General features: G+C 39.9%; 6 protein-coding genes and 1 long non-coding RNA gene across 16 annotated transcripts; 3 read left to right on the top strand and 4 right to left on the bottom strand.

The window, feature by feature from the left end:
- Positions 1-4,785: 4,785 nt before the first annotated feature.
- pigh (phosphatidylinositol glycan anchor biosynthesis, class H) lies at positions 4,786-6,700 on the bottom strand. Its single transcript, XM_008398414.3, has 4 exons — positions 6,197-6,700; positions 5,458-5,667; positions 5,280-5,363; positions 4,786-5,191 (listed from the first exon to the last, which is right to left on the bottom strand). Exons 1-4 carry the CDS (start codon positions 6,371-6,373, stop codon positions 5,117-5,119), a joined length of 546 nt encoding a protein of 181 aa, XP_008396636.1. The 5' UTR covers positions 6,374-6,700; the 3' UTR covers positions 4,786-5,116.
- A 790-nt stretch (positions 6,701-7,490) lies between these two features.
- On the top strand, positions 7,491-15,885 carry zfyve1 (zinc finger, FYVE domain containing 1). 2 transcript variants are annotated; one of them, XM_008398416.3, is made up of 13 exons: positions 7,491-7,696; positions 8,847-9,333; positions 9,883-10,126; positions 10,226-10,486; positions 11,065-11,279; positions 11,366-11,472; positions 11,589-11,697; positions 11,785-11,882; positions 12,006-12,123; positions 12,290-12,460; positions 12,567-12,747; positions 13,371-13,484; positions 14,420-15,885. In XM_008398416.3, exons 2-13 carry the CDS (start codon positions 8,854-8,856, stop codon positions 14,650-14,652), a joined length of 2,331 nt encoding a protein of 776 aa, XP_008396638.1. In that variant the 5' UTR covers positions 7,491-7,696; positions 8,847-8,853; the 3' UTR covers positions 14,653-15,885. The 2 variants fall into 2 exon arrangements, with proteins under 2 accessions (XP_008396638.1, XP_008396637.1); XM_008398415.3 differs by having other exon boundaries at positions 7,492-7,700.
- Positions 15,886-15,989: 104 nt separating this feature from the next.
- On the bottom strand, positions 15,990-21,908 carry wdr21 (WD repeat domain 21). 3 transcript variants are annotated; one of them, XM_008398418.3, is made up of 13 exons: positions 21,471-21,908; positions 21,238-21,362; positions 20,477-20,628; positions 20,248-20,330; positions 19,801-19,903; positions 19,024-19,170; positions 18,818-18,867; positions 18,603-18,682; positions 18,355-18,447; positions 17,765-17,862; positions 17,508-17,684; positions 17,269-17,383; positions 15,990-17,185 (listed from the first exon to the last, which is right to left on the bottom strand). In XM_008398418.3, the coding sequence occupies exons 1-13, from the start codon at positions 21,545-21,547 to the stop codon at positions 16,941-16,943; spliced, it is 1,545 nt and encodes a 514-aa protein (XP_008396640.2). In that variant the 5' UTR covers positions 21,548-21,908; the 3' UTR covers positions 15,990-16,940. The 3 variants fall into 3 exon arrangements, with proteins under 3 accessions (XP_008396640.2, XP_008396639.2, XP_017157818.2); XM_008398417.3 differs by having other exon boundaries at positions 21,479-21,906; XM_017302329.2 differs by having other exon boundaries at positions 19,027-19,170; positions 21,479-21,906.
- Positions 21,909-23,013: 1,105 nt separating this feature from the next.
- Positions 23,014-46,880, top strand: dpf3 (double PHD fingers 3). Of its 6 annotated transcripts, XM_008398423.3 has the most exons (12): positions 23,023-23,257; positions 32,565-32,725; positions 34,688-34,795; positions 37,086-37,216; positions 37,522-37,617; positions 38,530-38,602; positions 39,019-39,060; positions 39,927-40,064; positions 40,152-40,280; positions 42,910-43,022; positions 43,124-43,205; positions 43,366-46,880. In XM_008398423.3, the coding sequence occupies exons 1-12, from the start codon at positions 23,226-23,228 to the stop codon at positions 43,431-43,433; spliced, it is 1,173 nt and encodes a 390-aa protein (XP_008396645.1). In that variant the 5' UTR covers positions 23,023-23,225; the 3' UTR covers positions 43,434-46,880. The 6 variants fall into 6 exon arrangements, with proteins under 6 accessions (XP_081458263.1, XP_008396645.1, XP_008396646.1 ...); XM_008398424.3 differs by lacking the exon at positions 39,019-39,060 and having other exon boundaries at positions 23,027-23,257; XM_008398421.3 differs by lacking the exon at positions 23,023-23,257 and having other exon boundaries at positions 25,833-32,725.
- On the bottom strand, positions 32,678-40,097 carry LOC145549668 (uncharacterized). Of its 2 annotated transcripts, XR_014085507.1 has the most exons (4): positions 39,986-40,097; positions 33,360-33,506; positions 32,863-33,259; positions 32,678-32,763 (listed from the first exon to the last, which is right to left on the bottom strand). It is a non-coding gene; the product is annotated as an uncharacterized LOC145549668 (long non-coding RNA). The 2 variants fall into 2 exon arrangements; XR_014085506.1 differs by having other exon boundaries at positions 32,863-33,506.
- Positions 46,881-47,600: 720 nt separating the features above from the next.
- On the bottom strand, positions 47,601-50,053 carry leg1.1 (liver-enriched gene 1, tandem duplicate 1). Its single transcript, XM_008398419.1, has 8 exons — positions 49,645-50,053; positions 49,449-49,535; positions 49,289-49,362; positions 49,094-49,198; positions 48,504-48,622; positions 48,230-48,371; positions 48,048-48,144; positions 47,601-47,957 (listed from the first exon to the last, which is right to left on the bottom strand). Exons 1-8 carry the CDS (start codon positions 49,940-49,942, stop codon positions 47,806-47,808), a joined length of 1,074 nt encoding a protein of 357 aa, XP_008396641.1. The 5' UTR covers positions 49,943-50,053; the 3' UTR covers positions 47,601-47,805.
- A 1,580-nt stretch (positions 50,054-51,633) lies between these two features.
- stx7l (syntaxin 7-like) lies at positions 51,634-59,889 on the top strand. The gene is made up of 10 exons (XM_008398426.3): positions 51,634-51,772; positions 53,743-53,835; positions 53,943-54,012; positions 54,211-54,301; positions 54,501-54,638; positions 55,958-55,998; positions 56,091-56,181; positions 56,281-56,353; positions 57,873-57,955; positions 58,704-59,889. The coding sequence occupies exons 2-10, from the start codon at positions 53,751-53,753 to the stop codon at positions 58,797-58,799; spliced, it is 768 nt and encodes a 255-aa protein (XP_008396648.1). The 5' UTR covers positions 51,634-51,772; positions 53,743-53,750; the 3' UTR covers positions 58,800-59,889.
- The last annotated feature ends 626 nt before the right edge of the window (positions 59,890-60,515 follow it).

The raw sequence follows: 60,515 nt of genomic DNA, 5'->3' as shown, positions 1-60,515 counted from the left end.
GTAAATTTAGACATCATTGTCTCTTTAAACAGGATTATATGTGACCTAATCAACACAGAAATGATTCACTAGACACAAAGTCAACTTCACTGGATGTAAAAATAATCTGTCGGTTAATCTGAGGAGAAAACAAGAGGTGATTCTGCATGAGAGGTTGCACAAGGAGAAATAGTCAAAACCTTTTAAAAGCTCAGGCCAAACAGAGGAACTGCAATGCGATAATATATATATTTTTTATTTTCTACTGTGCATGTTGTCATTGTTGAGGTATTTGTTTTTCTTTCCAGCAGTCAAATGTCTTCCATGATGACCTATCTCTAAATGATCTAGAAAGCTTAGTAGCTATTTATGGAGTCTGAAGACTCCTGTTTTAGCCTTTGCCTTGTGTCATATTAGAAATATTTTTGTCATTTACTGGTTTTATGGATCAGGCCACTAGGAGTCAATATGGGTTGTATGCAATATACTAGAAGTCTTCATTTATGACAGCAAATGTCTTTAATATTTTGCCAGTGATCAAAACTTTTAATATCATGTCATGTTATCTGACTACTGTGCACTTATTTATTTATTTTTAACTTTCCTGGTGGAACAGTTATTTATTTATTTTACATTGATCTAATCAGATTTATTTGGGGCAGCAGAACAGTGAGACAATATACAGGTAAGTGGCCCTTGTGTAGATGCAAGCAAGGGAAACATTAATGTTCATCCTATCTCACTAAAGTGTAACAGTAACATGTTTTCAAAGATGACATTGCCTGAAAGGCAGGGAGGGACTTTAGGGATTCTTTTCAAGAAGATTCAAATCTAAACTGACATCATGCATCTCTTACCTGTGTGAACCAGATTAACTGAAACTTCTTTAAAAACAATAACACGAAGCGCTTCCCCCTTCTGCTCCCGAACTCAACATATTAACAGGGCAAAGAAATGACGGCACACACCAGCTGCCAAAAATCGGCACACCATGTTTTCCACTGTATTTAGCTCAAAACTACAGTATATACAATGAAGTTGGTCAAAAACGAAAACACTAAAACGCTAACATTAGGGGGCCATTTGAGACTAAGCAAAAAGAAAAACTGGCCATGGAAGAGTACATTTCTGGAAAAAAAAAGCTAATGTTAAGAGATTAATTTTAGATATTTAGAAGGGAAAAAAAGACATCAATTTCTGACATTAAAACTAAGAAATTCTCAGAAATGTTAAAGTCGGACAATTGAAAGAAAACACTTCACTGTCTTCAAAAACAGAAGTTTATATTTGCAAATGTTACTATGCATTTAAACAGCTTGAGAAAAGTCAGTCATGACTTTGTAAGCTTCTAATAGGTTCACAACGTTTGAGCTAAATGGGGGCACAGCAGTGGTTGCATTTTAAGCTAACACCGTAAACATCCCGCTTTTTTTTGTGGCAATGTGGTCGGCTCCAGAGAACTCTGGCAAATGAAATCACAAGTCTGGTTCATCCTTGGACACAATGCCTGAAGGTGCCACCTTCATTTGTTTCACCAACTATGTGCAAATACGGTTGGCCACTACAAGGAAGGATTCTGTGTACTAATGACTGCAGTGTTTTGTTGAGACACGTACATATCATCCTCAAAACTGATTCTTGTAAAGACACCAGCTGACGTCAGCATCATTATTGAAAGTGAAATGATGTAGCTACATAAGTTGAAAGATTGCTCAAAGAAGAAGAAGCCATTACTTCAAAATCCACATAAAGGACTAGATTATAGTTATAATCTTTTCAGGGACAAGACATTAATATTTGGTGGTATGTCCAGTAGTCTGAACCTTGCTTACATTTTGAGGAAAAGTATAAAAACTGGAGCACCTTCTAATCTTAAACCAGAATACCAGCAAGTTGCTTAAAGTGGATTAAGGACAACCAAATTACTATTTAGTAGTGGCTATCTCAATGACCTCATTTCAGTCGCTGAAATGTTGTGTGTAAGCAGGGCAGCAAACAAATATGATCCGGCTACATCAGTTCTGGCAGAATGCATTTGTCAAAATTAGAGCAAACTGTTGTGAGAAACTTTTAGAATGCAATAAATAATAAAAATTAAAATAATGTTTGACAGAATTTATAGTGTGCTAAAATTGAAATATATAAAAATACAGAGGAAGTGTGTAATAAAAGTAGACTAAGTTTAGAAAGGATTTTTGAAATGTCCTTATATAATTCTGGTATTTAGGAAAAATAATTAATTTTGGTAATCTGGTAAAATATTCAAGTCTAATTTAATGTTAGAAAGTAAAGAAAAAAACTGGACTTTTTAGACAGTGTTTGTAAATATGGTTTCAATTTACAATTGAACCATATTCAATTGTAATATGGTTACAATATTACAATTGTAATGTTGTCTTCGCTAGTTACGAAGACAACATGCTAGTTGTCTTCGTAACTAGCATGTTATGAAGACAACATGCTAGTTGTCTCATAAAAGCAATAAATAAGAGATTTATTGCTTTTATGAAAGCAATAAATCTAAAATTTATTGCTGCCATCTTACGTTTTCTATTCAAAAGTTTTATGTACAAAATTTTAATCACGGAAATTAAACTGTCTATCCAGTATTTATTAAGTTCAAAACAAGCTATTTTCCTCTGACATTCTAACAGGCAGAGTTTGCCACGCTAACTGCTAGCAGCTAAATAGCTACTACCGCAGATATACACATCGAGGCGCTTTTTAAAAATACTAAAACTGTGATGTTGTCAAGAACATTCAGAAAAAAAACAATGTAATGATGTAAGATACAGCATGACATATTCTAGAAGTCTCCAGCACTGGAAGAACTGCTCAATAGACGACGTGCCGCAGACACTGAGGTCATAAACAAGCCTTCCAGTTCTCTACATAACAAGATCACACACAGATATTCTGAATATTTTTTCCTTACAAGGCATCTTCCATATCATTTGTTTTCAGTGACCCATCCCTGGTGGTGTTATCCCAAGGACAGTCGACTAAAAGCAAAATTCAATCTGTTAGCGGAAGGGGAGAGAAGGGATTCACAAGGGATGAGCCGTGCCCATCGCATTTATGCAAACTCTCTACCTCTGACTGTGTTGTATTGTTTTAATGTCAGTGAAGCAGAGTGTGTGCGCATGGGTGTGCACTGCAGGTGGTAAAAGGATCACTCCTCTTCTCAGTGGGTCACTGGTACCTCCACCTAAAATAAACCATGATGTCTTCACACCCAAAACACTGTAAACTATTTGTACTTTACATGCACTCGTTTAGATAGTGAAGCACAGTGAACATCTTACTGAAATACACAACTTTAAAACAGAAAAAGATGGCAAATTCACGAGTCGGGAGAGGTTATTTTACGATTATAGCCCTACCGTAAGGTGATAGCGGATCACCGTTGAGTCTAAAGCAAGCCTTGCTGTGTTGTTGCCCTGCCTGATCTTTCAGCTCACTATGGGGGTAGCTGCTGCTTTACGAGGCCTATTCAGAGACCCCAAGGTGTCGCTCCTGCTAATTCCCGGGCCTCCCCCTTCTCGTTGATTCCCAACTGTCTCACACCTCCAGGAGGGTCTATTGTTACGTCAGAAGGTCCCACTTCCCATCAGGGGAAAGCCTCACTCCATGAATGTCACATGTTTGTCTGAACATGGAGTTCACATACAGATACAATTAATTGTACAATTCAGATCGTTCTGAAGTTTTAATTGAAAAAAATAGAGCAAAACATATTAACCCTCTCCCTCCGCCCCACCAAATCTCACTACTGCATAAGACGACATGAAACAGAAACTGAGAAATCTTTCTTTGGCCTGGTTTGAAACTTAAGAAAACGTTAAGTAATTTTAATTACTGGACAACAAGTAAACAACTGAACAAAAAACACATATCTTGTAGATGGCTGCTAAAACTGAGTCAGAAGCTGCTAAAGGTACCTTACTGTTAAATGGGAGTCTTTTTTTCCACTGTGGCCCCAGCATGATCAGAATGAGAAATTGCAGCAAAGTTGTTGACTTATCAAGGCCACTGACTCATTCAGGAGGAGGGATTGCTGCCTTAAACTGGGTTTCTTTGGATAGAATACTTTTTACCAATTATCTGAAGTCAAGTTTATATTTTTTACAAGAAGTAAATTGATATATGATAGTTTTAATCTGCCTACATAATTGGATTAAACTGACTATATATTTCTGTGTGTTAATTTCATTGGGGTATCCCACCCCCTACTGTACACCATCACTAGCATAAGGCATTATGAAACTACAGACCAAAAAAAAAATATGCCTGTGCAGCAAGCATGGCTCTGTAACCATCACTGCAGCGGTAATCTGAGGTAAGAATAACTCAACAAACAAGTCTCGTTAACGAACAGAAAGGCAGATGTGTGAAACGTGTCCGACTAAGAGAAGGGCTAGATTAGACGTGCAGTTCAACAAGGAAGTAAAATATTAAATATCTGACCCGGTAAGCCCAAAATGATTCAGACTCCTTTGAGCTCCAGGTTTAATCCTTTCATTTCACAAACACTTTTCTTCTGAATGTAAGTAATGCTAACATCTTAGAGAAGCCGAGCCAGCAGAAGGATATGCTTCATTTTACACATGACATTTTAAAATAAAAATTGAAATAGCTTGTAAACCTCTCTTGAGCTCTTTAGATCCAAACTAAAATAAGTTGCATTTACATTCAAAGCATGTACTGGAAGATAGTTCGAATCCTATTTTGCAATTTTATGAAGCATTGGTGCCCCCTACTGTCGAATGAAACTATTGCTCTAGATAAAGAAGCATGCAAGTGAACTTAAGTTTGTTTTTAAAATTTATTAACTTACAAAAAATGTGTGCAATATATATTAAACCATATAAGTTAACATCTAGAAAGAGAAAGAATGTTTTCCCATGAAAGCAAGTACTAAACTACCTTTATAACAAAGTAACACAGTTAAACTACTGCTTATGAATAAAGTAAATCTGTCTCATTTCATGTATGTATTTATAAAGGAAATAAATCCTGCGAATATTTAAGATATCCTGGGTAAAGAATGCATTCTCTGCTCTCATCGGTCAAAAATACATTTTAAATAAACATACAAGGCCCATGAACAATGTTATGACGTTATACGACTTATGGGTCATTGGCACTTGGACAGAATCTCTTGACAGCTCTTGTAAACCTTCGCTAAGCAGTTGAGCCTCGGCTTGGAGCTCTGAAAGATAAAGACGGGACAGTCATCGTGACATGTTCCTGTTTGTCCTGCTAAATGTGACATCTGCCTTAACAGACTTCTAGTTCACCTGAAACAATGGGACAACACTTGAGACTACATTGGGTTCTGAAGGCTCCTTTAACAGCACACACAGGTAGTAGATGATCTGATTCTGAAAAAAAAAAAAAAGCACAAATAACCATTTAAAAGAGTTCCTGTAGACGTACAAGACTTTTTTTCCTGTTTCACAGCATGCACCCACTCACCAGGTAAACAGCTTCATTGATGACAATGTCTTTGATCCTGCTCATCTCAATGAAAGTGGTGACCTCGCGACCTGACGCATAGTTTGAAGACACCTGGATACCCAGGGAGCCGATGACAAGGAGAGACTCGTGGTCCACCTTCACAAAGTGGATGTGAAGCATCATGCCAGTGAGGGTGATGAGAATAGCACTGGAGAGAACTGCAGTGTTCTGCAGGAGAGAGAGAGAGAGACAGTGAGATTTATAAAGGCAGTAAAGTAGCAACAATTACAAGGACTTAGTTATATGTAAATGCAGGTATTATAAGCCTGGCACGGCCACCAGGCTTTACTTGTGTCCCCGCCAGGCTTAGCATTGCTTATTTATTTAAGATTTTTTTTTTTAATGTTTGCATTTTTTTTCAACTTTATAGTTGGTGTTCAGATATTAATCTTCCTTTATTCCAATAACACATAATCATGAAGTCATATTTTCAAATTTTCTATCAACTTTAAATATTTTTTTAATTCAAAAACACGGCCGCTGGATGAATGACTGCGGCTTAGCAAGTTTTCTAGGGCAAACCTTGTATATAATGCTGTAATATTTATGAAATTCTCTAAACTGTCTACCGAGTAACCAAATATTTAGCACATCCTTGTGAAATAAAGATATCTCATTAGGTTTAGAATAAAAATAAAAAAGCCTTGTGATTGTGATCTGGTCAATATTAAGCGATAATTGAAACACACCGTCTTACCTCTGTGAAAAAAAACACAGCATAAGCTAAGAGCCACACAGAACAAGTGTACACCATCACTTTACCGATGGACATCTTGGGGGAGCTAACAGTGAACTCCCTGCAAAAGCTGGAGTGAGTCTGACAATCCAAAGATATCGCTTTGCCGCTTATATTAGAGAAGGCTTCGTCCTCCATTGCGGATGAAACTATTACAGAGTTACAGACGAAGAAAGGCGAGCATTGAGTGATTTATCAGAGCTAAAGTTAGCAGCAAGCTAACGTCTGGTATACACTTGGAGCCAAGGTTAACAGCAGGCTATGCTAACAAAAGGTAGTAAAAACTTAACGACGAGGGAAACGCCCATTGAAGAAAAATTGAAGGATAATGATGGCTCCCGTCAAAATATAAAAGAGGGGGAAAAAACCCCGCAATTTAATATATCAAATAACTATGCCAGAGATTTGGTGCGGAGATGTTAGTGGTCAAATCAATCTTAATTTGGGGCGTAATGTTTTGTACACCAGCGCGTCCAGATTTGCAGCTTTAACTAAAGCGGTCCTTTAATGTGCTTTATCAAGGAACAACAGTTTCATTATTAACAACATTAATCAGCACAATATAAATGTACCTTAATCACATGATATTGACCATGGGTTTAGTCATAGACACAGCTTTGAGATAAAAAGTAAACAGCATTGGCTTCGTTGCAAATAAAAAGGATACGCTAGGCGTCCGCCATAATGTGAGTGGCAAGTTCCCCAAAGTTTTCTGAAACAAACACATTTGTACTTGGAATTTATTGTGATCTATTGTTTTTATGTAAAGTATTAAGCGCTACTTTTAACACCAGTAATCAGTGATTACTATAACCAGAGATTATCAATTTATCGGTGTAACAGTTATATTTTAATTTCCTTTACTTTTAACAATTAGGATACATTACTGAAATTGTTGGACCACTGTATATACTTAAAATTGTGTGTGATTTCGTGTATTTATCACTCTGCTGCTGTTCTACTGTGAATTCTATTTTATTTTCACGCCCCGCCGCTGCGTTATTAGGTGTACGCCGGTGTTTAATACAAACAAACCGTACAGCAGCTGTGAGGCGCAAAGCATTTTGGGTAGTATAAAAACGTTCAAACTGCATCTTCAGAAAGTTTTTAATTCGCTTTTTGCAACTGTTAGTAGAGTTTAAGCAGGGGCTAAATTGTTTTGATTTCACGACAAATTAAAATTATGCTGATTGTTCCTTCGAAGTGAATTGGGTCATAACACACAAAATAAACAAACTATAATTCCCGTGATGCACTGCGTTACGCTGACTCTTGACCCTTGTGTAAAAACAAGCCGATCAGCTGCAACAACATCTAACCAGTGGCTGCTGATACAACATAGCTTAGCTTTGCCGACGGGGCAGCTATATGTGGCAGTAGGCAGGATGGTCCTGGACGGCAGACGGGTCCAGTTTTAGACCGAGTCCAGCCAGCGTTTTCAACCTGAGAACCGTCCAACGAGTGGGTGAGAACTGCTAGATACATTGACTTAAATTGTCTCCTCAGAAGTGAGTTGTCTCTTTGTGTAGTAGCTGCTGTTAGCTTACGGCTGTTTATTATTGAGTTGGAGGACCCTGACTTGAAACTTAGCACCATCTGGTGAGCTGCCGCGTTTCTTAATGTTACCTAACAGATTTTTATGTCATCATGAAAAAATATATTTTATAGGCTTGGAAAGTGTCTCCTACCACTGTTGTACTTGAGACTGAGTTATTATTATTATTATTATTATTATTATTATTATTATTATTATTATTATTATTAATAATAATAAGAGTAAAAAAACCCAACCTTGTATGACTTTGAGAGATAAATATTAAATGACACCTGCTCAATGATTCCTCTAAATGTCCCCTAAAAACAACTATTAGCTTTGCATTCAGATCAACAAAGAACATCGGTAAACATCAGCTTAGCTCCACCCATCTTCCCATCAACTCTAACCAAATTCCTGATCCCAGTAGAAAATAGTCTTATGCTACTATCACCATATTTCAGTGTTGTGTGCTCAGTTGGGTTTGCAGCAGTTTTTTTTTCTGCCACATATGGAGTTCTGCATGTTTGCCCCAAAAGCTTAATATTGATGTCATCTGACCAGAACCCCCTCCTCCACATGTTTGCTGAGTCGCCTACATGATCTGTGATAAACTTGTAACAAAGACATCTCATGATTTTCCTTCAAATATAGTTTTTCGCACAAAGAGCAAATGTGTGGAATTCATAGCCAATATTGTCCTGTCAGCAGATTCTCCCACCTGAACTGCGGATCTCTGCAGATCATCATTATCCTGCTTGTTAGCTACTGTTTGCACCTCCAAAACATTTGTTTTTATATTGCATTAAATTCCTAGGTTAACACCTTCTACTAAATTTGAAATAAGTTGGCTACATTGCATTTTATTTGGTGTAATCAGGATGAAAGGGGTGAAAACAAATGGAATCCACACTTTTCAGATAGTCTAGTGGTAAAAAAACAAAACAAAAGGAAAACCTTTCACTTCAATAATGTATGAATAATTTTGCTGCTTCTCTTCAAAGGCCTGAGTTTTTCAAATGTTAATAAGTACATTAATTTTCCTGCTTATTAAGGAGAATCAATCTGACCTTCCAGGTTTACCATGAGCGGCCAAAGTCCGGCGGTGGATAAAGGAATGAACACAGTGCTGGTCTGCCAGGAGAGCTACGCCTGCGGAGGGTCGGACGAGGCTGCGTTCGAATGCGACGAATGCGGCAGCTTGCAGTGCACCCGCTGTGAACTGGAGCTCCACCGCCAGGAGCGCATGAGGAATCACGACCGGGTTCGGATCACGCCGGATCACGTTCCCTTCTGCGACGCCTGTAAAGGCGACAACAGCTGCGCCGGCAGACTCAGAGCGGTGGTGCGCTGCCAGGGCTGCAAGATCAACCTGTGTTTGGACTGCCAGAAACGCACTCACGGCGGAGTCAACAAGCGGAAGCACCCTCTGACGCCGTACCCCCCCGCCAAGGCCCCTCAGGAGAGCAGCGTGACGGATGGGGAGTCGGAGATGGAGATCCTCAAGTCGAAGCTGGAGAAGGTGTGCAGCTTCCTGCTGGTTGATGAGAGGGAGGAAATGCAGGTAACAGTCATAAAAATTATTTATTTATTTTTTCAACAGCAGTTCTTTATTTTTTACATGATATTAGGGCTTCAACTAAAGATTGTTTCAGTAATCAATTATTCTGATCGGATAAAAAAATTGGCACATTCTTGAGATTTTTTTATTTAACCACATAAGCCCTTTTTATACAATTATATGATCTCATGCTAAAAGATGCAAATAAATAAACAATTAAATTCCCATTTTAAATGAGAACATAAAAAACATTTTATTGCCTAAAATCCAATATCGAATTAGAGCGGGGTAAAGCTAAAACTATGCCACTCAAGGAATGCAAACTGCATTATGAGGACTTAGGGCTTAAATGCAAAAATATATATAGTTTGTACAGTTTTGGCTTAATGACCACTTTCAGAATATTGCCTTTTTTGAGTCTACATACTCCTGTTGTCGATTTATCGGTTACTAAATTTGTTGACAATTATTTCAATAATCGCATCATCGTGATTAATAGCTCCAGTCCTACATGATATAATAATCATGATATGATCTAATGTGGATTCTCAGGTGAAGAATGAGGAGGACTTTGTCAGCAGAATTGGCTGCACCCCTGATGAACTCCTCAAGGTGGTCTCCATCTTTGGCAACACCGGGGAAGGCAAATCTTACACCCTGAACCACACCTTCTTTCTTGGAAGAGAAGTGTTTAAGACCTCCCCCACACAAGAGTCTTGCACCGTGGGCGTTTGGGCAGCTTTGGACCCCATCCATAGTGTTGTAGTCATTGACACAGAGGGTTTGCTTGGTGCCGGTATGGGATAAATTACTTAACTTTAACTATTTGCTTACCACCACTGTCACCTGGCCTTTGTTGACCAATTTTTATTTTTTTACTTTTTTCACTCATCAGGAGCTAACCAAGGTCAGCGAACCCGTCTTCTTCTGAAGGTCCTGGCTGTTTCTGACGTAGTTATCTACCGAACGCATGCGGACCGTCTCCACGACGATCTCTTTAAGTTCCTCGGAGACGCGTCAGACGCCTACCTGAAACACTTTACAAAAGAGCTGAAGGCAACGACGGCCCGCTGCGGTCTGGACGTTCCGCTGTCAACGCTGGGTCCAGGGGTGATTATTTTCCATGAGACCGTCCACACCAAGCTTCTAGGATCAGGTATGTAGCCTGCCGGATTAGATTAGAATCAAATAATGTATTACATTGCGTCATGTCAACTATAAAAAGTTTAAAATTTATATATCTAAAATTAAGGTCTTGAAACGTCTTAAATTCCTTTTTAAAAAGTAAGTTGGCCTTAAATATGTTGTTCAGAGGTCTTAAATTTAATCACGTATACTGTATCTATTTATTTTTTTAAATGGGACTTTTCTGTCAGGAAAAATTTGAGTCACACACAAACATCTTCATTGTACTTGAAACTGAAAAAATGTACTGACCTCCCAGTCAGTAAAATCAATTGCAATGCCTCCCCATGTCGGGGCAACTGGGAGCAATTCTGACTACCTCAAGTTACGACTTGCGTTTCAATATGGCTGCTCCTCGCATCAACAGCAGTGAGATGTGGTGGAAACATGTTTATTTGAATGGAATTTAAGACATACATCTTAAATTGTCTGAAATTCCACTCATAATGGTCTTAAAAAGTCTTGCATTTGAGTTGGTGAAACAGGATGGGAACTCCTCAGTGTGACCCGTTCCCCTGCCTCCTCTCTGTACGTGTTCTCTGCATTTAGACAAACCGACCGAGTCGGCCGAGCGTCTGCTCCAGGAACGATTCAGGAAACTGGGGCTTTTCCCTGAGGCTTTCAGCTCCATCCAGTACCGCGGGACTCGCACCTACAACCCTCCCACAGACTTCAGCGGGTTGCTGCGCAGCCTGGAGCAGCAGTTGGATAACAACAACACCCGATCGCCGCGATCCGCAAGCGTCATCTTCAAGGCTCTGCAGGTGCTGTTGATGCTGACCTTAGTCACGGCGCCTGCACATTCACGCTGCTGTGCTTCCGTTAAAACTAACCCGCTTCTGTTGGTCAGGCCTTGAGTGAGCGTTTCTGTGGGGAGATCCCAGATGAACGAATGACCAGTAACTCCTTTTTCCCAGATGAGTATTTCACCTGCTCCAGCATCTGCCTCAGCTGTGGGTATGTATGTTTTTACAAGATCATTAATGACCAAAAAAAAGAACATACATGACATTTACTGTTAATACCCAAGCGAGTGGTATAAAAGATTCACATTGTCTTTTTCTCGTCTGAAGGTCAGGCTGCAAGAGAAGCATGAATCACTTAAAAGAGGGACTCGACCATGAAGCCAAACATCGTTGCCGCTACTCTGCGCAGTACGACAACCGCATCTACACCTGCAAGGCAAGTGCAAGCAGAGCAGAACGCCTCTGAAATTATGATAAGATGCCCGTTTGCTAAGGTTCTCGGTTTCTTTGTGGACTCGCTCAGGCCTGCTATGAGGGCGGGAAGGAAGTGATCGTGGTTCCCAAGACGACGGCCTCATCCGACTCGCCGTGGTTTGGCCTGGCCATCTATGCCTGGTCAGGGTGAGTCTATGCAAGCCTTCAAAGGACGCTTGGAAATGGCTCAAAGTCTTTTGTATATTATTTAGATACAAATGGAGCTTCCTTGTCTATCCTCTCTGTGATGACACCAACACCTCTATCCAGATATGTAATCGAGTGCCCGAACTGCGGAGTAATCTACAGAAGCAGACAGTACTGGTATGGAAACCAGGATCCGGTGGAAACAGTGGTGAGGACAGAGATCCAGCACATCTGGCCTGGGGTAAGCTCTGAGCTCAGCTGACTGAGGAGAAGCACGCAGGAAACGTGAATAAAATCAAACTTTGTCTGAAGATGTTGTTGATATCAAAAGCTTAGTGCCTCTTTGGAAGCGTTCATTTCCGCAATCATAAATTTTTTTACACCTCTGTTTGTTTTCCTCTGTTCAGTCTGATGGCTTTTTGAAGGACAACAACAACGCGGCCCAAAGGTTGTTGGATGGAGTCAAATTCATCTCTCAGTCCGTCTCCGAACTCAGCGTCAAACCTGCCAAAGCGGTCACTTCCTGGTTGACCGACCAGATTGCTCCCGTCTACTGGAAACCTAATTCCCTTATCTTGGTGCGCAGCTATAAAATAATGCATGCTGACCACATGGTATGGACTTGCTTAAATATATCAGACTTGTCTTTTTGATATTTTTTTTTTTTTTTTTTTACGGTTCAAGAATTGTCACAAATGTGGGGAGGAGTTTCAGCCCAATGACACCAAGCACCACTGCCGCGCCTGCGGAGAGGGTTTCTGCGACGCCTGCTCTTCCAAAACCCGGCCGGTCCCAGAGCGAGGCTGGGGGCTCGCGCCGGTCCGGGTCTGTGATGCTTGTTTTCACAACCGAGGAATTCCAACTGGTAAAAATAAATAAATCTTTCAATTTGGGCTTTTAATTAAGTGCAACAAACGACTTTAATAATAATAAAAAATAAGAAATGAGTGTAGAAGATGGAATTCATTGCATATTCTTCCTCATCCATACAAATTTAGAAGTATGGGTACAGCCACATATAGCTAATGGCTCTTGGTAGAATTGGTAGAGTTTATTGAAGCTGCTTTCCTGGCATGACCCATCCAGGGTCAACGTCTCAGAGATGAATGTACCGTTTGTCTTAAAAACAGACGTCACGGTCTGACTCATTGTTGTCTTTATCGGCTGGTTGTTTGGCACTACACATTGACTGGATATCAGTCCCAAAAATCTAGGCTCCTGATAAGAATTGATCTGTATGTGCACACATTTGAGCCTGTTATAAAATTGGCCTTGTGTGGATAGTTGAAAATCCAGCATAACTTCCAGCTTGTGCACTAAATAGTTTTTAACGGTCAACATGGGAATCATGCTAACAATAATCGCATGTAAACTTGTGATCATCTTATCTGTGTCCAAAGGCAAAGGAAACCAAACAAGACTCCCCAGTCCTTTTGTGCTCACTGTTATATTGGGATCTTGTGTCTGATTGGATGGTTTCTGTTTCAGAGTTACTGGACGCTGCCTTGGAGGAAGAGGGAAGCACCCTGATAGCAAGAAAGGTTGGCGAGGCAGTTCAAAACACTTTTGGTGCCGTCGTCGGTGCCATTGACATACCTTTAGGTGAGCATTACGTTGTACAAAGACTTCAGACCAAAACGTGTATTTGATTAAAATACAGTAAATGTTTTAACTATGTTTTTATTAGCATCTTATCAGGTGTCAGGGCAGCCTTAAAAAGTCTTAAATTCACGTATCTATAAATAAGGCCTTAAAATGTCTTAAATTATGGCAAGTTAGCCTTAAATGTGATATTCATAGGTCTTAAATTTTGTCTAGGTGGGGCTATTTAGTTGCGTATATTCTATTTTTTATTTTTTCTCGTGGGACTTTTTTTGTCGGGCAAAAGTTTGAGTCGCACACAGACATCTTCATTGCATTTGATTGCTGTGTTCCAGTTTGCTGTGTTCTCAGAGCTGGAAAATGTACTGACCTCTCAGTCAGTAAAATCAACCAAACGCCATCCTAAAATCAGACTGGCCACTGGGACAGTCACGACTTTTTAAAGTGGAGTTCAATATGGCCACTCCTCGCATCAACAGTAAAGGGAAGGAGACATGTTTATTTCACAAGACTCGTGTAAGAGTGTCTCTAAATTCAATGTTACATGTAGCCCCCTGTAACTATAAACTGAACAAATTAAAAGTAGTGTTTGTTTATGGAAAGTTAAACTTAAAATGATGTTTGTAAGAGCTGCTGCAATCAATAAGTTGAAATTCCGACTCCTTAACTAGTATGTTGCTACCTTGGGTCTGGCATCACATGTAGCTCCAGGTTCCATCTTCCAGGGTAAATGGAGTGCAGAATATAACTCACTGCCATCATACCTTTATTAGCTTGCTAGCTTTTTCAGCTACTTTATGTGTAAGTCCAAATTTACCGCCATCTGGCTGGGTGAAGTTTATAGATTTCGTTTGAGCTGTAGGTCTTAAATTCCATTCATAAGTCTTAAAAAAAAAAAAAAATCCCGTTACCCACTAAGGATTTCTTTCTTCCAGGTCTGGTAAAGGACGCTGCTCGCCCTGCCTACTGGGTCCCAGACCAGGACATCCAGTCCTGCTGCGAGTGCCAAAGGGAGTTCACGCCACGTCTGTCCATCCACCACTGCCGCGCCTGCGGCCAGGGAGTTTGTGACGACTGCTCTCAGGAGCGCCGCCCGGTGCCGTCCCGAGGCTGGGACCACCCAGTGCGCGTCTGCAACGGCTGTAGTCAGAAATCCGGGGAACTCTAGCAGGACGGCGAAGCTGGAACGCTTAAAAGACGCAAGCCTCCCGGCAATGCTGGAGGACAAAACCTCAGTAATGGGATGTTGCACCATTCTCGAGGCTGCAGGAAAACGGGACTGTTAATTATGTTTTACTGCCGGTCTCGCATCACTTCTGTTTGATCGGACTGACGTCAATATGCCTAAAATTTACACTGTGAACACCAGTTAAAAACAGACGTGACTTGAATTTTGAAAAGAGACTAAGTGATGCTCGCTTGCGGCTGAATTCAGGTTACTTTCGTTGTCTAACCATAGATCTCCCTTTACTGTAGATTTAGGCTCCATAGCCCTTCGACAATCCTTTTCAGTATGACATTCTCATACGTTTAGCACCTTTTGTGTAGTTCGGAGCCAGTTGTATGGATGATTTGGAGAGCAAAATATGAACTGTAGTTATTAATTGCCTGCAAGTCTGTTCCTCCAGGAGTATTGTTTGCCTCATGAAGAGAAATGATGAGACATTTTCGGTTTTAACCCCGATTGACTGGCAGGTTGTTCTGTTGCATCAAGATGCATTCCAAACAGTACAATAACCTAATAGTTAATATGCAAGTAATTGTTACCTTTACCTAATAGATAACTATATGTATAAATAACAGTAATTACTACTTAATAACGGTAATTAAAGTCATTGCTGGTGTACACTCAAGTTACCCAAAACAATGCAGCAGCCTTAATAGTGCTGTCCATTTCAATTGTTTAGATTTTATAAGGACTATATAGAGCATATACAATGAAAAAGTTTACGGTAACAAGTATGTTTTTTTTTTTTAGATAGATTCTGTTTTATGTTAAAGCAAAAATAAACCCACAGGTTAAAACTCAGTAATGTTTTTATTGGGTGACCGGTTCACAGAAACAACAGTAGGAGTTAAAGACCCGTTTGAGGCTGGCTCCTCAAACCGGGAGATATAGTAGCTTTTAGTGAGCAGCGTTTGCAGCTGGAACGATCCGGTGAATTTAAGAACTTTGTGTTGGTCAGTTTGTTTTTGTTTTTCTTCTGCAGAATATCTGGGAATTATAAGACTTGACTGTACTGGCTTGATCACAAAGTCTTCGGGTAAAAGGACAGACTTTTTGACCCCCCCCCCACCCCTGAGTCGGTTCTTATCACTGAATATAGACATCACATGGAACCAATCATTGACTTGTGTTCATGTATTTCTCATTCAATATGTATTAAACTGAAGAAACACTTTTATGCGTCATTTCTGTTAACTGTTGGGTATGTGTGTTGATGTTACACGTGAAAAATGCTTTCCGTCCTTCCGAATAACACAAGACACATCAGCAGGAACATCTTGAGTAAATGCACTTGCTGAATGATGCAGCCCTTTATTTTGGCACAAACGCATTTTCAAAAACAATGTTTCCCCCTGAGATTTTAAACGCCACTGAGATCATGTCGCTTTGTCCAGGGTTGTGGTTTGAAGGACTTTTTAAAGAAAGACGATTCAGACAAGGCTGGAGCGTAGTCCACTTATAAGAACCAGCTCTGGTCAGATGAAACCAAATTCTGTCCTGTGTGGAAAATAAAAGCAAAAGCACACAGTGGCACCAGCATCATGCTCTGATGAATCCGGTTAGAGAGGAGGTCGGCTTTCCAGCGGGAAAAACGACCCTAAAAACACAATGAGAGCTACAACAGAACAGTAGATCAAAGCATGTCAGAATGACGACCTAGTCAAAGTCAAAAACTAAATCCAATTAAGAATTTGTGGCAAAGCTTTAAAATTGATGCTCCCCGTAAAGTCTGAATGAATTTGAGCCATTTTGCAAAACACCTGCAACAAAAGGTGGTTCTAAAAGGAATCCGTGCCACACTTCAGATTTGCGCTTGTAGAATTTTTTTAAACTAAGCATCCCTTCTCAATTTTTCAAAGATATGCTACTTTGCATTGGGCAGTCATCCCAATAAAACTCAGGAACGTCTGGTTGTAATGTAACAAAATTATGGAAAAGTTTTCAAGAGAAGCTGTAAGAAAAGTAAACAATGTTTAAGCTCTCGTGGCTCCGTTTCCTCCCAACACCAAGAGACGATCCAGCCAAACGTCCACACACAGCACCAATTCTCTTTAGTGTACATTGGATATTTAACAGCAAACTTGTAAAGTGCGTCCCCCAAACCCAGCTCCGGTAGACAGTCGAGGCGTTCTCTGGTTGCGTTCGACTTTCCACTAAACCCAGAGCTACATTCGGTCTCCTGGGCAATGTTACTACAGCTTCAGGACATTTATTTAAAGGGACCATTTTTATGGCATCGTCTGAATTAAAGCGATGGGCTCTCCTCCGTCCTGGTAGTCGGTGTTGTATGGGAAGTAGTACAGGTCATGCTTGACGGCCATGAGCAGTCCAGGGAGCCCCCTGCTGCCACCCAAATTCGAGGAGAAGACGACACTTGGGATCATGTCGTTGGCCGCTGGATGGGGCGACGGGATGGCCCGCAACAGGTGACCATCCTTCAGGCTCCACAGCCTTGTGTAGCAGTCTTGGCCCACTGTGTGAATGTGAGTTGGTGAGTTAAAGTTTTAGTTTGCTTTATTGCTATTCAACAACCAGGAATATATCATCTTCTCCTACCTGCTAACAAAAGACCTTCTTGTTCATTGACATGAACGGGGAGGTAGGCGTGCTCGTTGTGATGCCCTTTGTACTCCAGCACAGGTTTCCTAACTCGCACATCCCACATCTTGATCTATAAGGAAATTCAAAAAGCTCCTTGGTTATTACCCAACATATTCCACTTCTTCAAAAGAACTAAAAAAGCAATTAGCTGAGCTAAAATACCAATGACAACTTAAGAAACGAACTGATCAGACCTGACCCATCATGTCCGCCGCCAGCAGGTAGTTCTCATCCTGCAGGACTCGTACGGAGGTGATGGCTGACTCGTGGTGGAAGCGACTGGCCTTCCAGCTGTGATCCCTGCGGCCACGTTGCCGGAGGTCTATGCTGAAAATCTCCCCCGATCGGCAGCCGTTAAACAGGACCGGAACCTGGAGACGTGGAGGGAATCTAACTCCAGTGCCTGAGTTTGTTCTTCTTCTTACGTGAGAGCAGGGGACGAACATCTCACCCTGAGAGCAAAATGCTGCGCCAAGACGTCGGTGCCGACGCCGTACGTCTGCGTCCGTCCCGTCTCCGCATCCTTGACGATGACCCGACGAGTCAGGCCTGCAAACACGCACAGCGGCATTAATACAGCCACAGCGTCTTGAGTGGGTTCTCACAGTGTGAAGACACTCACGTCTTCACATTGTGTTGAGTTACAAAAAACAAACTTTTGTGTATTTTATAAGGATTTCAACACAAACTAGGGTAAAAATGTAACGTGAAAGGGAAATGACAAATTATTTGGCATTCATATAAATCCACTTTAGTTTGCTAAGCCTTAATAAATTCCAGTGCAATTCGATCAGTGTTATGACAAATGTGACGCACTAGTCTGTCTCCTGCTTATTGCAAGCTCTAACATTTTTCTGTACCCCAATCAATGGACTGCTTTGCATGTAGCTAAACCCTAACCATAACAAACAATTGTCCTAGAGATCTACAGCTAAAGCTAATCTGTAACCAAGCGACATTGGTTCACCTTCCACATGCATACAAACGGCTGATCACGATATCGGATGTATTACAAGGAAAAATAATGACTGCAGAACCGACCAGTGCTGAAGGTCTTATCAAACTGAGGGTTGAAGCACCAAGCGCAGGACCAAGCTGTAGATATCTTGAAGCTACACAGCATCCCTGGTTGATCTGGGGAAAAGAAAAGTCAGAAGAAAAGAGCAATTACAGTCTGTGTTTACAACTAACGTGTTGAGGTTAAGCACGAGAAACCGCAACACATGTCATCGTCTGGTTAAAGATGTCGATACAAACTACTGTCAGCGCTACAAACGGAGCCGACGAACCTGGGTTAGAGTTGCTGAAGAGCGACGCGGGGAGTAAACTAACACAGCCGGGGGTGTCAGCCGCTCCCACCAGACACAACCTAACGGTCACCCATCAAGTGAAGGTACAATACAATATGTGGTAAAAAAAAATATATATATTTCAAGCAGTTTACTGTCAATTTAAATGTACAATATTGACGACATAAAACCAGAAGGCTGAGGCGGAAGGATACAGAACATGAGAGTCGGGGTAGTTAACCGAGGCCCAGCAGATGGAGTTCACCTGAAAAACACACAGCAGACCCCTTAATATAAGTCCAACTGGTACATTTAAGAGCAATATCCAGATCTAAACCACTGATAAATGTTTAAAGGCAGCAAACCAGACAGAACAGCGAGGCAGATCTCTTTATACGAGTGTCTTCTAGGAATGCCCTACCACCTTGCGGTTGGTGAAGTACAGATTATCGCACATTTCCACGGACAAAGAGCCCCGGCTGCCGCTGCTGAAGTTCATAATGCCGTACTTGCAGCCACCGTGAGAGACATCGTTGACGGTGAACACTCGCTCACACACAGAATCCCCCTGAGAGAGAGAGACGAGGAAAAGAAAAGAGATAACAAATGAGTTATTTATTTATTTGTTTTAATACTAATTTTGATCTGAACTACACTATATCAGGAAAACAAATCGTCGTCTTTGTTTAAAACTCCAACACTGATAACGATTGTCATCAACCCTCAACTTTCTCATTCTTTTTCTTGTTTTCCATAATCACAATCCTCCCCCTGCCCCAGCCACTTCCTGTCAGGATAAGCATTTTGTCAACTTGAATCTGTATCTAATTTGTGCGTCAAGGGCAGCGAAGTCCATCCATCTGGATAAGTCAAGTTTTAACTGTGCACAGCGTTAAAACCCCTGAGATTATAAAAACCCAATAAATATGGCAGCCGAACAACATGGGGTTATACTCTTTTGTTTTCTTTTTCTTCTTTTGCTCTGTCCTTTTGGTTTCTTGTATTTCCTTTTTATTTATGTAAAGCACTTTGAATTGCCCTGTTGCTGAAAATGTGCCATATAAATAAAATCACCTTATCTTTACCAAGCAGTCTCACATGATTGTGACAAATGCACACATTGATATTGTGATAACAATTATGATTTGATATATATATTGCAGTTCCAGTTATGAAGGGCTGTGTGAAGTGCTCTCACCACGATGATCCTGAAGTTGTCTGTGTTTGGGTTGCTGTTGTCTGTGCTCTGAATCTGCAGCTTGTGGCGCCTCATTCCGCTGACTTTTACCTCGTGGACAAGCCTGGTTAGAAAAGTGAAGCCACATTAACAATCTGTCCCACCACGGAAACAATCATTTCTTCTCCATGATTTGAATTTTGATTCATTTAAAAATCCTGTTGAAGTCGATTTGTTGGGTTTTATGGGCATTTGGAATCCGACATCAAAAATTGGCCGGCAACAGTAATAGTGGCCGATATATCTTCAATAAAACTCACTCTTTTGCATGTGGAACCAACTATTTCTGAAGTTGCGTTTAGTTTTACTGGTGCTGCTTAGTGTAATGCAAGTAAAGCTGTGGGAATTGAAATGTGTGGACCCCATGTTCACCCCCGAATAGTGCGCACACAGTAGTGATCTGCTTACCTGCAATAGGAGTTCTCGGGTAACAGCCCAAGATGCCTTTTGTGCAGCAACAACGACGTGTTCAGTCCAGTTCTTGGGGCTTTCTGTAAGACACAGATGCGGGTTTAATGGCAGAGGCTCAGTCCTTAACAAGAAAAAATCTGCAAATGTTGCTCAGCTGAAATTACGAATGCAACGTCTTCGTGTGTTATTAGACTGGAAGAAGGTTGTCCATTCACAGCACACTTACAGCACACTCATCTTCTGCCAGTCTCTTATGCCTCTGCTTCTCCCGTTCCTTTTCTTGCAGCTGCTCTCTGGTCAGCGGGTTGCAGTTATTGTGCCCAGGAAGCAGACGGAAGTAGCGATTCTTCTCAGGGTCAAAGTAGAAACCGGGCAGCTCTGACAGACCAGAGAAACAACTGAAGCATCCATAATTTGTATTTTCATCCCCCTCTTAGCTTAAACTGGAACATCAAAACCAATTTATCATCAATACATTATGTAATCAACCAGGGTTATGTTTTTCCTTGTGCCTTTTTTGGTGGTTCTATTGGCAGGTTGACTTCATGGAGAGCCACAAGACTCCTTCACAACATAACTTTAAACAGTTTTTCCTTCCACTAAACTTTACATCAATATGGTATGGTGAATGGTGAACAGCAAACTTCTTTAGCAATTAACTTTTTTTTTTTTGACAACCTGCTTACTTGGAAATTTTGAGTAAGTAAGTCTGTAAAACTGAATGGTCTAGTCATTTGAATTCAGGGTTTTTATTTGCAGGAAATCCATCATCATAAAAATAAACAGAAATAAACAATGAAGAGTGTTTTGTGTGTAATGAATCCATTTAATATGCGGTTTTTGCCCTTTTGAATCTAATTACTAAAAATACTGGACATCAAGATGACATTCTAATATATCTCTCTTATTATTTTGCTCATAATGTTTGAGTTTCTACTGTCCAGTTGCACCAAAAGTCCCCCAAAAAGGGTGTATTCATTAGGATACCTGGTACTCCGCTGTTGGATTTAGAGGAGGAAGAAGAGGCTGAGGTTGAAGAAGTTGAGGCAGTTTGGTTATCATGTTCCCTCTGAGATGCTCTGTGAGACGGCCCAGCATCATTATACTCCTGCCTATAAACAGGAGATATTAATCAAAGCCAATTCTAAGATGAGAGACAATATGTTGAGTTATAATAACGTGTGTTTTTGAGTCTTAAATGTGTGCTGTGCTTCGCTAACATGGCTACCACTGTTCGTCGCTGGATGGTCTCTGTCGATTTCCTCTGTACCACCCCTTTCGACGATCCTGTCGCCATTTCCACTTCTTCATCTCCGTTCCTTGACTCCTACAGCCAGATTTATCATTCACGTAGCCCGTGGTTCACTTCTGGGTGATGAACTGCACTGTGTTTACTCGTTAGCTTAGCAATGTTAGCTTCGGTTCTCACGAGAGCCGTTTGATTTGATTCGCAGGAGCTCAAAGCCTGCAAATAAAACGCACATTCGAAGGTTTTGAAACCTTTAATAATACAGTTAATTGAAAATAAGCCTAAGCATGTCAATATGATAATGTTAACGTTAATTATCGAATCTGAATCTCTTGAGCTCGGTAGCTAAACGTAGTGAGGACTTTGATGTACCTCGGACATAGGGATACGTTTACTAAAGAATGGAGAAATCTAATGTTCAAAGTTTGCTTTATCATAAAGATCGTGAACACTAATGTAATCTTCTTCAAGAAAATGCTAGATTAAAACATTAAACATTGTCTTTTGTTAGCATACTCTATAAAAATAAACATTCTACATTTTTCTGATTATTTGTTCTTATTTGTGTGTTTTCCGTTGATCAGTAAGTCATTTAATGCAACACCAGGTTCTCCACTGTTGCCCCGCCCTTCAGTTAATTTATTGGACAACTTTAACAAAGAGTTTCTGACGTGTCATGTATTCATTGGCTATTTTCTCTGTAAGCGTTTTGCTGCCTTTGGAAGTAACTCGAAATTCTTGACTTCTTAACCTAACCTGTCAGGAGACTAAAGAGTTAACAAGATAGGGTAAATAAAAGCCGTAGTAAAATTGGAGGGTGGCGAACTTAATGAGATAGAGAAATGTTGCTATTCTTTTATTCAAAAGTGAATTTGGAAATCCTTAGTTTTTTCCCCAGTTGAACAAAATAAGCCTCTTTAATTTAAGAATCTTTTACCTCTACAGTTAAATAAAAAAGCTTGATTATTTTCCCCAAAAATCCCAGAATATACAAATAGTAATTTATACTAATATGACTTTTCTTGTGAATAATCATGACGTTTGTCTGACTTTTCTCTATCTATTTTTGTGTAGGAGAAAAAAACTTTTCAAATGTGATGAATAGGCTTCTGATGACCACTAAGTTTTGAACCACGTTCTTCCGAATCACTAAATAAAGAAACAGACTTTTAGTTATAATTTGACAAAAATCCAGGTTTCCGTTAGGATGTGTGATATCCGAGAGTCTTTGAATGCAGCATGTTTTTCCTACGTAATTGCTTTAAAAAATGTCAAAATATGTTGAGGAATAAAACCGGACTCTAACAAACATAGGCCACTGCCTCCGTGCTTAATTCGTATACATTCTGATATAAGACACAATAAATAGGAATAAGTTAATGTCTTTTCATCTGGCAGAACCATTAAGGGATTAGACGATCCAACAAAGCCATAAAGGAAAGCCCACAATGTTAATTACTCATATTGGTTCGAAGGTTTTGGGTTAATTTAAATACATATTAATCAACTTTGTTTCACAGGATGAGTCCCGTGTGGGGTCTGTTGACATACTTCTGTGAAGCCACGCCCAATGTCTTCATGCTGGGGTTGTATTGGCACGGAGCACAGTAGACAGGACAGCATTGGCTGTTGTATTTTTTTTTTCTACTTTTTTTTTTTTTTTTCATGACGGTCCGAAACTGCACAGAGATTTGGAATATTACATTACAGCCTTGCAGAGCGAAAGATGGCGACTGTCATTCATAATCCATTAAAATCGTAAGTAGTATTTATTTATATGTTTCAGGACCTCATTATCATTGTCACAGACTAAACGGAGGATAGCGATGATTTCTTCATATTGTGCAGCTCATAAATACAGATCAGGCTTCTCGAGCACTTGAACGGCTTCAGATGTTTTCAGGTCTCCTGCCCTCTTGCATGGCTGTGCAGCCCCGGTAAAATAAAAAGCATGCACAATATGCAATCGGAATCGTGCACTTGGTAGGAAGTTCCCCATTTTATGAAGGCGGCACGGGCACAACTTTGCATTGGAGAAACGACACGAGTTACATTTGCATAGGAACTGTCATGCAAGTAATGCAAAACTTGCACTGGTGCAAACTTCAGCTCATCCTTAAAGGGAAAATAAGTCTGCGCCCACCTGCTTGTGATGTGGGGGGAAAAAAATCAGATATAAATAAGATAAACTAAAACTGTAGCATTTTGAGAGTATTTCCTGTGCACAGTCCCCACTTTACTCCTCTTCTAAAGAAGCCATTCTTTTTCTGATTTGGATGTGTTGAGTTACTTTCTGGCTGAAGGATCAGGTTCCTTCATTTTCTAGGCAGAAGCTTAAATGTTTAGTGCCAACTCTGGCTGGCCTTTGGAACTGCTTATCATTTCCGTCGTGACAAATGTTCAAGCATGATGCCGCCACCACCTCCACGCTTCTTCAGTATTGGTATGGTGTTCTTTTAGTGGTGTGCAGGGTTGTTTTTACGTTCAACATACTACATGGAATTATAATTAGACATTTATAAATTGGAATTGCCTTTTCTGGAGTAATTTCCAGTTCTTGACCATGACGTGTCTTCACTGCGCTTCCTGGTACATCTATTGCCTTGGAAATTTATTGGGACCCTTCTCCTGATGGACACATTTGGTCGAGAAGATTCCCAAATAGTGTTGTTTGAGAATCAGCGGAGGGAGCTAAAGATTAGGGCGATGGCATGGAGGTCTTCCAGACTCAAAGATGTCGGGGCGCATCACCACAGATGCAGAAAACCGTGCCATCAATTAATTGCATTAATTGTTGTAATGCCAATAAAGATGCCTATTTTTGTTGTTGTTGTTGTTGTTGTTGTTGTTGTTTTCCAAATCTACACTCCTATATATTAGCTTCTTATCGTTTGTGTGATTTCCTGACAGAAGCAAACTTCTAGGTTGAATTAAAAACTACTTCAAAATAATTCTGTCGTAGGTGTGATAACTTTAGCCTTATCTGTATACTTAATGACAAAAATAAAATTACATTTCTTGTTATTCCAGGTCTACACTAATTTTACTGCTGCTGCACAGCTAGCTGTCCAGGAAGTTAGAAAAGTAGCAGATTAAAACTCTTATATACCAAAAGTTGTTGGGGTGTTTGTGGTCAGCTTCTGGCAACTTTGCCAAATAGTTTCCACAGAAAGTCCTTTTGTAAGAGTGTTTTCAGTAGTTTATAGTATAATCATCAATAGCCAGAAGGGTGCAAGTTCCTACAGTAATGACTATCTGCAGTGTCCATAAAAAGTTCTAGTTAGGCTTATCAATTTATCCTGCAGCTGAAATTAAGTCACTACATTTTGAATTCCGTTCTGTGTTGCTACACCATTCAATAACGGATCCCTTCTCTTGATGCACACGTTCTGTGTTTTTGTTCATTTATTTTTTTCTATAACACAAAATACTGTAATCCCCGCACTTGCCAGGGTAAAAGACAATGCTTGTATTCCATCAAAGCAGATTAGGATGTTGACAGTTTATAGCTTTTGTGTATGTAGAGCAGCAGATTAAGAGTGTCCCAGTATTTTTTCCTGAGTCCATCTGTCAGGAGAAAGGTATTGGGTAAGAAAAGGAGAGTCATAAGGGGGTCTGAGAGAGGGAGATCCATCTGCTTTTCACGTGAATTGGACCCACATGTGATTTCTGGAAGAAAAAAAAAGGAGGGGGGGGGGCACTGTGCATTGCAAACCATGCGTGATGTATTTTTGCAAAATATATGAGGAGTGATCTGCTCAACTTTGGTTTTAAGCAGACAACCAGGCTGCCTGCTTTAAAATAATAATCTGCCCTGCTATTCTCTGATAGATTCATTAAAACTATCAGAGCCTGACAGTCACTATGTCTGCCTGGCCTTCTCAGTCGTGGTTAGCCATACACATTGTCTTGTGGGGTATTTAAAAAAAAAAAGAAAAAAAAAGCAGGTACAAAGACGCCTTTGTAATGGAAACCTGGAGAGGCAGTGCAGGGTTGGGGTTTAATGAGGAGCTGACATGAGAAGTATTTAAATAAGCACCGTAATTTATATGCAGAGATGTGCATATTGCATGCCCTGCCGACATCCCGCGGTCAGGTTTGGATTTATAACGTAACAAAGAGCTCAGGTAGGAAGGGGGGCTTGCTGGCTTTTCCGTGAGGATTGGGAAGACGTGGGCTGAGATTTGAAACAGCTTGATGCGAGTGGAGCGAAGGGTTCACGTATTGGGGTTGTATTTGTTGTTTACATGTGTCGCCCCTCCCCCTCACGGTTTGTAGAAGGGGGAGTGAGTGATGAAAGTGGTTTAGGGGAGGGTGGGTGGGGGGTGAGTGTGTCTGGCTGCATTTAGGCCGTAATGCATACATTCATAACGCACCCAGAGTACAGGATTGAACCCTGGCTTTTGTCTATCCTAAACGCTCACAGGAAGAGTTTTTGGTGGTACGGATAGATTTTTTTTTTCCTGTTCTGCACGTTGAAACAGCTCGATTTTCATCACCTTATCATCTTATACAATTTTATTCATTTCTGTGGGAGCATTTTTTAAATTTATTTATTTATTTTTATATGTTGCAGCAACATAAATGTTTGGTTCATCATATGCTTCATCATATGTTCCGGATGAAGCGGAAGAAAATGGATGGATGGATGTTGCAGCAAAATCATCTCAATCTAGGTCCCAACCCCCCTCATCTTCAGCTCCTCCGTATCTTCTTTCCTTCCTCCGTCTTCACTTTTTCTTCCCTTTCATTCCCAGTGTGTGGCGTAAAAAGAATGAATGCATTCATGCATAGACATATCTATGCATTTGAGAAGGAATGAGTGTGACATGGTTTGAAAGGGAACACGTGTGCCCCAGGTCATGTCAGACCCCGTCCACCCCCACACCCCTCTGCCATTCTACCTTATCAGCTCTTCCTCCTCCCTCACTTCCCCATAGTCCCCCCCCTCCGGCTCTGCTTCGCCCAGTCTTCAGACTCCAAAAATTTCCACAGCTTTAATTGCCCATATGTAGCGTCTGCCCTCTGATTCCCCTGAGGTTTCGCACTTATTCAGGGTCACATGCTGCTCATGTTTCTGTATGTCTACAACGTTCCCAAACATATTTTACTTGTCCTATACCTAATTCATGGGGTTTTAATGTATCAACCTGCAATTTGAGACTTAAACTGCTTGATGTTTTTGTTTTTTTCAGGAGTACATTCGTAAGGTCGGACACTGATGTTGGACCAAAATTAAACTGGATTTATTGGAAACATGTGAATACAAAGGTTCCGGCTTGGGAATTCTGAAAAGCCAAAAAAAAAAAAAGAAAAATCAGATTAATTGCGTTAACATTTTTTAACATGCTAAAATCTGTATAATAAATTAGCTAAAATGAATGTGCTACAATGCTGGCCTTAATATTTATTACAGTTTTGTCATATTTTATGTTTGGCCCTTGATTCCGAAAATTATGTTTTTGTCTATAAACTAACACAGGAACTCATTGTTACTGTCTAATCTGGTGACAAATAACATTCCTTGTTATCAACTCTCTGTCTTTCCTTTGCATAGCCATGTGCATCTGGCTTACACTCAGGTCACGCTTTGCAATTTGATTGTCTAAAAATGACCTTTATCTATCAGACTCCAGATCTCTGTGCAGTATTAAAACTTACAGTTCAATGTAGCACCCTTACATTTTTCATGCACGTTTATTTTCCCCAAAAGTCCTTTTTTGAAAATTGGGGAGCAACAAATTAACAGTAATTTAATACTCTCAAGGGTTCTTTTGTATCCACCCGAGGCATACATGATACCCGTGTGGTCTCATTCAAATTCCCCGTGTTTTGACTGTACGTACGCTTGCGAGGAAGTGAATTCCTAATACATCTCTAACTAAAATTGACCTCATAAATGTATATCAATTACACACATTGACATACAATGTATGTATGTAATGGACATATGGTTTTCCCTTGGTCTGGAAGATTTAACTTCACTTTTTACTCATTGGATGAGAACTGTTCACACCTACTGGCCGTCGTAGTTAGAGGATGAAATGACTAATTCATCGCCAGGCGCTGGTTAAACCAGGTGTTTAATTGAGTCCAAATGGCATTTTTGAAAACATCTGTTGCCACGTATTAACTATCTACTAAGCGAACCATATATGGCTATTTTAATGCGGTTTGTCAGACGCCAGGTGGCGTGGGACAACGTGCGATTAGTGACCAAAATGGTTTTCCATATGTTTTACGCTCAAGTTTTGAAAACACCTCACAGACAAATGCACAGCCGCTCACTTATGTAAGAATCTACATTGATTCTCCCCCGGGAAGACTGCACAGACAGTCGGGCTGTTGAAATCAGGACAGAAACATCCAGCCAGAGAGTGATGAAGAAGAAGATGGGAAGAGAGAGATGAGGAGAAATGCCTGCAGGTTCCACACACACACATTTCAGTTCAGGCAACAAATAGTGACGGCTGATATAACGTCTTAACCTCTGGGAATGTGAGTTATGTGACAGGAAGTCTCTTCTGAAGATCTGCACTGTGACTGCTGCTCTCGTACTGTATAAACACGTGTTGGCAAAACACCAGCTGCATTCCTCGTTTCTGTAGGTCTGTATGACCCAAAACGTCTGCCAGCAACTTCCACATGCATCTATTGCCAAAAACCACATGAGGTTGAGCAACTAGCAGCTTTGGGTTTCTCTTATTTACAGTCGCCTCTCTCAAAAATTCATAAACTGGGAACAGACATATTGTAGCTTGAGTTAAACTCATCTAGTTCTCTGGCATTTTGAGTGGCTTTTCTTCAAAGAGCAGCAGTTTAAGTGTATTGAATAATATGAAGGGGATCAAACTTGTCCAATCTTTGAACTGCTAGAATCACAGAAGACTGAAGGACACCCAAGATATGCAAATTGACTTCCCAGCGAGATGGAGAAGGATGCTCCAGACCATGCTGTGAATGTGCATTTGTATTGTAATTCCAGCTTCATAAAATATTTTCCCTCAGTGAAAATATGCGGCTGTACAATTTGTTTGCAGAAAAATGAGAACTGTTACCATTTGGATTCTATTATGGCTCTACTTGTCATGTTGCTTAAACGGTCTTCAGGAATGCTTAATATAAATGCTTGCATTTTCTAATTTAAAAAAATAAAAACACAAACCAATCATTAAAGAAAAAATGATTGGTCTGTGAATGCTTTTGGCATTCAAATCTTTTTTTTTTTAATGTCAGTGCGATGCTATGCGACTGCAATACAATTAATTAATCAAGGATGTCAACAGAGAAAATGTCCCCCAAAAGGGTCTTTTCTTTTCAAATAACAGTCGAAGTAATTGTCGTGTTATGTAATTAATACCATTACTAATAATATATCAGGACCAAAATATCTTTGGGCCAAGCAAATGATTCACAGCCGTGGCCTACAGCACAGTATTCCAGTAGAAAGTAAGGTTGGAAAATAAGTGATTTCTGTGGTTTCTGTTTTTAGTCACATTTTAATAATACTTCCTATGTATTTTCCCCAAATACTCATTCCATTGTAATCCTCATTCATCCAGTTTCCGAAAGATAGATTAAAAAAATATTTCTGATTGAGTTCAACCCATTTTGTTGTCATTTGTAGCAAATGCTGAGCTGTAATTTGCATTGGAAAAAAAAGGAAAACTGATAAGAGGGACATTAGTCTGCCCTCCAGATGTCTCATGCATAATTTTACGAGTGTTCCCTTCTTTCCTCCTTATGGCTACGCCCTTATGTAATCCTTTTTTTGTTTAGCTTCTTCTGTACATAAATATTTACATCAGTAATATGTTTTTATCCCCCCACCCCTCAAAACCTCTTTCTCCGTCATCTTAATTCAATCATTTAAATTCAGTTTGTTTTTAAAAGAGCCAATTTACAACAGATCCCATCTCTAGGGTCTTTGCGAGAAAATATGTCCGAAATATTTCCACCAACTGCGCAATAAATCAGCTTCATACCAATACAACGCAATCACAGGGAGATATTCGATTCAACAGCCAACTTTCTTTCCTCTGTCATCTCCACATACTGCGAATTTCTCTTCATTAGGGCTAATGTTCTTGTTTTTGCCCATTGTGCCATTTTGTGCATATCTGTTCGGGAGTATTCCCAGACTCCTCGTCTGCGCCGGTGACGGTCAAGCAGACTGACGTGTGTGCACTCTGTAAACCGAAAACCAAACACAGCCCTGACAGACTGGATACACTAAACTCTCGCAGGGCTGCATCTGCTGGCTTAAACAATGTCAAGCAGAGAAAATCTTCAGCGTGACATCAACAGCAAAGTCTCCTTTGTGTATTTCTCACGTCACACAGTTTGCAGAAGGTGCTGATCTTGGTGTCGTTTCTCTATCTTTAATTGTTCTATCCCTGAAACCTCGGCGAATGAGGCTGAGTCGGCACGAAGACCGTTTCTCAGCAGGATTTTCAAACTGACGGGCCCACCGGTGTTTCATTTTGACAGCTTTGCTTGGTTCATCTTTCTTATGTGCTTTTCTCTTCTCTGCTCGTGTCTAATTGTCAGTTCTAATGCCTTCACTCTAAATCTTTTAAGTCCAGACTCTACAGTACATAGACTTAAAGACCTGAAGCGAAACTTATTTATCTTCGTCTTTTCTTGCCTTACACATTGCCTTGCTTGCAAAACACTTTGATCCTTTTTTGTATTTTACTGTGCTACAATATAAACTGCAGGGTTTCCCCCAGTGTATTATAAGCCTGGCGGGCCACCAGGCTTTACTTGCGCCCCCACCAGGCTAAGCATTGCTTGTTTATTTATTTAGGTTTTTTTAATGTTTGCTTTTCTCTAAAACAACATAGTTGGTGTTTAGGTATTGGTAATGTCTTCCAATAACACATAATTACCTAGTGATATTTTCACATTTCCTGTCAACTTTAAATATTTTTTATCTCGAAAATATGGTGGCCCGTTGCTAACCCCTACCACTGGGATTCTGCAAAGGTTTTCTTTGTAAAAACTTTCTACAATAAAGCATCCATCCATTTTTTTACACCCTTGTCCCTTAGTGAGGTCGGGAGGGTTGCTGGTGCCTATCTCCACCTAACTTTCCGGGCGAGAAGTGGGGTACACCCTGGACAGGTCACCAGTCTGTCACAGGGCAACACAGAGACACACAGGACAAACAAACACACACACACACACACGCACGCACGCACGCACGCACGCACGCACGCACACACACACACACATACACACACACACACACACCTAGGGGCTATTTGGAGAGGCCAATTAACCTGACAGTCATGTTTTTGTGGGAGGAAACCGGAGTACCTGGAGAAAACTCACACATGCACAGGGAGAACATGCAAACTCCATGCAGACCCAGAACCTTCTTGCTGCAAGGCAACAGCTCTACCAACTGCACCACTGTGAAGCCCCACAATAGAGCAACAAAGCTGTATTTTATCACTTTTCTGGATATTTTTTTCTTTGAAAGAGAGAAAACGTAACGGCTTTATCAATAATTGGAAACGCATTCATGTCCGGAAGAATCTAAGCCAGTCCGCAAAATATTTTCCAAAACAGCTTGGGAATTATCACGATGTGTTTTATGATTTGCACTTAGTAAGTATGTGCTGGATGCCATTTTTTTGTCCAGTGTTTCTTATTGTCAAACATCAACCTTAACTGAGGCAGTACTTTGGTGGTTTCCGGGATTATTTTGTGACCTCCTGAGTCGATGTTGATTTATTTTTGCACTATTTTGAAGTTATTTTTGTAGAGTGCTAACACCTGGAAACGTTCCCTCTTGCTCCATCCTGTTCCATGTGTAGATAACGACCAACGCTGCTTTTTTCTGGAGTCCCAAAACCTTAAAAATGACAATTTAATCTTTTGCAGACTGTTTTTGTTTGACTCAACCCTTGAATTTCTTTAGTTTGTGCTATTATGTTCTTTGAGATCTTTCACTCTACTTCATGTCGTCAGACAGGATTTACACCTATTTTTATGCTACAGGTCTGGCAGCAATCACGCCCGTGTGTGGCTTGTGAAACTGAACAAAAGAAATGTTGCCGATCACAGTTAATTCCTGATTTAACAAGGAGGCAATTGTGTTTTCACAAAGGACCAAGTTAGATTTGAAACCTTGGTTTTGTGGGTTTCTTGTATTTTGTCTCTGCCTGATATCAAAGCTACAGTTGGATGACAAAGAAGAAAAAAACCCGCAAGAAATCTGTGGGAGAAATCCACCCATTTTCCCAAATAAAGCAATAAAAATACAGGTCTTGCTACTAAAATTTTTTTTACTACGCTAATATTTTGCTCCTGCAGCACTGTTTTTTTGACTGTAGGCCTATATGATGAATTTATTCTCTGATCAGAGCATCGTGTTCAACGTGTTTGCCGTGTTCCTTCTGGAAGGCTTTTCCTTTTGACAAATATTTCTCTTGTCCGCAGATCCACCCACCTCATTTGTGGATCTCTGCAGCTCCTCCAGAGTCTTTGGTTGGTTCTAGATTAGGAAAGGGGTGACAATTACTTTTTGCAAGGCTCTGTAACTTTGAACAATGCAGTCAGACGGGCTACAAGCGTGATTTTTTTTGCCATCTTTTTTTTTTGAAGTCTAAACAAAGTGACTCACTGATTTGATTTAACCCTGTAAGAGAAATAATTTGGGCATAAATCTTAAAATTGTTTTGAGTCTAAGGTGATTTGGGAAAATCAGCCCAGCAGCACGTGGCGTTGCCTTTCTGAAAGAAGCTTTTGCATGTTATGAATGTAATAACAACAGCATGTCATCACAAAGGAGAAGTGGAAATCACAGAAGCATGCTTTATACTGCTGTGATTGATAGCACAAATAAGACTATAAAGTTGCGGGTAAGTGTTTTTTTCATCAAATAAACATCTTCTTAATGCAGCGCAGATGTTGAGTGAATGGGGTAATTGTTGTAGAACGAAATGTAAATGAGCCTGATGCATTTTGCTGTGTTCTCGGCTGGCTCCGCAACTGTATACTCGCATTGTTGTTTGACTATATCTGCGTTCTTGTTTTCACGATTTCCTGGATTCAGGCTGGGTGACCAGTTCTATAAAGAGGCCATTGAACACTGTCGCAGCTACAATGCCCGCCTCTGTGCTGAGCGCAGCGTGCGAATGCCCTTCTTGGACTCGCAAACTGGTGTGGCACAGAACAACTGCTACATCTGGATGGAAAAGCGCCACCGCCGACCAGGTAAGAAACTCTGCAAGGGCCAAGAAACCTGCCTGGTCCTGGAAGAAAAAAAAAGAATCTCAGTTTCTCCCCCCTGCAGAATCGCATCTGGCTACATTTTGCAACCCGCTTGAAAATATCTGTATTTCATTTTTTACCTGATTTGACCTGAAATATGCTACTGGAACAGGAAGAAGACGGCTGTCTTTTGAGATAGTTCAGCAGATAGACCTCCAAAAGAAACTACAAAAAAGTCAGCAAAAAAAACAACAAAAAAACATATCATTTTGGGGAGATGGTAACATAGATGTCACTACCAAAGTAAAAAGAGTTGTTTGTGCTAACTCGCAAGCCCTGTGGCACAGCTTTGCCACTGCAGAAAATTAGGAAAGCAGTTTCAGGTTTTGTTCTAAATCTTTAATTCATTTTAGCAACGCCAGGTGCATGAAAGCAGGTGACTGCTGCAGCGAGTGCTTTGTGTGGTTGTCTTAGTTTTGGGGGGTATTACAAGTATCCTCCAACTGAAGCACTTGTCTCAGACGTCTGAACGCTGATCTAGAAATAAAAGCACACCTAGGCTAAGATTATTTGAATTTCAGTTTCCCATATGTTATTCTTAAATTCTGTTGAGCCTGTGAACTGCAGCCTCACTTACCTGTTCTCACTGACTGGAGCGGCTCTTAGCGGGGTCTTCTGCTGCTGTAGCCCATCCGTGCTTCCCGGTAGAACCAGTCTGCTCATTCTTCTCTGACTTCTGTCCACGCCAGCTACTTGCTCACTCTATTTGTGTTTTTCTTTTTCCCTGTAAAAGCAAAGATTTACGTAGTTTGAAATCCTAGAAGGTCAGGAATAGCTGAAGTAATTAGACCAAAGAATCTTGAATTCCATTTCTTTGCCACCCTGATGGTCGTTCTGACATTCAGCAAGTTGTCTTCTGCGCATACGCACGTCTACATGTAGTGACTGCGTGACTTACGGTAAGCGGAGTAGCAGAGCGAAAATGAGGAGTCAACTCAGAAAAATTTGCAAGATACAAACTAGTGGGTGTATTTTGTCAATACTCTGATTCTGCTTCCAGGCTTAGATCAACCCAGGGAAGCATGTTAGCGCATTACCTACAATGCTTAGCTAATAGATATTTGTGATAAAAGAAAAAAAAAAACTTTAATATGTGTATCTCATGATGAGGTGTCCATCAATGATTTATCCTGAATCAAGTGTTCAGAATTGGCCATGCACATGTGGGTCCTCTGTGCAGCCAAAGGGAACAATCTGCTCCTTGCTGAGATCTGGACATAAATAGCCCGCGCTCCATCTTGTATGCAAAGCCCTTCAGGCCCCACCCTATACTTTGTGGCAGACCTAACTCGCAATATATGCATTTATTCTGGGTTGATGCCTCCACCTCCTTTCTCTTGATTTTTAAATATTTTTTTTCTATCTTTGCTCATGTGGACATAACTGAACCCCCTCTACACCTCCCACTCCCTCTCCCTTCTTCTCTGTTTTCTCCGAAGATAATGGGAGGAGGGGGAGGGGGAGAATGAGGATTAAAGGCAGAGAAATGATAAAATTTACTAGAGTAAAGTCAGATTTCAAATTGTCATTCCTTTGCTTTAGAATACGGGTTTCTGCCCCACTAGGATGCAAACTGGAAATTCTGAAACCAACCGGAAAAATCTAAAATAAGACAAAAAAAAATTTAATGGCATCTGACTGGGGTCAGGATTTTTCTCAAGATGTTGACCACTGCACTAAACATTACTGAAATCTGGACACAATAAGTGCTGGGGGGGATAAACGGAGGAGATGAAGGGGTGAAAGGGGGGACGAGGACTCTAAGTGTTTTTCCGTGTGTCTGTTTTGCTTGGACTCGGTGCATAAATTGTTAAAATGTTGGCAGAGGTTGTTCAAAATTCCTCCACAGTGCCTGCATTAACGAGTGTATGGCTGTGTGTGTTTTGTCCTTTTTTCCTGGTCCAGGCCAGGCGGCGGGGCAGATGTATACGTACCCGGCTCGTTGCTGGAGGAAAAAGAGGCGACTCCACCCACCCCTGGATCCCCAGCTCCGCCTGTGTGAGCTCCGGCTAGGTAATTCAAACAACAACGCAGCCTGGCAGATTTACACACAGACGCTCAATTGAAACCCAGAACACTGCGAAGTAGCGACTCTGTTGTCCCATTTTGATTTGAGTTATTTTTACATGCAGCTTCCACTTTGACGTTTTTCCTGGTGCTGCTGTGTTTCCTGCACTCTGCTTGTTTTATTAATTCTTGCTATCAGGCCATCTGGCTCTGGTTAGCCTCTCTCTCACCAGGTCTCCAGGTTCTTTTTTTTTTCTCCTTCGAATCAATGCCCCCTCTCACTGTTCTGTAGCTGTAGACACACACACACGCACACGCATACACACACACACACACACACACACACACCCACACACACACACACACACACACACACACACACGCATACACACTCATATACACCCCCACACATGACTCCTGCTCCCCCCCAACTCCAGCACAGGAGCACCCTCACTGGGCCTCTATAATCATTTGTCCATGAGGCATTAAAATGCAGCTTAGCCTTATGAGACGGCAGTACATGCTTTATTTTGTCAGTTCTCATCCCTTCGTGCACACAGCGCTTTGTCTTTTGGGGGGTGGGGGGGATATTAGAAGTGGAATACCAGGGAACCCGATAAGAGGAGGAATGAAGGCGATTCTTTGTTTCCGCTCTCTGCCACTATTGTTCCCTCTTCTGTGTCCTCCAGATGCAATGTAATACTCCAGAGCGTTCTGCAAAGAATGATTTTTTTTTCTTCACGAGGCAGAAAAGGGAGTCCTTCTTTGTTGAAAAAAAAAACAAAAAAGTATAAGAAACTCCCCAGAGCTACAACCAACCAACCTTTAATGCCAAAAGATGAAAAAGCAATACTGGTTGTTTAACTATTAAAGCTGGAAAGCATTTGCAGGATATCATTGTGCAGGTCGGGTGAAATATATATGATACCATGACAGAGGAATGTGAATTTGTTCCTCCAGAGTTTTATCAAATGCTTCGTTTCTGTAATGCCTTCTGGATAAAGGGTTGTCAGGAATGAATGTATAATGGTGATTTCTCAGTTCTTCTTTATGTACATTTGCTGCTCTGTGTTATCGGAGCTCATCTAAAAGAGTCTGGAACCAATTTTCTGTTTTCAGGCTCAAGAAAATGCACGAGACTATAGCAGCACACTGAGAATAATTAGTTGTATGGGAGAAATCCTAAATATTAAGCTTAACGATTCTGTTCGCTGCCAGAGCCAGTTTTTGATATGTAACATGAGCGGATGCCCAGGGCGGCATGAGGAAGGGAGTGCATGATCACAACTTTTTGCATGTGCAGACAGTGAAGAGTTGGTGTCTCCAACACATGAGCAGGGAAATACAACTGGCCCGACTGACAGAGCAAGTTTGTTCAGGGGAATTTCAAAACAGTGGAAATTGTTGCAACAGAAGATAATAATAATAAAAGAAAAGAAAAAACAGCACTCCCTGTAGAACTTGCAACAAAAGTTTTGCTTTGCAACAAAGCAATGTGGTGGATCTTTCATATCTTTGCTGATAGAAAAGTCTCTACCTTTGGAGATATTCTGAATGAGTCTCTTCTGAGCCCAGCCCTGATTAAGGAAAAAAATATATATAGTTTTTGCAAAAGTTAGCTCGATCTAGTGTATTAAATAAAACTTGAACTACCAAAGCAATTCTAAATAAATTGATGGATTCTGAGTGAAGCTTGAATCTCCACAAGCCTTCACATGACCTTCCCTGACCCCAGCTCTAACCAGAGCTCAACGTTAAGGGGTTGACGATAGAGGAAAACATAAGACATAAGACTCGAGGTATTTGTTCCCACAGGTGAAAAGCAATAAAGGTTAGATATGTTTGTGCTGCTGCTGGAGGTGAGGTGGGGGTTAGCAGATAAAGAAAATGCCCTGCAAGTCTTTCTCTGAAGTCTTCGGATACCGAAAAGACTAAAGGTTTGGGCGTATCGCATGCTAAACACGAGGAAACTTTAAACACACATCTCCGCTTTCATCCTATTTTCATTCCGCTTTTAAAGTTCAAAGAGGAGTGATGTAGTGAGTTTGGGCTTTCACAAATCCACCTTCACAGAAACGAATAAGTATGGAGTGACAGGGCTGATGATGTTCCTCTTACCTTGTCTTTGAAGTGCAACTGGAACTGAGTTTACATTTTGATATCGGAGGAACAGTTGCGCTGGCTTACCGTGTAACACAAACGGGGTACCAACAGAGTTTTGTGACATACGGAAGCACATACTGAAACCAAATCCTTTCTTTCTGTTGCTCTTCGTCCCTTTACCCTTCCGCCACAGAAGCTGATCAGGCGCCCAAACGCGAGGGGCCTCCCGGGGAGGCCACCGCCTTGGAGGCGCTGTTGAGGGGGGACAACGCCTTGGAGAAAAAAAACATCAGTAAAGATGACGAGACGCTTCTGGAAATACAGGTAACTTTAAACCAACCCAGCGTTGAAAGTGAATGACTTTCTTTCTCACCTTTGTAGCATCTGACTGGTTTATGTGCCTGACGAATGACTGTCAGTTGTAAAAGTAACGTTTCTGGCTCTTCCTGCATGACAAACTCTGTAAAACCCATTAAAAACATGGAAAAAAAAATAGTGCCTTGCAACCATGATGTGTGTTAAAGTCTACACAAACCTCTGTGCTGTATTTTTAGTTTTAGCTTGTTTTTCCTTGTCTTGTTTTATTTGAACCTACTAGGGGTGTGTTTGCTCTTTTTTTTTTTTTGTAGAGAGTTCTGGAAGCAGAGGAAAACGGGGACAGTTTCCACGAAGATGAAGAGTTTGAAGGAGACACGCCAAAGAAAAAGAACAGGAATAGAGGCAAAGTGGGTAACAAAAGCCAAAAATATGTCATTCAGTTACCTTGCTTACATATTCACGTGCTTTTTTTTTTCATTACGACTAAAACACTTGGCTTTTTTTTTCGTCTTGGCTGGGCATTTGATCACTCTTCTTATCAGAATTGGTAGAGCTGATTGAAATTGGCTCTATGTTCGAAAAAAAACCCCCAACCAATTTAAATGAGCTCTGGCATTTCTGTTAAGACGAGTGGTAAGAAAAGGCGCCGACTGGTTTGTTCTTTGCCATTTGTCTGCCACCTTTACAACCTGAAGAGCCATTTTGCTCTCAGGACAGCCAAATGAAACTCGTTTGGAGTTGCAAAATGTCTCATGAAAAAAAAACAAAAGAAAAAACTTGTCAGACAAATATCTGCTTTAGGAAATTTCTTATTTTTATATAACCAGCATTTTATTTTATATTTTTATTATTTAAAATGATAAACATTAGAGAGGATATACATGTTTATACTAAAAAGCACCACATAAATTCCGATTTAATGATTAAAAACATATTGCTGGTACTCTTAGTGAGATTCGTTGTGAAAATTCTGCACAAATTCAGTGCAGGGACATTTTGAAAAATGGTTAAAAGCCTATATTTGTTATTACATTTGTATTTTAAAAACATTAACTGGTTCCTTTTCATTTTTAACCAAAGCTATTAAGAAAGTCCAATATGCAGCTGCAGAGACACAGGTTGCTGCTATTCTGTATTGTTTTGACAATGCGTGGGAGAAAGGTGGAAATAAATCAATAAAAGCCTGAAATAATATAAATGTATTACATTTAGTTCTATGAATGAGAGCAGTAACATGAACTAAACTGCTGTAATCTTTGCTTTAACCTGTAAGCGTAACAAGGTCGCACGTGTGATTAACGTTTGTTGTTTCCTTGCAGAGCAGAGGATCGACTCGCAGAAGGACAGAATCTGTTAATGCAGAAGACCTGGATAAACCTTACATCTGTGACAGTAAGGAGACGCAAAACATGTCTCCTCAGTTTATCATTTGCCCTGTCATCCTGCTGTTATTACACCTCCCAACCCCCTTCCTGCAGAAGTTCCCATGACAAAAAAAAAATATCTAAAATGTCTGTTCAAAGAGAAAATACATGTTGATGAAGAGCAGATGTAGCCTCTCAAGTCTCTTAATGTCATCCCTCCTTTTTTCTCCTGTTCCTAAAATAAGCATGTAAAGGGACTCTGATGTTTATGCAGAATTGACCAGCATGCCCCCCTTTTTGTACCTGGACGAAATCTCACCCTTCTCCCCCACCGTAGGAGTCGGGTTGTTTGTGGACTGAAACTCATGCCAATCGGTTTCATTTCCATTTTTTTGTTTCATTCTCTTTCCGTCATGGTTTGCTTCTGTGTCTCCTCTGTTCCAGATAGGTACAAACAAAAGCATAACTCAAAAAAGGCTGAAGAAGGTATCTGAATTTGAACTTTTCTCTCTCCCAGCTCCATGCTATATCGCGGTGGTCAGCCTTTTCGCTAACAGCGCAGGAATGTCTGAGAGAAAGCTTCTGATGCTGTGTGCTTGGGCTTCTCCTTGTGGATTCGCTGCATGACACTAACGCTTTGCCATGAGCTCCTGTCGCTACCGGTCGCAAGTTCTGGTGTGACTTCACCGACAGATGCATGCTGCGTCGGTTTCTCTAAAGCCGCCGAGGAAGTGTTTCCACTGGGTGCAAATTATTTACTGCTTTGTGAACTTTATGAAAGTTGAATTGTGCTTTCAAATCAAGAAATATGTTGTTTTTTTGTTTTTTTGGGGGGGGATGGAGGAAAACTACAGCTTATACAGAATTACCTGCTTCACACACACCACGTTGCAATTGTTAAGCACGGTGGTGGAGGTGTGATGGTTTGATTTGATGAGATGAAACTCCTTTATGCTTTTCTACGCCACACCAAATACCCGTTTGAAAATTGAAATTAATTCAGGATCATTGTGCTAGTTTAGGAATTCAAGGCAATCCGGCAAGCTTTCAATATTTTTGGCATGGAAATGATTCCATTATTGTTTATGTTTTACTTTTGATTAATGGGTTCAGCACAATTGGATGCCAGTAAAAAAAAAAAAAACATAACGACTTCATGCTTTCGTGCTCATATTCATAAAACAATAAACAGAACTAATCTACCAGTACATCCAAAGGTAGTTTTTAACTTTTCGGTTTGCTCTTTGCTTTTTTTATTTATTTATTTTTTGCTGTTGCTTTGTTTTTACATCCTCTTTCTCGGCCCTCAGCTGGTGATTTGTGCTAACGGACGCGTCACGTTTCATCCGCAGTCTGTGGGAAGCGCTACAAGAACCGTCCGGGCCTGAGCTACCACTACACCCACACTCACCTGGCCGAGGAGGAAGGCGAAGAGGAGAAGGACGCGGAGACGGCTCCGTCGTCGCCTCACAGTTCGGACAACCACAAACGTGAGACGCAGCTCTCGCAGCTGACTTCGTTATGGCGGTCTCTATCAAAAATATTCCTTTATGATGTTTTCTTGTTCCTCTGGGCAGCTCAGAAGGGCTCTGATGGAACCATCATTCCCAACGATTACTGTGACTTCTGCTTGGGGGACCAGGACGCCAACAGGAAAACGGGGCAGGCGGAGGAGCTGGTGTCCTGCTCCGACTGCGGTCGCTCTGGTGAGTTTGTCGCAAAGACAACAAAAACAAGCGAACCCCAGACGGTGCCAGAACCGTTAGAATTTGAGATGAGTTGATGAGCGCAACCGATGTGACGCTTTAAAGTATTTGCCTCCTCACAGATTTTGTGAAAATTGTGAATGTTTCAGTGTCGAATACATTTTAATACTAGAAAAAACATCACCAGAGTAAACGCAAAATGCGATCTTCTAATGATGATTCTTTTTATATGCGGATTTACGCCGGTTCAGAGGAATTTTCGCTCGAAACAAGTCATTGTGCTGTAGCTTCCTGCTAGAGACAATGACTGTGCTGTAGCAGTCATTGCTGCTACAGCAATGACTGCTTTACGACTAAAACACTTGGCTTTTTTTTCGTCTTGGCTGGGCATTTGATCAATCTTCTCATCAAAATTGGTAGAGCTGATTGAAATTGGCTCTATGTTCGAAAAAAAATCCCCAACCAATTTAAATGAGCTCTGGCATTTCTGTTAAGACGAGTGGTAAGAAATGGCGCTGACCGGTTTGTTTACCGGTTTGTAAAGAACATTGTGCTGTAGCTTCCTGCTACAGCACAATGTTCTTTTTGCCTACTTACTGTAGGCAAAAAGAGCAGTAGGCAAAAAGAGCCTACTGCTCTTTTTGCCTACTTACTGTTGTCAGACAGCTTCTATTTAAGTAATTTCTCGACTCTAGAGATCTGGCAATAATTAGGTCTGGATGTGGCAAATAAAAAAAATGTGGTTAATCGCATTTTAACAATGAGGGCAATTTTTTTTCTGCATCTTGAGCCAGGTTGGTTTGGATCCAGCTTTTGGAATAATTGTGACAGTAAAAGGAAAACGGGAGAACTATGTAAGAGAACCAAAGTTTTACACAGAAGTTAACAACATTAACAATGAATTATCTTAATACCTGGATTAACGATAAAACCTGGATTAACGTCTCCACCATGCATGTGTGGAGTGTCTCCAGTACTCCAGCTTCCTCCCACTGTCCAGAGAAAGTTAGGTTAATTGATTACTCTAAATTGCCTTTAGGTATGAGTGTGTGTGTGTGTGTGTGCATGGTTGCTTGTCCTTTGTGTCTCTGTGTTTCCCTGTGACAGAATGGAAACCTGTCCAGAGTGCACCCCGCCTCTTGACCCAATGGCTGCTGGAAACGGGTACCAGCCCCCTGGGACCATGCAAGGACAAATGGGTGTAGATGACAGATTGGATTAATTATTTTTGCTACTAAAATAGCAAATCCAAATTTTTTTGTGTGTGTGGAACAATTTAAAGTTACACTACAAAAGATTCAAAAGATTTATGAAAAATGTAAAGATTTATCATAGATTTTTACAAAGTCTGAACTTTAAAGAGGTTTTCAGACCTTTAGAAAAGCCCACACTGTTTACCCACCTTAAATGTTTTAGCACTCATTAAGCTCGGCTTGGATGTCGACGTACGACGTACCGTTGTGGAGGTTTCTTGTTATAGACAAATACAGGTAGAGGAAGTGATGTAATGTATTATTAGTTGTTTGTGCATTTGTATTTAGCCACATTGAGTCCACAACCTGTAGAATAATCTTTAGCCGTAGCTGTAGCCGCAAGTCTTTTGGGAATATGACAGATTAAATATGAAGAAAAGTGCCGATCAAGGTCAATTTCAAAGTTGCCACAAAACAAGCGTTTCTATTTTTGTGGGTTATCAACGACCTCAATAAGTGAGACTGAACAGCTGAAAAACCGATATTCCCCGTCTTTTAATATCGGCTGCTTGGTTCAGTTCTGCTTGCCTCGTCTGGCTCCATCCCTCCGTGAGGATTTCTGCTTTTAGATGACATGCCGTCACTGTTTGTTTTCTTCAGCTTCGTGCATCATGATGCCGCAGTTGTCTGCGTCTCTTCCTTCCGCATCACATCCCGCCTCCCTCAGCTTTGTTCATCCCTGCAAATCATATCTCAGATCACCTGCAGGGAGAAGGCGGAGAAAAGTGCATTTGAGCGAACAAGCTTTGTCAGGACAGGAGAACAGCGAGCCAAGCGTGACGTTGCCTGTGTTCCTCTGACGTGGATGTTTTCATTTTGGCTGGAAGACCACAATTATATCTTCGTGTTTAGTCAAGTTAGAACCACAAACATCAATTTATTTTGTTAAGATTTTATGTGATGAACCAATACAAACAGTTAAATAATAAGCAAAGTAGATGGACGGGGGTACGTTATTGTAAAATAATGGGAAACGTTTTTGTTTTTTTGACATAAAAAATTATTTGTATTAAGCCTTCTCAAGCCTGCAGAAAGAGATGTGGTCAGCTAAAAAAATTAAAAAAGCCTTTTTGATCATGCAATACACTAAATTTGATGATCACCTGAATACAATACCGATACAGTCAATTGTGATTGTAGGGATGCTTTACACAAATTACTTACACAAGGGTGCATAGACATGTTCGCACAGGTGAAATGAGAGTTGTATTAATTTGTAAATGACTTCAAAAACCCGAACGACAGAAAGTATTTTTATAAACTAGAGGATAAACATCACTTGCGGTGGAAACTTCTCGTAAAATATGTCCAATAATGTCTTTCCTTGTGTGTGTTTTTGTTTTTTGTTTTTTTTTTACCTCGCTGCCCCTTCAAAGGTCACCCCACATGTCTGCAGTTCACAGAGAACATGATGCAGGCGGTCAGGACGTATCAGTGGCAGTGCATCGAGTGCAAGTCCTGCAGTCTGTGCGGAACCTCCGAGAACGACGTGAGCATCGTCACGCTAAGGCTCGTCGTGTCGGGAACCGTCGCCGAAAATCTCTTTCTTCTCACAATGTCGAGTGTGTGTGTGTGTGTGTTTCCGTTCAGGACCAGTTGCTGTTCTGCGATGACTGCGATCGGGGATATCACATGTACTGTCTGAAGCCTCCGATGACCCAGCCTCCTGAAGGTGAGAGCCTGTTTTTGAAGGTTTTCTTTTTTTTTTACACCAAAGACATCAGTGGACTCAAAACTTTTTAGGTTATGTACTTTATGTTTGAGAGAGGCTTCAGGATAAGGCTATATATGGAAAGAGAGAGGCGAGGTGATTTTTCACTGTGTCTTTCCAGGGAGCTGGAGCTGTCACCTGTGTCTGGACCTGTTAAAAGACAAGGCCTCGGCTCACATAGAAGCATAATAGGAACCATGGGATTATTCACATACACACAGCACCATGGAAAAGCATTGCTACCCCTTCAGAAAACCTTGAAAAGTGTGGCATGCCCCAAATCCAAACTTTAGTTTGACTCTTTTCACTCTTTGGTTAGCACAAAGTCCAAACTCAAGTCTTTAGATGACACCAGTCATCTGTGGCATCTTCTGGTGGCTTTTCTATCAACAAACGTAACATTCTCGCCCTCAGCACCGCCGTTGCCGACTGGTTATGTTTTTGTGATCTTTTTTCTATCTTGACCTTATTGATATTTAAAAGGTAGCTGACTTTTGAAGGAGAATCTGCTGCACTGTGTTTTATTTAGTAATGTCAAAGTAAAGGGGTTCGCTAATACAAATGCATTCCGCACAATACAAACTTTTATTTGGAAAAAAAAACAAAACACATTTGCTTTTCCTTTGCACTACTTTGTGTCGGCCAATCAAAAAAAAAAAAAAAAAGACTTTAAATGAGGCCATTACTTTAGCCTGATGTGGAAACTTTTATCCCATTTTTTTTGCCGGGCATGGTACACAATAAGTATTTGTACATACCTTTTGCAGTTTGGTAGAACCACACATGTGGAGCAAATTTCCTGGACAGAATTTAAAAACCCACACAGAGATCGCAAACGGCTCTCAAAATACCCCCACATGCACACATTCCAGTACATTAGCAGCTTCCTGTTTAAGAAGACAAAACCTTTTACCTCTCATGTAGCCGAGCAACACTCAACAGATGCACATGTCATCAGCGTGCAACCTCGACCGCAGGTCAGCGAACAGCAGGTCTACCGCTCAAGCACATCTCTACCTCAACACCCAGTGGACGTCAAGGAGCCAAGGCAGAACCAATAACCCGCTGTTGTTGTTCGGTTTACTTAGGACATGCGTGATAAGTGTTTAGAAGGTGGCGTATCACTTCTTTTCCTCTGCTGCTCTGCGGTCTCCAGCCGGGAGCAAGCTGAGTTAGTTTGACTGATTTCTGTTTAAAGTGCTCCCTCCAGCTCCGCTCCGATGTTTAGACTCTGCAGTGACATTCCTGGCTTATATCTGGGAAGACTCTGCACTGGTCTTCCCAGTTTTTCACCGGGTGGTGTCAAACCTCGCAAATTTACATCCAGAGCCGAGAGGAAATGAACGGATTGGAAGCGCTTCGACTATCGTTTTTTTTTTTTTTGTTGTTGTTTTTTTTAATCCACGTCTGTCTTCTGTATCCTTTGAGTTAGTGTTATTTCTGGTGCTTGGCAAACAGATGATTTCACCTTTCTTTATAATTATTTATATGTTGCTGATAATCGCTAAGTCATGCTGTCAGTGACCTCATTTACTCTAAATCACGGATTCCCAAACTGTTACTGTTCCCATCTCAACAAAGTACTATTTATGGCACAACTGCGTCATCTTTTACAGATAAATTATACCATTTTCTTAATTTACAAAAAATAACCTTTGCTTAGATTACGTCCAAAGCATGAATGAATAAAGACAAACAAATTGTAAATATAACTCATCAGCTGTGTCATCACTAAGCTAAAGCTTCACTCTGTCAAATCGTTTAATTTTACACTTAATGCTGGATTCTGTTAAGCCCAAAGATGACGCCTCTTTAATTAACGCTACGGCAAACTAAACTCTAGTTCTGAAAAAATGTGTTCTTCATTATAAACTCTCACAGCAACTGAGATTTAGGCAAGACTTCTTGGTTAAAAGGAGCAAAAGCTGCTGAAATATGCAGCTTGCAAAACAAAACCCTCAGGCAAAGATGAATAGAAATTATTCATATCTACAGATTTATCTTCTTTTTTTTTAGCAGAAGTAGAAACTCATGCTGGAAGTTTGGAAAAGAAAAATCTTGACTTTGAATATATTCAGTCAGGAAAAAAAGACATTAAAAAATCATCCTTGTTGACACAACCATTGGTGCCACAATAATTGGTATATCTGTTGTTAGTTTTATTTGTATTATTTTGCACTTAGAAAACCTAAGGCAGCTACAGACAATGGTTGCTTCAGTTCAGACAGTGTACCAGATTTTAAAAAAATATAATAATCAGGGAGTCAGGCCCACAACATCACAGATCTTCCTCTTTAATATTTTTTTTAAGCGCAAGTAAAAATGAAAAGTAGTTCTCCAAGAAAATTACTCATGTAAGTATTTGGTAACACGGCTACTTACGTATGAGTAACTGATCATGACAAATTACGACAAAAGAAACACATTTCCAAATAATTTTTAAAAAAATATAAAACTTATTAAGCTAATGTTTACAGTACAAAATGTATATATATGTAAGTACTTCTAGTGACAATAGTGTTTACTGTATCTTTTTTGACCTACAAATGGCACAAAGGCTCTGCAGACGGAAAATAACGTTAAAACAACAAAGCTATTGTACAAACAAGAGGTATCACTCCGACATAAACCCTAGGTTTGTCTCTGTGTCTCAAATATTTTTGGTTGACATATGTTTGTTCTTCATTCTGTGAAGTTACTCACGCTGGGTAGAGTATCCAGAAATTTTACTCAAGTAAGAGTAGTGACACTTCCTATTAGCATTATTTAAGCAGAAGTAAAATGTGGCATAGTAAAACTGCTCCTAGAAGTAATTGTTGTCCAAAAAGTTACTCAAGTAAACAACTACAGTAGTTCTTACCCACTTCTGTGGATTACTTGATTTACTTTGATGTGGGATTTCCTCTCCTGCTAAATAAATGGACTCAGATTTCCATCATTGTTAATATTATATTATCTGAGACGATGCCAAGATAAAATAAAAGATGGATTTATTTGAAAAACCTTCAAACATCCTAACCACAGGCTGAGTTTGAAGGGATGTGTGGACAGAGAAACTATCAAGAATATTTTGCTTATTAAACACAGTCTTCTTGTTTAGCTACATGTCTGTGTGTGAACAGTCACGTAAGATGTTACACCTTTAAAAAGTTTATTATAGTTTTATATCCTTTTCCTGGATTGTTTTTTACTTTACTGATGCCACTGCTTTAAATTAACCAATGTGGAAATATAAACCTTAACCTCAGGCTCTCAAAAAAATAAAAAGTACTTCAGTGCCCAGGTAGAAATATATCAAAGTCTTCGTAATGCATTTCTGTCAGTTTAAAATAACAACATTTGCTCTAGTTGTACTTGAGATGCTTCAGTAAACGTTTAAAACTCTTCAGCCGTGCTTTTGTTTGTATACTGAGCTAAACTGGTGACAAAGCTAATGCTTGTCTAAAAGTAAGTCTGTCCAGTAAGCACCACAAAAGGAAGAAAAAATAGTAAAAAATTAAATATTGTATTTGTGTCTCGTTGTCGCGTGTTTGTTTTTGATACTGCTTTCCACGGACAATCAAACTGTAGCATAGAAGTAGTATGTTTATAACAACGAAAGATTTCCTAATCGTTAATAAAATCTGTTTTTTTTTTTTTAAATAAGTCAATGTGTTTTATTGTATAATAATTTCACTAAATGAAATTTTGTGCAGCATTTTGTTAATCTAAATTGTTCAAATTGTGTCTGAATAAAGATTTATCCATAACTCCTGTTAGAAGTGTTTTTACAGACATAAATGAAGGATTTCTTTCTGTATGAATATATTTATATGTGTATATAAATATTAAAAAAATTTTAAAATCAAAATCACTATCACTCAACAACTACAACAGCACCAAACCAGTGAAACAATAGAGAACTAATACTTAAAACTTTCCCTAAAATTCACATAATCTTACTTGAAGAGATACATGTTATTTTTTACATGACCACTAGAGGTCAGTAATGAGCTACTGAAAATCTCTGTATTATCAGTGGTTTTCAAAACATTTAAAATAAGCAGCACATTAGAAAGTACAACGTTTAGAAATTACGACTGTTGCCCTAAAATCCAATATGGCTGCATTGCATGTAAAATCTCATGACAATTGCAACACAAAAAAAGGTTAATCTACACTTCAAAACTGTCCTTTTTTGTGAACATGTAGGTTAGAAAAATAATTTTCTTAAAGTGCCTTGAGACAATGTGTTGTGAATCAGCCCTACATATAAATAAATTAAATTACATTTATTTTTCGGCATTAACCAGGACATCACTTTCTAATATTGACTCTCTAGACAACACTCCAATATAATCAAATGAAGACAGAGTATTCATTTGTTTATGTTTTATGGGTTTACATAAATTGACAAGAGTTACATGAAGAACATCTGCTCTGATCCAGAGCAGATCAACAACCTGTAGTGAAGGTTTTCCTCCTAATTTCATGAAAAAAAACCAACAATATTTTAGGCGCTAAAGGGACTATGATCATATTGATGTCACAGTGTTTCTGATTTTGTATTTTTGTGTTCATCTCAGCAGGCGGTAGTCATCTCTGTGATGAAGGACAGGAAAGAGCCTGTGGGGAAGCTGGGATTTGTTAGCAGTTGCTCCAACAGCTCTTTGCCTTTTTCTCTAGTAGTCACTGAACACATCGCCCCTTTCCACATGCGAACCATTGAGCCGCCTGACAGAAGAGAAGATCATTATCAACCTTTGAGACTTAGTGATCCAAACTGAAGACATTTTCCATTTTGTTTGTGACTGTGTGTCCTACCAAGAATGGTATTGATGCTTTTCATCCAGGAGAAAATTTTCAATGAGTTGTTCTCCTCTTGAGTCAGATCGTCAATGTTTGGGGCTACATCCCCCGCCTACATGCAGGAGTAAAAAAATAATAGACGAATATTCAGTGAAATAGAGATATTAAAATAAACACGTCAGTGACGATATAAGTACCCGTAAAATTCGGCCCGGCAGAGGATTCAGGAACAGCACAGACTTTTCCAGGTTGGAGTGGAAATGAGCTGCGGCAACATACTCTGCAGAGTCCAACCAGCTGTCTGCAAATGACTGCTCCTCAGCGGAGTAGTGGCTCTTCCTGAAGGAACAAAAGCCAGGAGATGACACAAAAAAATATTTGGAAATATAAGATTTTGACCATCCACTACATCATGTAACATGCAAATTCTATGGTAAGGCCAACATTCAAATTCACGGACGGATGGATTACTTGACGTTGCATGTAGAAGAGGCATAAGTTGTAGCCATTTGAGCCACCCAGTAGACACCAAGGATGGAGTCTTTCTTCTCGTTGTCAGGTAGAGTAGACTCAGATGTTGGCTTAAGAGCCTTAAAAGACGCATGTTGATCATTAAAGTCATAGACGTACAGCTCAATAACTTGGAACATCATCAAATATGGAAAGTGTTTAGGTCACTCAAATAAAAAAAGCGAGAAATGCTCACAATACACATTCATGTCGCACAGAGTGATTTATTTCAAGCATTTGTTTCTGTTATTTTTGATTAATCTTACTTACTGATAATTTAAACTTATAGCTAAAAACATTTGAATGTAACATTGTGCCAATTTAAAAAAAGAGATTTTTGAAATGGAAATGTTATTGCCATACTGTGTCATTCAAACTAATGGGAAGACTGCCTTACCCTCCACAAGCAAGGTAAGATAACAAAGGTTACATAAAAAAAAATGTGTCTTCGCATAATACTGCATATTATTGGAGAGCTTAGTAAAAGGAAAGTGTTGGTAGAAAAAGGTACATAAACGACACTGGCTGCATTTCCAGCGTCATTTTAATACCTGGAAAAAAGCATCCCACTTGGTCATGGCATCAGAGTAGCTAGCTGAACATTCGGTGTAGGTCGTACAAAAGCCCTCTACACCTGCAGGCACCTGCAGCTTGATCTGGAAACATAACAAGAATCATTGTATCCACCACTATCAATATTCAGGTTGCGTCTTTTATGGTGACAAAAAAAACAAACAAACTACAACCTGAATGTTTTCTCCCAGGAAACCCTGCTGTGCAGCAGACAGGAAGGGCAACGCTGAGGTGAAGTAGTTCATACCTGGAAAAAAAACAAAAAAAAACATACAGAGATGTGTAGTGATTTCTGTGAGTGCTTTGTGTTCAGATTTGGTTTGTTACACTTACAGCCCCAAAAACTCTCGGGTGAAATACACATGGCGTCTCCTGTTTGTAGACCGCAGGTTGTTGAACCAGACGGGTCGGCAAGGCGACCTGCAGAAGCAGCAGATTTACACTATGTCATTTCCCAGTGTTTGGGGATGTTTGGTAAATAATAAAAACACAATCTCAAAAAAACAAAAACAACAAAAGGCTGTGTTACCTGAAGATTGCATCCATCCAAGCTGCAGTGCCAGCCCCCAAAAGGGATTCTCAGTCTGGGTTGTCCCCATGTAGGTCAGGTAAGGGTCTGTACCTGCAATCACCAGACGATATAAACTCTGGCGGTTTAGGTAATTCCAAGGATTGGGAGTCAGAATCCCATCTTGCATAGGTAGTTCAATCACTTGGCCGGCGGTTTGCGACCAAAGGTTCGGCAGGCCATTTTCCAGGACAACAGCAGAGCTGCTTAAAGTCACCGCCAAAGCGAGGAGGAGCCCAAGGGCCGCCAAGCGCAACATGATTGTCCTGGGTGATGGAGAACAAGTGAGCCAAGTGTGTGCACTCAGGACTGACAGCTGTTTGAGATAACAGGGCTTATGTACTCTCGCTGTTCACATTTCTACACTCTAACTACAATGAAAAAAGCGAACACACACAATTTAATGCTACAGCCTGGTGACCCGCAGGTCAACGGACTCTTGCAGACAAAAAGATAAGCGGGTTCGAGTGCACACAGCTCAATACTGTCCAAATACCCAGACACAGCATGGTCCAAAGTACAACTGGCCATGTTATGTCTCCTTGAGCGTTTAAAATGCACATTTTAGCAAAAGAAAAACAATGAAGAACATTGGCTTTTGAAACCATTTGGTTCCATAAAGAAAGACAGAAAACAAAAACGCCTACATGATCTGGAGCTTTTAAAACCCACACCGGATCTGCAAGCATCGTCACGTAAAAGGATGATCTATCGAGCCGATGCAACCTGTCAGGACCACATTTTGTTTACATTTACCGGTGATCAGAGTCTGTCAGAGGTTATGTAATGATTAATGACAGACTGGTCCATTGATTGATTAAACTCACTAAACTTTGATGTGCTAACACTGCACCTGTCTGTTGGTAACGGCATGTAAGAACAGATGCTGTTATCTAAGGTATTATAAAGAGCATGTCAACACTCAATCCAAAGTACCAATGGGCAGAATGTTCCTGCAGAGTCTGAGACTATGAAAAAAAAACTCACAAAACAGCAAGCGGATATGCAGGGTGGTAAAGCACACGTTGTAAGGGAGGTCAAAGTAATACTTTGTAATATTTCTTGTTTCGATAATTATGTCTAAAAGATAAAAATCCAAGATTCAGTGTTTCAGAATCTTTTGGCATGAATTACTGCATGACTGCGGCACTGCTCAGGCGCTAGCAGCTTTCATGCTATGTGCTTTGTTAGGTCTGCTGTCTGTCATCTTCCTATTGACAGTACTCCATAAATTCTGTGTGGACTTGAAGTCAAGCCAGTTTGCTGGCCAGTCAGGCACTGTAACACGATGATCATTGAACCAGTTTTTGGTGCCTTTGGCAGTATGGGCAAGAGCCAAGTCCTATTGGAAAGTTAAATCACCATCTAAATGTGTTGCTTCAACTAAGCTTTCCAAGAACATGCCCTTTGAACAAGCAGCATATTTAGCAACGATCATTTGTGGCTCACCCTCCATGTGAAGGTTGTAAAAAAAAAACACTCTCCAGTATGTTTCCCATTGTGTAATTATTTCATTTAATGTAATATTTAAAACAAATATTGTAAACGAGTTCTAATATAAAAAGTAAAGACTTCAACTACAACTCTTATCCCCTACACTGCATGCTATAAAAAAAATTTTTGTTTAAACGTCACGAATTCATCTTGAATGGAATGTGCTCTGATCTTTCCCATTTTGTAGAGTATAAAGTCCTCTGTGTCACATTATATTTGTTGCCCTGTGAAACAGGAAGGCATGGATTCCCAAGTCTCGTATAATTTTTTAAACGTAATTTCATTCCCTCCATTTTTTTTTTTTTTTTTTTACAGAAATGAATGTAACACATGGGATTTTGTTAAATGTTCTACTTTGCTTATTTTACATTGATAAGCTTTTTTTTTTTTTTTTTAATGGGGCTTTATTTTATTACAATTTTTTTTTCTATTTGCTGCTCCTGAGATATTTTTTGTTGTTGTTGTTGTTGTTGTTGTTCCATTATTAAAGTCCAACCAAAACGATGATGTGATGGCTGAGCGCAGACGACATCATGTGACAGGGGAGTGGCTCCAAATCAGGAAACACACACCACAGCTGCGAGTCTCCACAAAGGTAAAGTGCTAAACTTCTCCAGAACCGAGCCGAATCTGGCAGTGACACAGCCCACATATTAGGATTAAAAACTCGCTTTTACATCGCCGCTTTATGTTTAGCAGCAAAACGAAAGTTAATATGTAGGCTTCGGCAAACTGAATGCAGGGTGGACTTTGTTACTCACTTTTGTACTCTCCGTGTTCGTGTCAGCTGTTAACGTTTGCTAATAATTGTTTCTACGTCTAAAATAACTGGTCTTTTCTATGTGAGGTAAAGTCGTTTTGAATTTGTCCCGTTTTCCTGAGATTTAAATCGCTCGAGTGATTTCCGCATTGCTTCTGCTCCCAGTGGGACACACTGACATGGCAAAAATGACACAAAATGAGACGTAAATAACGTCAGAGGAGAAATATTACGCAACTAAGAAGCAGAAAGGTTGTCTTAAGGTTTTATGCGACAGGTTAACAGCTGGTTCTCAGCAGGCCGGGTTCAGTTCCCTTAAGTTACAGGAAGTGTGCATGGCTGACCCACATTATGATTCCTCTGGCCCAACCCTGCTACACTGCAGCAGATAAATCCTTGAAACCAAACTAATCCTTACTTGTTTTAATTCAAGGAGCCTCTTTCTGTGGGTGGGCGCCGCCGAGTCTGTGTGCTTTAATCAGTTGTTTGCATTTTGTGTTGGCAATTTGCTTTGGGTAAACTCATGTTGTGTTATTGCAAAACGTAGTTTGTCTGGCTGCTGATTTCGAATAACTTTTATAGTACGTATTGACCGACTTTTATTGCACTTTGGTCAGCATTGCTGTTGTTTTTGAAGTGCGTTTTGTAATAAAGTGATATGCACCAGTAAGCCTTTTACTGACACAATGAAATCCAGTTTTTTTTGAGGTCCCGACATTCTCATTCTGATTTTATCTGGTTTAAAAGAAAAGTGAAATGTTGTGTTGTAGACGGGTTATGTTTTTTTTAAATACCCGAGACAGTTTGGAACAAAATGACCAAAACTGCTGAAGCAGGAAATGGGGAGAAGATGAAATAACCAGGTTTCACCCAACATATATTAATTTTTTTTTTTTATTATGAGTTCTCGTAGCATGATGGCCTTTAGAGAAGTTGTGTCAGTTTTAGCTTATTGTGGTATTCATGCAAAAATGTACAGCAGAACTGCATGATATGATTGTATTGATTATAATGGAAACAAAAACTGCATAAATAACTTACTGAATTTAACCTAATTTGTTATTTTGATTGGGGTGCACCTATTAATCGGCCAGCTGATTCATGATCAGACGATACTTGCATGTGAAACCGATCATATTTGAATTGAAATGAATTAAATTACCACAAAGCTGCTACATTTGGACGTTATTTTTTTTCACTACAAGGAAACCTAAAACTTTGGACACCTTATTGGTGTTGGCTTGTCCTCAAGTAACCTCAAACTTTGTGATAATGTAAAAGCAAACTACTGCTGTGCACTTTAATTTTGGTAAGGGCCTCAAAACAGACCTGCAGTCTAAACCCGTTGTACAGGTTTTGTTTGTTTTTTTAAAATGTCACAAACACTAAAGGAACCGACCATTTTAATTTAATTAATTCAGTAGTTCTCGCTCATGTGCAGTGGTAGTATTTCACAGTTATTGTTCAAAATAAGATTGGAACATTGACGATGTTTTGGGACGGTGTACATTAAAATGGATACGTTCAAAACAAAGACAAATCACAGAACATAATCAATTGGTGTCACCACAAAAAATGATGAAACTATTTCTTAAGATGATCCGCATACATCTGAAGTTATGGCTGGTATTAAACCACGGTGGACCCTGAAAACTCCCATGCATATTCCCACAGATGGAGGCTAAATGCTAAAAGCTACGGTCATGTGTTAGTCACGAGAGCAGCAGAGCGCAGTAGCTATGGCAATGAAATCTCAGCGTGACTTCATGAATGAGCTCTGATTGTGTTGCCGCGTGTCACCGCAGCTGTCGCCATGGCGTACCACGCTGGGATTCCGGAGGATCCCAATGTTTTGGTCCAGAACATCAGCTCCAACATCCAGAGGATCACGCTGCTGAGTAATGCAGACACGATTATCATCAGCGGCACCCTTGCTGAGGTCACAGCCGCTTTTCTGAATCACAGAATTTGAGATCGTGACGTTTATCTCTCCCTTCTTGCTCAGCCTCGGAGTTGCAGAGAGCGGTGTTCCTGCTGGGGACCGACCAGGACAGCAACCAGCTCAGACAGACGCTGTGAGTAATTTAGGCTTAGTTGGAGATGCTGCTTGTCTGTTTTTAAAATTATTTGACTAAAACTGCAGCTTAAAAGTACATTGAGGCACCACGGAAAAACCTACCCACACATGTTTATGTAGATAAAATAAATCCTTCTAACTTTGAACCACAATAGTTTTTTTTTTTCAAATAATAAATACTTTTTTTCTGCACTAGTCAACAAAAACAGCAGCAAGGCAACCAGCTGGCAAAAGACACCGACAAACTGATGAAAGTCTTCACTTCCCTTCCTATTGGCCCAGACCAGGTACACATTTTTAAATGGCTGTTTTCACCTGTGAGAAATCATAATAGTAATTTTTTATTTAGTTGGAGATGCTGCTTGTCTGTTTTTACAAGCAGCATCTGTGAGAAAACACCTGTGATTACTCACAGGTGTTTTCACCTGTGAGAAATCATAATAGTAATTTTTAATTTTCTCCTCTTTGTGTTTTTGGTGGCCTTAGCGGCAAAGGAAGCTACAGAAAGATCGGCTGCTGAACGACTTCTCCGCTGCTCTGAACAGCTTGCAGAAGACGCAGCGGCAGGCGGCTGACAAAGAGCGGGAGTTTGTCGCTCGGGTCCGAGCCAGCTCAAGACTGTCGGTGAGCAAGTAGTGGCCTCCTCACTGGATGGATGACCGTCGGAGTTTAAGAGCTAACGAGCAGCGTTCCATGTTCCTGTAGAGATTGCATTGTTTTAAATGTTCAAAGGGAATTCTTTTTAATCGAATTTTTAATGGAATTTAATGGCGCAAATTATAGTTTTTTTCTTATTTCACTGTCGTGAACATTGTTTCAGCAGCAAAGTTGTTCTCTTCATGACTTGTGCCCTTCTGTACATATAGTTGCCAAAAGAAAAAAAGAAATCAGAGCAACTCGGGAGACTTTTATACTGCAGTTTACATGCATGTATTTCACACTGTTGAAGAGAAACAGTGTCTTTGGATATGATGATTTCTTCAGAGGTGAGAACAAAGCTGGAGCAGAAACTCTTGAGGTTTATGATTTAATCTTACAAAAGTTGAAACACAATTGATTAAAAAAACTACTTTTAGCTCCGCAGCATGAGTGTTTTCAGTTTCAGACCCTCTGATGGTTGATATAATGCTGAACACGGGCAAACTCATGCAAAACGTATACTTGACGATACAGTGAATGTGTGTGTCCTCGTCCACAGTTAAGCTCTGGAACTGCTGGTTGAGGCTCAGAAACAAATCACCGATGTCTGGGAACTATCCTCATATTCTATGGAAACGGCTTGACGCAGATGTAGTTGTCGCCATGCCAATGTGATCGGATGGCCAAGAAAGCTACAAGTAGATGTCTGTTTGCTTTTTGCTGCTGGCACACTGAAGAAGAAGTACGAACCTGAAGTACAAAGTCCTCTAGAAAAAAATCACCTAATTTATCCCCCATCTTCCTGAAGATTTTACTGAAATGTGGAAATTGGACTTGACATCTAACCGGGCTCCCGTCACGGTCGAAACAAAAATAACTTGGCTCATCTTGCATCCCCTAAAAAAACATTTGTAACAATCTTGCATAACACCAGATGTATGAGAAGTTCAGTTTTATAAGCGGCTCTCATGTTTCCTTTCTCTCATGCAGTTCTGTGTTTAGACTCGGATTCCTTTGGGGGAGCCAACTTGCTTGGCAACTCTCTTCCCTCTTCGCTTATCTCACCAGACAGAGAAGCCTCTGTACCGACGTTTTTCATTTTAATAAGCAGGATCAGTGACTTTCTGCTTCAAGTAGCGCCTTAGGAATTGTACTGCTGATGCCACATGAGGGTTTATTTGATGAAGCATTTTGTAGAGATTACACCTTATGCTTACTGAATCAATGTTTGGCTTAAGGAAACTGCTCTCTGATCAGACTTTCAAAATAAGGCACATAAATATGTACTTTTATCTTTTTAACAGGGAGGTCAGCCTGACGACAGCTTCGGAAATGCACCTCCAAGGTTGAGTCAGAAGCTTTTAATAATAATTCATATTCCTTCTGCTGCTGCCGTTGTAGTTTAAAGTATAATTTTCTGTGCGTGTGTCAACGCAGTTACTCCCAGGTGCAATCACAAGCTGAGATCATCACCGAAGAAGACCTGAGACTGATCCAGGAGAGGGAGTCGGCCATCAGGCAGCTGGAGGTAGGATCCACACATGAAGCGAGCGTGACGCCTCAGCTCTGTGTGTCGACAGCCAAAGATGCGAGCAGCACCTCATTGCCTTGTGTTCTTTGAATTTAGTCCGACATCACAGACATAAACGACATCTTTAAGGATCTGGGCATGATGGTTCATGAGCAGGGAGACATGATAGGTGAGTATCAGGTACTTTTGATGTCATTTTTTTTTTCTGTTGTAAGGCTAAAGTACAAAAGCCCCTTGGTTTGTCGTTTACTCCCAGAAAATGTTATAACAATTGGCAGATTGCATAGAAATAAGAAAAAAAATGCATACCATAACCTAGTCCCATGGGTAATAGTACTTTTCCAGGTGGTGTGGTGGCGCAACCCATACATGGCTATACCTATAAGCAGAAAACGCATTCCCACATTTTAATCCTTTGCTTCCTGCTGATCCCATCTGGAATTTTTGTACCTGAAAATGTCAGTGTTTCCAGGTAAAATCCCAGTAGAGTTTAGCAAAGCTTGTTATTAAGACTTGTTCTCCCAAAGCTGAAAACTCTTTGCTGCAGTTATCTAACAGTGATGTTTGGAAAAAGAAACTCTTTCCATTTCCATCATCCCCATTGTTGATAGCTGGCAAAATAAATACAGGTCTTTCAGCGTATTGACCTGTGGCTTAAAAAATAGATCTTTGTGTGTTTGTACACAAAGAAACAGAACTAGTTAGACGTTCCTAGAAACTCTGATCAACTCAAAAAGTAAAATATAAATCAGAAAAGCCTCCCTTACATTTTTAAAAGGATTGTTAGGAGTTTCAGTATGTTTGGCTCTGCTAATTTTAAAACTTCCTTCTTCATGTTGGAGTTTTTTTTTAAATAAAAATTTTCAAATTGCATCTAGACCAGGTGTCAGCAACCTTTAAAACCCTGGAATCTATTTTTGTCTTCTATCCAGCTGAACAAAATTAGTTGATAACCAAAAAAAGGGACATAATACAAATTAACTTATTTTTACACTATTGGAATTTTTTTAAATTTTTTTTAATTAAAAACACATTTTATTTATTTTTAGAAAAATCATCAAACTTTTACAGGGAGAATGAATACATTTTCTTCATTTGACTGTTCAATTTTTTAAAATGGAAAACATTGTTTAAAAACGCACATAGATTGCACCCAGTAGACAAAAATTATGTCATCAATAGAATATTCCCGACAACAATGGCATCATTTTGTATTTCTGTTCAGGCCTCTGATCTAAACAAAGGAACACATGAAGTTACTATCTTATTGTTCTCCACCACTCTCTTATTGCTTCAGCATCTGGATCACTAAGATCTATATCATAAGAGTTGAAAGTTCATCCAACTCGTCCAATATATTATCAGCAAACGAAATGCTGAGATGTTGCATCCAAGCTCTTCTTTGTGATTTCGATTTTGCACACACTGAAATTAGGATTTGATATATTGTGCAAGTCCTACTGATTAAAATGCAAAGACTAAATCTGTGTGGTTGCTGATGTGTTGGCAAAATAAAATTTGTTGGCAAAGCTGATTTTGTGTGGTTAGCTCACTTGTCTTCTCTTCAGTGAGTCTAGGAAATTTAGAGTTAATGAAGCTGGTTTATAGTTTGGGATTATGTCCAGCTCTAGTACCTAATATGATGTGAAAACAGCATAAATATGTGTGCATGTTTTTGTGTTTTGCAGACAGTATAGAAGCTAATGTGGAGAGCGCAGATGCCCATGTCCAGTCTGGCCAACAGCAACTTGCAAGAGCTGCAGAATATCAGGTGAGGTATTAAACAAGAAGAATGTGCATAGCTGAGATAAATAGCTCAGAAGTAGCTTTTAAATATTAGAAACATCAGTTTAAGATCGCTTCTCCCTCCATAAGAGGGGAGACCTGTGAAGCAACACCATTAGTCACTGTGATTTCATAAATAGCGGCACAGAAAAAAAAGGAAGCTTGCTCACTTCTAGGTACTGTGGATGATCCATCTGCAGGATTCTTAAACAGTCTGAAAGCTACAAAATGTTACTTTTATTTTCAAGACATTTGGGTAAAATTTGAAATGTTCTTTTGAGTTTGTGCTTCACTTATTAATCATATTGGAGTTTTTTCATGAATACAAACAGGGAATTACATTGCCTTTTTTAGCCTCTTGATCATTTTAGTTCTGGATTTTAAATTGTTGTTGGGGGCGAAAAAGGATTTGAAATTTCAACCTGATCTTGTGAAATTCTTGCATCAATTAGCACAAAGTGATTTAAAGATCTTTGAATTTAAACTCAAATGAACCCGTTTTCTAAATGTGACGGCTCCAAAGTTTTTGTAAGGATGTGGAAAACAAAACCAATCAGCTCTTTACCACACTGGTTGAATCGGACGCAGGTTTGAAAAGCAGATGTTAAAAATGTGGAATTTCAAAATAAAGGGTAAAATATGTATCATGTATTTTAATAATAATTTAAAAAAAAACTAGTTTTGATCCTTACAATCCCCGAGAAACTTTTAATTTTCTTGCTTCCTTTTTTCAGCGGAGCTCCCGGAAGAAGATTTGCATCCTGCTGATAGTGCTGGCCGTTGCTTGTGTCGTAATAGGACTTATTATTTGGGGCGCTCTCAAAAAATAAGATCTTCCTCTTATTGTTGATGTCGTCAGACAAAATATGAAACACAATCCCTCTCATCCTGAGTTGTCTCTCCATCTTACCCTCTTCGGCCTATTACAAAATCTGTTTGCCTTGTTTTTGACAGTGATGGTAGTTTTATTGTGAAGGGTGGCCTTAAGTGAATCATTTGATTTAGATGACAGTGTTAATGTTTTTTTTTTTTGTTTCGTTTTCCATTTTATTTCATTTAATAAGTGAATCCACAACTATTTTCCAAGTCTTTCCTTCAAATTTAATGATTATATAGATTACAGATCACGTCTTGATAATAGTAATATGGAGGGAAGTTGATCATCCTTCTCGGTGCTTCTTCCTGTCAGGTTATAAATGACAATTTCAGACAAACCAAATTCACATGATCACCTAATACCTGTTATGCTTCAAGTTAGAAATGTGCACGGCAACTGAAATGATTTAGAGAACGCACATTTAGCAGATTGAGCTATATTTAACACGTTAAATTAAATTGAAAATATAACGCCGCCTAACATTCCAGACAACAGAGGTGAGATTTATTCCTTTGGCTCTTTATTTCCAATCCAAAAAATGTATTTAAATAAGTTTTTGTTGGTCAAATAATGTATATACTGTCCATCCTGTACATAATTCAACTGGTGAGGGCTGAGCAATTCTGAGAAAAGTTTTACTTTGTTTTCCCCGTTTTTTTTGTTGTTTTTTTATGTTTGTGGTTTATTTTAACCCACTGACATTTGACACTCCTGTGCACCTTTACAATATATATATATGTTTCTGGTTGATTTGATCTCATTCATTTGTAAAGGAAATTACTGTAGTTCAGTAGAAGTTGTGTGATAATCATTTATTGGACTGCTACCTATTATTCGCTGTATCTTAAACTGTACATGACCAATTGCAAACTCAAGCCAAAGCCCATGAAGGCCTGGTATTTTATGTACAGTCTTGTAATAAAAGACAGACATTAATGCTACAGTTTCAGAAATGATCTAATGCCTTTGTAAAATCTTTATGCGATGTATAGTATGGAGGTTTAAGATCTGATTGTAATTCTCAATAAATTACAGTACAAAACGAGTGCAGATTCCCTCTCACTGGATGGAAAAGCTCTGTATGGTATACATACGGGTTTCATAACCACCTCCATCTTCTAAACCTTTTTTTTCTCAGCTGCAGCCTCTCTGACTGGACCGTTGAACTTTGACATCAGCAGAGCTGTGCATGGCGTTCAAGCAAATAAACTCTAGATACAAGAAACGTCCTTTTGTTTAGCTGATTTTGATCTTTTTTTTTTTTTGTTTGTTTTTTAAGCACAGTCAGTCCTCGCTAAACTGGACCTGTCCAAAACCCGCATCTGGACTTTAGGTAACTTTCTGTGCAGCAGATTCATTTGTTCCCAATCATTTTGGAATATTTTGACTCTGAATCAAATTGATTATTTTATTACTATAACAATCCTGTGGGATGACATTGCACAAAGTGTAACTATCCGTGGTCTATTAAATGTTACTTCTCCCTTAAAATTAATCTTTTTTTAATAACTACTTTAGCAATGTCCATAACTACTCTTGCACAAATAACGACAGAAAAACGTACGCACCAGACACGATCTGAAGCACAGATAAACTCTGTTTTCTAATGTCAAACATTGATCACAAGATGTACACATTTAAAACAGATTTAAGATTTATTTCCTGGTGC

This window comes from Poecilia reticulata, chromosome 21 (genome assembly GCF_904066995.2).
Source record: "Poecilia reticulata chromosome 21, P_reticulata-male-v2, whole genome shotgun sequence".
Taxonomy (NCBI): domain Eukaryota; kingdom Metazoa; phylum Chordata; class Actinopteri; order Cyprinodontiformes; family Poeciliidae; genus Poecilia; species Poecilia reticulata.
The sequence above is the reverse complement of the archived record's forward strand: the minus strand, read 5'-3'. Positions and strand labels throughout refer to the sequence as shown.

Bases quoted from the DNA above. Each gene is read 5' to 3' on its own strand.
- zfyve1 (XM_008398416.3), top strand. From the start codon at position 8,854: ATGAGCGGCCAAAGTCCGGCGGTGGATAAAGGAATGAACACAGTGCTG. The intron at 9,334-9,882 runs GTAACAGTCATA...GTGGATTCTCAG, and splicing joins ATGAGAGGGAGGAAATGCAG to GTGAAGAATGAGGAGGACTT. The intron at 11,883-12,005 runs GTGAGTCTATGC...ACCTCTATCCAG, and splicing joins GCCATCTATGCCTGGTCAGG to ATATGTAATCGAGTGCCCGA.
- stx7l (XM_008398426.3), top strand. From the start codon at position 53,751: ATGGCGTACCACGCTGGGATTCCGGAGGATCCCAATGTTTTGGTCCAG. The intron at 54,639-55,957 runs GTGAGCAAGTAG...TCTTTTTAACAG, and splicing joins GAGCCAGCTCAAGACTGTCG to GGAGGTCAGCCTGACGACAG. The intron at 56,354-57,872 runs GTGAGTATCAGG...TGTGTTTTGCAG, and splicing joins TGAGCAGGGAGACATGATAG to ACAGTATAGAAGCTAATGTG.
- dpf3 (XM_081602136.1), top strand. From the start codon at position 32,458: ATGAGCCTGATGCATTTTGCTGTGTTCTCGGCTGGCTCCGCAACTGTA. The intron at 40,281-42,909 runs GTGAGTTTGTCG...GCCCCTTCAAAG, and splicing joins CTCCGACTGCGGTCGCTCTG to GTCACCCCACATGTCTGCAG. The intron at 43,206-43,365 runs GTGAGAGCCTGT...GTGTCTTTCCAG, and splicing joins GATGACCCAGCCTCCTGAAG to GGAGCTGGAGCTGTCACCTG.
- pigh (XM_008398414.3), bottom strand. From the start codon at position 6,373: ATGGAGGACGAAGCCTTCTCTAATATAAGCGGCAAAGCGATATCTTTG. The intron at 5,364-5,457 runs GTGAGTGGGTGC...TTTTTTTTTCAG, and splicing joins TCAATGAAGCTGTTTACCTG to AATCAGATCATCTACTACCT. The intron at 5,192-5,279 runs GTGAACTAGAAG...TTTATCTTTCAG, and splicing joins GTGTTGTCCCATTGTTTCAG to AGCTCCAAGCCGAGGCTCAA.
- leg1.1 (XM_008398419.1), bottom strand. From the start codon at position 49,942: ATGTTGCGCTTGGCGGCCCTTGGGCTCCTCCTCGCTTTGGCGGTGACT. The intron at 49,363-49,448 runs GTAAGTGTAACA...TTTTTTTTCCAG, and splicing joins ACCCGAGAGTTTTTGGGGCT to GTATGAACTACTTCACCTCA. The intron at 47,958-48,047 runs GTAGGACACACA...CTCTTCTGTCAG, and splicing joins AAGCATCAATACCATTCTTG to GCGGCTCAATGGTTCGCATG.
- wdr21 (XM_008398417.3), bottom strand. From the start codon at position 21,561: ATGAAGAAGTGGAAATGGCGACAGGATCGTCGAAAGGGGTGGTACAGA. The intron at 19,171-19,800 runs GTGAGAGCACTT...TCTCTCTCTCAG, and splicing joins ACAACTTCAGGATCATCGTG to GGGGATTCTGTGTGTGAGCG. The intron at 18,448-18,602 runs GTTCGTCGGCTC...TCTTTTCCCCAG, and splicing joins CTTCAGCAACTCTAACCCAG to ATCAACCAGGGATGCTGTGT.